Raw genomic sequence first — 60948 nt, 5'->3', positions numbered from 1 at the left:
AAGTCCTTTTAATGGCAGTAAGAAATACTTACGAGGAACCATGCGTGCTGTACTGAATTTTTAAGCTTTTTCCTAACATAAATGTTTTCATAATATTTACTTGCGAGCATAGGAAAATAAAAATTTCAAATTTCAAATTCGTCTATACATAGTTGAAGAAAAGCCAAAATATTAAAAAAATAATAATTTATTTATAAGATGCCAATATAAATAAGTTAAATATATTTTATTTTATTTTTCAGAGCGTTTTATTAACACCTCCCTATCCAAATATTGATAACTATTTTTAAATACAAACTCAATTTGATACAAACAAGTCTGTTGTTCAAAGACTTTTCCAATAGTGTCTGCCGTCTGGGAGTAGATTTCATAATTACATTTTCGTGTGTTTTATAAATGCGTTTTGATAATTTTAGGGATGAACAACTCCCCTAGCACTCCCCTCCACCAATGAGTGTACACAATTGCCGAGTGAACACAATAAAATTACTCTTTTTACAGCTTGTACTAAAATTCTAGCTGTCAATACTCAATGACGTTACAACCACGTGATCTGTGCGTGTCTATTCGCGTCATGTAATCTTAATATATATTACGTATTATTAATATGACATTAGGTTTATTATAACATGCAAATCATTATTGCAATACAGATTCTGGATAGTTTATATACAGTTATATATTTATGATAATTGTACGCAGCCGCCGGCCTGCTAGTTATACCTATTATTTTATGACCACGGTCCACGGCAGACATTATAATAAAATCTATCGCGGTTATCTCAATCGTGCTTCGACTGTGATGACGGTTAGTCAAGAACGCCGTTAAAACTGTAGCAGTCTCGTCTCTACAACTCTTGAGTGCAGCCGCAAAGGCACGAGATCTCTGCGTAATGCCGTCGAACAGGCAACGTAAGTATTTATTACAAATGGTAATATACAATAATATTGTATATCATTAAAGAATTAGATAGATCGCGAAGACATTGTAATATAATATATTAGATATATAATTAGTTTTTTATGCTGTTTTCTTTTGTGTGATATTTTAAAATATTTTACTTCTTGGTGGCGGAGACGGGGAGAGGATCAAAAAGAGTGATTCGATAACTCATTCTTATCTTGTTCCTAGTCAAAAATTGTATTGTACCAATATTGTGAGTTAAAAATAGTCAATTTATGATTTTTTTTACCATTTCATACTATGATATGAACGTAAGAAAAATCTATGAAAAATGCTTCGTTTTTAATTATTTAACGAATTTTGGTATGGTTTTGTATAATTTTAAAAGTATCAGTGTTTCATAATTGAAAATCTCTCAAATCATTTATCATAACATAATATGGATATAATAGAGGTTAGCGAGTCAATAAAATAAATATGGAAAAAAACTATCAAAATTCTTTTAAAATTGTTAAATTAATTAGTTGTTATATAAAAATAAAATCAAGTTTTGTACGGAGTATATTTTTGGAAATACCAAATACGTTTTGTAAAATATTTGGTAAACAAAAATCGAAACTTGTTTAACAAGAAAAATTCATCTTATACTTATTATTTGTATTCTAATGTATGCAGTTGTTTTAAATATTTTATTATTTATTAATAGTATCCTAACTTGTGTTTTTTTATTTTTTTTCATCATGAAGATTCAAAAATAATATTTTATGTTTTGTAACATTCAAATTGCCAACTAGTAACTAGTTAGAACTAGTTTAGAACTAGTTCTAAATACCTACTTAATATTGTGTTGATTTTAATTAGAAATGCACGAATGTATTTTTAAAAATTTGAATTGGTATGTAAAACAAATCTTATAATAAAATTTAATCTGATAAACCTGCTTTTAATAAATATAAAATAAACTCGTGTTATGTATTTATTGTATACAAGAATTATTCCATAACATTATCTATTTTTAATGTAGGTTAATTAATATTCAGTTCTGTTACATACCTACTTGTATATTTTATTTTTGGGAAGAACGCGTCATCGTATTCATTTTCATAATATTTTGCGAACAACTCGTAAATACCTTAAATTAAATAAAACATTAATTTGAATAACATATTTTATATTTTCAGGAAACTTTATAACATTAAAAAGTGATATATTTATCAACATGTATTTGTTATATTCTATAGTATTTAGTTAAATTCTTACAATCACTATATTCAAAATAAAAATAATTAATTAATTAATTTAAATATGTAGGAAGTTAGATACTCATAAATTATATAGTTACATAAACAGTTATTTGGTATTTATTTTACGCATATTAAGACTATCTAATATCTATGTTAAAATTATATTTCTTATCAATTTTATTTTTATAATTGTTAATAATTAAAATAATTAAATAGATTAATAACTATAGGAAGGTGACAATTTTAAATTTCCTATTTAAATTTTAAACTATAACCTGCTACTTATCAATCATTTTACATTATATTTGTACTTTGCAACTAAGGTTGGTACCTCAGGGATTATATTAGATTTCGGTAAAGGCGTGTTTTATCTTATGACCTTATGTTATATATTACCTACAGAATTAGTCAACATTGAAAATTTTCAATACTTTTTAAAGTAATCAGGAAAACTAAAATAAATACGAATATTTGTAAAATTTTAATATTACTTATATTATTAAAATAATTTTTTAGTTATTTCCCTAAGATTTTTAAAGTACTTAAAGGTTTTTAAAATTGTATTTAATTTTATTATCTCAATACGCATCCGATTTTCCAATTTTTCCTATCAGCTGCTTATTTTTTTTTCTGTCAGGTCCTGCATATAAACATTTATACCAGTGCAGTTAATAAATTTTTAATCCATACCAACTTATTACAGAAAAATGTGTAAATACCTACTAAATAATAGGTTATAAATATGTGGTATAAATAAGTAATAGTTTAAAATGAATCTAAATATTTTGAAAATTTCAATATGTGAATAAAATATAAAATATTATAATATACGTTAAAAGTTTAAGGCTCCACAAATAATATTTTTAAATTGTAACAAAATGACTAAAATCGTTAATTTTAGTTTAAATAAATAATTTTGTCACAGATAAATTTTTTGTTGCAATTAATAGGAGAAAAAAAAGGAAAAAATAGATACAAATATTGTAAAGTGATATTATATCAAATATGTTGTATATTCTAGATTTCAAAATAGATACGTATAATAATAGTGTTAACGATCGTTTATCATTCAGTTTTTTCCCTCTCAGATATTTAACAAAAAAATTGTATAATATGATCAATGTTATAAAAAAAAAAAAAAACTAAAATTAGAAGCTTATTGACAGTTAAAATTTATCTAGTTATTTACAAAAAAACAAAAATTAACTACGCTGTAACTACGCTGTAACTAGTATGCTAATTATGTTCATTGACATGCAAAAATATTAGTAATGTGAATACTTTATTTTTTTAATTCGTTTTAATATTTTAAATTAATTATAAAATATGTCTAACTCATAGCTTGTATAGTAAATTAAAAGGTTAAATTTTAATAACCTTAATTATTAATACAACAATTAATTCGACATTATATCATTATCAGGTTATGAGTTCAGTGGAATATTAAGGATTTTCAATGAAAGCCTCTCCGCATTTACCAGCTAAATAAAATGCTAAAAAAATACATGCTAAAACAAAAATTTGAAATTAAAATCACTTAAAGTAGAAAATACATTTGATAATATTAATAACTTTTATTTTTATTATAATTATTGATCTCTTACGATTTCGGCAGCAGAGTACTTTTAGAATGAAAGAACCAATAAAGAATATTATTATTATTAAGAAACATCCTACAGTTTATTTATTTTTGATAAGTCAATGTTTTAATTTTAATAATTGTATAGGTACAATATATTCTATTGTTTTATAATTTATTAAATATATTGTATGGATCAGTGATTTTCAATCTGGGTAATGCGGAATTGGTTCCCAGGTCAAATAATTAATAAAGACAATAAAGTGTATGAATTGGTTCCCTAAAAAATTACTTTCCTATAAGTATACAATTGTTACAAAATATGTTCAAATTTATAATCTTATAATATTTTATTAGTTTTTACGATGTCCGATAAAGTTTATAAACACAATTGTTTAGTATCATTTAATTATTATTATTATTATTGATATAAGGAAAAAATATTATTATTGACCAATATGTAAATAGCGTATTATATGAATATATTATACTGAGCAACATTTTTAAACTTATCTAGGTATTTTAGATAGTGTTTGAAGTATGAAATATTTTATATATCTATAATAATTCTATACAGTCCTAAGCCTGTATCACATGGGAAGGAATTTGTTGCTGATTGAATATATCAAAATTGAAAATAATTTGAAAAGTTAATTTAATAAGATTGTATTATTTTGAAAGCTTATGGTAATCAATTCGTATGTTACCTGTAGACAACCCGGGAACCAATTCGACAATTTGGAATCAACTCGTAGTCGTTCTTCAATCTTTTTAGGACCACGTCTCAAATTTTCCCCTGAAAATCCATCGCGATCCAAATGGTTTCACTTTTACAGGATCAATAAGTAGTTTTAAAAAATTAAAGTTTGTTTATTACTTATTACTCTATATACTATAACATCTATAGGTTTATAATGAGTATAATTTTAGTATTTTACAAATGTATTTTTAAATTTTTTCTTAATAAAGTGTATGCGAAGTGTGTGCTTGTTTCCTGCTAAGGTTGATAACAGTATCTTATAATTTATATAGTAAATAAAATAACATAAATATTTTAAAATCTACCTTTATATAATTTAAAAAGAGTCTCACGACCCACCAAAAATTAATTTTCACCCCACAGTTTAAAAAACGATGGTATAGACTAAGTTTATATAATATATGTATGTATTATGTACCTATGCAGTTACGTATTATTAGAATAAACAATACCATAAAGCTTACAGTGTTTATTTTATCAATTACTACATTATAACAATAATTTTGTATTGGCAATGAATTGTTCGTCTGTTCAATTATATTTTATTAGTTAATGGTTTATATTTAATTTAAGAATATGTATGTATACTATTTTATATAGTTTAAAGATTATCAATATTAAACATAAAATAGTTTACGAACAAGCCGTAAATTTACGTATGATTTCTGAAATAATAAGTTCATGATTAACTTTTTTTCGAGCAGGAATGACAGATCAAATTTAAAGTAAAAAAAAATATGAAACATTATTTAAAGTCGACAAATATAAAATTAGTATAAACTCAATAATAATATAAATAATACGATGACAAAATATATGACATGTATAATAGTGTATTTATAATGCATGCCTCCAATACTCTGCTACCTCCATGGTCTAGTTGTTAGCTGATTCCACGTCTTCTAATCACGAATTTAGCTGGGCAGTTGTTACAGACTAAAATGTGTACCATTGTTTGAACCTCAACATAGTTACAGTTAGTGTTTTTTTCACACCGATTATTCTCCATTTAAGGTTCACTTCCGTACTTTCAAATTCTATGTGTGTAGTTTGTTTAGAGTCCTCCGGACCATATATTTGTAATTATGCCCCGCGAGTATTTTCTTCTCGACTTTTTTTAAATTTCTTCTTTTGATAGTTTTAATTTTGAGTTGTTTTTCAGTTTTTTTGTACATTTTAGGAAACTCTTTTTTGATTATAATCGAAAGGTTTCTGCATGAATAATGAATTATGATACGCGAATAAATTATTAAAAATTTCATTAAAAAAAATATATATAAATTAGACTGTCAATATTTTTTTAAAGATATTTGGGTCATCATAGTTCCAGGCCCTAATAATAATCGACCGATTTCTTTAAAATTCGGAATTCGTGATAATTGGTAATTTATATTTTATATAATATTATGTACATTTATACATGTATGTAATTGATATACCCAAATATAATCATAAAAAATTAAAATCGATTTTATTGAAAAAATTAATTTTATAATATCTATTAACTAAAACTACGTCTTTTACATGCGGTTATATCAAATGATTTTGGTTAGGTTAAATTTTTAAATTTTTATGTTTTTAAATGTTTATATTATTTATATTTTGAAAATAATAATATTAAATATTTTAATGATATTATTCTAAAAATAAACAATAAAATTATTTTTGTCGTTTTAATAATATCTATTTTACCTATAGGTCTTGTATCGATGTCATGTACTATGTACATCTATTGGTTTAATCAATTTGGTTATTTAAAAATTGGAAGTCTTGGAAACCAAAATATTGAATTTTGTATAATATATAATATGTTATAAATTATATATTTAAATATGTATAATAAACAATAACTAAATACACCGAGAAATTTGTATAATATCCATAAATGTATACAATGTAACTATATATGTAGGTATAATATATAGGTACATTGTATACCTTATGTTATATATTATATTGTATATAATATGTAATTTACTTATTTTAATCTTTATTCAAAATTTTGATATGATGTCGACGATGACTTGCTTCATATTTTAATTATTTAGTTATTATATGACATCAAAACATGAATTACAATGCGTAGAACAAAATTGGAAAATATTAATTAAAAGTTATAATCAATAATTAAATGGCCGTGAAATGTTTAAAATAATAGACTTTTTATTTCACGTAGGTACATATTAAGTATGTATGCGATTAAATATATGATTAAGATACCACGAAATGTGTACTGAAAAAATTAATTAATTATATAAATTATAAAGATTAATTATATAGATATTATATTTTATTGGTCGCTTAAAAAACTATTATATTATAATTTAGGCGTATATATTTTTTATAAAAGTATATTCTTTTCAATAGATGATCATTGATAATACGATAATGATTATTTTAAATGTATTAATACTATATATTAATTGTATCATAACAAGTACGCGCATTCATCATATTTGAATGAGTAATAATAAAAAATATATTTTAGTTTCGGATGATTAGGTACTCTAAAATTTTGCCCAACCCAAATGATATTCGCGACCAGTAGAAATGATTTGACAATCGCCTACTACAGCGTTCCGCATTGGCCGTAAAAACACTAAGCAACTATAAGCATTACAAACTGTTATCCGTTGCGATTAGTTATTATGTTTTCGTTAGTCAAGAGTGTTAGACGTGTCATGTTTGTGGATATCATAAGTTTTTTTTTATAATTTTCTTATCAATGTAAATCATAATATTATTCTTTACATATTTTTTTACTCATTTCTTCGAAAACTATATACACAACAATGGCATTGAATAAAGATTCAGGCATGTATACTATTAAATAATATCATACATATTTTATTTGTGTCTTATTGTATGACTAATGATTATAGTTTATTAAAAATAAAATACTAATTCAAATTTTCAATTGAAAAAAAAAGTAAACTTACATAGCCTGAATTATTAGGAATTGAAATATTTAACTAGATAGTAATAGATATATGTGAGTCACGTGGATTTAAATGTTTTTTGCAAATACTTTAAAAACAAAAACACTCTTAATTTTATTATTAAAAAACATTACAAAACTATTAAGTACATTAGTTTCAATTAGATTAATATATCTGTGAAAAATATAATGAAATTTAAAAGTAACTATAGATGTACTTGTTTTTATGTGTATCTATGAAAAAAACAATAAGTTATAAGATAGAGGCAAGTATGAAACTCTAATAGAACGTAAATTATTGTTACACGCTTAATACATTTTCATATTATATTCTTAGTTTTAGATAGTTTAAAAATGAATGCACTTAAATAGTTAAATTAAATCAGAAAGTTATTTTTTATTTGATAAATCATTTAATCATATAACGACGAATAAAAATATAAAATATATTATTTATAAGATAATACAATTATAATGTTAATTGTACAGTGTGCCTATTATCTAATTTAGAGAATTCAAAACAATTTTGGAGATGTTAAGTATTTCAAGGGTATCAGTAATATCTAAATATACAAAGTGTAACAGATAGAACTGACTTTTGGAATAACTTTTGTTCTAGGTTATTAATATTTTTAATTTTTTTTTTTATTTATCATTAAGAGATCCTAGCATTATATATATATAATTTTATTTTATTTATGTTTATTTTTTAGAACTGAAAATAAAAAAATAAAATTTGATTTACATTTTTTTGGTTAAATTTAAAATAGCTACTTTGTGAATCTGATTATAAGAACAATTTTGATGGTAAACAAATTTATCCAAGTCAAGTAGTTTTTTTTTAGAATTTTTTTAAAATATCAATATTTTTTTATTAAATTAATTTAGAACGTAAAAACTTTTTCAAAAATATGATTTTTGAGAATTTGCTGACATGATTAGTTTTCTTAAATTATTTACTTATCATATAATATTAACAATTTTTGTCATACATTTAAGTAGCATAAATTTTTTTTTTTTTGTCATGGCTATCTGTTACACTGTACACTAACTACCTAGTAACAAAAATTCTTCGATATTTAATTACTGAAATATATAATAATTGTATAATAGTTAAATGTGGAAGTTTATTCTTTCCTTACCTATTTTCTTTTAACAGTTTATTTAATAAATACTGAAGTACCTACCTGTTACAATTATTGACATCATAATAAATATATTATACCCATTAATAAACTATACATATTATATAAAATATTTTTTTAAAGGAAATTTCTTTTAATAATATGATAAATTCAATTATATTATGTGATAATAAATATTTTACATTTCAAGGAAAAATAAATAAAGAATGCCAAAAATTATGAAATAATCATTAAACTGCTTGTCAGTTGTCTACTACATTTTGAATTTTAAATTATTACTGAGTGGCTTACTAAACGTACAAGATACTTATCTATACTACTATATTACACCATGTATAATTTATGCATTCATAAATATCAAAATATTTATGAATTAGATAATCCAAATCACATAAACAGCGAAAAAAAAATTAAGATCATGAAACGAAAATAAATAAATATAAATTATATTTTTTAATTTTTTTTCCCATCTTAAAGGACATTTAAAATTTTAGTGATGGCATAATTAAATATTTATTACCTTATATGCTAAATTAATTTAAAAAAAAAGTTAATGCAAATGTGTATAGAAAATGGATATGTGTATATGGAAAATAATATCATAGAATAGTATTGTAATTTATAAATTATATACCTACTTTATTGTGTTGTCATGGCACCCTTAGTCATTTTCTAAAAATCCGGAGGTACCCTATATGCCCTATGGCTTATAGACTAAAATTATATTTCAAATGATTTCGTGGTACCCTAGTTAGGAATCTCTAGTATAGGTATACTCAGTGTAGGAACACCCGAACACTTATTACGTAATTAATGGGTTTTAATAATATTAATATTGTTTCACAATAGTTAATATTATAGTTGAGGAAAAACTCATATTTATGTTTAATTTACGAGTATTATGACTATTAAAATTTATAATATTCAAGGAAAATAAAATTTCCTTACTCCATAATATATTATATGTTGAAACATTTGCTCAATCATTTAAATTTAAAAAATAAAATAAAATAATTATAATATAACATTGTACATTTGTAAATTTATTTTTTAGTAATATTTAAGACTAGATTGGAAAATTTCCTTAACCCAGTATCCACTTATACACTTATATACGATAATTTACGTACCCCTTCACGGCTCGGAAATCGTCATGCAGTCTTAAACAAATTGTGATCGACGAGATATTCGTATATGAACTTATTCTATATTACTCTAATTCGTCCCAATCTAATAATGCCATCACTATAACAGGTGACTGTTTAAAACGCGTAATTTCAATTTTTGTCTTTTCTTTATTCACTCATATTATGCTTATTATTAAGGGGTATATATTTTGTATGAATTGTATTATTGTACACAATAATTATTATTTATTATTTCCAATTATATAACGCATAATGTATAAATTATTTTGGAATATAATTATTGTTTAACAATAATAATGTTTTTTATCATTATTCAAACAATACTAGATAATTATATATATTTTAAAATATTGCATATTTATATAAAAAAATAAGCTAGATCCGTGATAATGTATTAAAATATATAGGTAACTATATAAAATTTAGAAAATTTAAGCCATCTAAATGTTGCAAGTACACCACCATATACGGATATACTCGTAACCTTTATAAAAAAAAAACTTCACTATAATATAACAATAATTCGTTACGCTAAATCTTCGACAAAGCCAAACTCACGTTTTATTGTTATTTTTGTCACGCACACGTTTTAAAAATATTAGTATAGTCATATAGATGTATAGTCGTAGGTACTAGGTATCATCATATAATTTTAATTTATTATAAATTTACCTATTTACGCAGCTTAGTGGTTACTGCGGTCTGCGATTTTAGTTTTTCATTTTTATTCTCATATAGTCATAGAGCTTAAACATTTATTCTTAATTTGTTTTACATCAATTACACATTATACTTTAATATATATATTTTTCAATCGAATTTCTCGGTTTATAACATTTTTTTCTAACCGATCATGATGAATAAATATTACTGTTGCAGACAACCGCAATTTTATCCAACAGAGATATGTGTTGAGCTCAATGGGCTTTATGGCATTGGCCATAGGCTATGTTCAACGATTTTGCTTGAGTTTGGCGATCACCGAAATGGCAGAACAAAAGCACCATACGGTTTATCAGGATGCTAATTTGGGCACAGTGTGTCCAGACGGAAAGTCATTCGGAAATGCGACTCTCTTCAAAAAGGTATAACATTAGTATTTATTTTATAATTATTTATTTTGTTGGTACTTTAAATATAAATCCAACCACAATGATTAAAAATTCTTAACGGCTAACATAACTTATCGAGTATAACACCATAACCCAATAAGCGATTAATTAATTGTCACATTATTTTCTGTTAACGAAAATGTCATGATCTATTATATAGCCATTTTTGAATGAAATACAATTCAGAATTAACTTACTCACTGCGCTTTATTTGCTGACAACATTTTGAATACAATCAGTTCGTATGTATACATATTTATAACCACAATTAAACAGAATTCAGAGGTACCTAAAACCTATGTATGAATGTATCATATTATAATTAATTTAGACTGTACAAAATATTCGGTTAAGCAATAATAAATAAAACTTATCATATGAATTTAATGAATTTTTACAATTGTTAGCAATTACTAGCATTAAACCGGCTATCTATATACAGTTATACATAGTTATTAGTTGTCTTAAAGCATTATTTAAGAATTTAGTATTTAATATTTATTAGAAGCTAGTAAAACGATTTCTATAGTTTATATTGATGTATATTCATGAATAAACTAACGTACAGTTATTATTTTAATTTTCAATGCTGTATCAAGGATAGAAAATGTCAGGTTTCATATAATAAATCATTAAATTTAAATTACAATGATAACATTAATTAACATACTATAAATAACCTATGATATATAAGTTGTGATAGTATTTTTAATAAGACTAGGCTAGATTAAATCCATGAAGTCCGTTAAAGCCGTTATAGATCAGTGATTCCAAATATTTGAGAATTGAAACACATTTTTATGACTGTCTTAAGGGTAATAGTCCTTATTTCTTTAATAATAGCTAAATAAAATATAAGACTTAGTATATATAATATTATACATTTATATTACAATACTCAGTGTAGAACTTATTATCCTCGGACATTTTACAAATAAATAAATTGTTAGATAAATATTAATTATGGTAATTTCATATTATCATAGCTTTCCCTCATATCTTATAAACCTATTATATCCTTATTAGTTATTTCTCATTACATAAATTGTTATCACTCGAAAACTAATCGTAAAATAAAATCAACATATTCAAAAAAAATATGTACCTAATTGAAAATTTAAAATAAAAACTATAAGAGTTCTCATTTGAAAGAAATATTTATCACAGCAAGACATCTCTCATATAAATAGAATATAAAATGTAAATATATCGGTACATAAAATTTACGGTAAAGCACCTACAGATTTTAATAATGTGTTTCAATTTATTTTTGTTTTGCTTATTTTTTAAGTAAACCACTGGGAATTCTTACATTTTATTCTTGTATTAATTTGTTGAACCTAAAAAATATGCATTTTTAACTATAAAATAATTTGTAATAGATGCTTCACGCGAATATAAATTATTGATTGGATATCAATTTTGTCTTTTAAGCCATTAATGCTGGTCGTTCTTTATTTTACTGGGGGCACTTTACAATTGTTTGATATCAGGGGTCACAGTATAATATGTGTAACACGAATGATGCCTATAATGTCTATAATAAAATAATACATGAACTATTAAAGAATAAAAATATATTTGGGGAATATTTCCGTGTATTTTCATTTTATTATCATAGGTATATTTGTATGGAAATAGATATTATAATATTGTTGTCAGCCGGATTAAATGTATTTTCAGAAATTTAAAAAGTTACAGCGTCGTGTCTCGTGCACGCCAGGCGAACACTGGTCGGTATTTTACACTATTAAAATGTACACGTATTCAAACGACATTGTCGTCGGATAATTTTGCGGGTAACAGCCTTTACACGCAGACAGCAACGAGGCGGTGCGAAAACCGTGTATACCTGTAGAGAAATGACGTATTGACATTGCGCGCCTGCGGCCCTCATCAGTCACGCGAAGATCGATCGATTGATCGATATGTGTAACACGTTTGAAGGTTTTGCGATCATCGACAGTGTATATATCTATGCGTGTAAACACAGTACAGTATCCGCAGTACATGCCTACTAGCCGTATAATAGTGTACCTATATATACTTATTTATTATATATATATATATATATATATATATATATAAATGTAAATTATATAGTAGTAGTCGTCGTCATAGTGTTATAGTATTAGTATAGTTATAGTAGACGGTATAGTATAAAGTAGTAGCCTTAGATTATATACATAGTGTATGACCATTGGCCGTGGTCAGCATAGAAATGAGAACAGTTACCTTATGGCGATATAAGAATTAGCCATTTACAAAAATGGTAGTGTCAGATGATTCTATATAAACCTTAGTGCTCTGCGGCGGCGGTCGGTGCGACGTGCCTGCGTAATGTCTCATTGTCATATATATAAATAATATAATATACCTCTACATATGTTTACGAGTTTACAGGTATACTTGTGTGTGTGTGTGTGTGTGTGTATACATGTATATTACAGTTGTGAGAAATTAGTACAAGGGAAACGCGCCAAAAATGATAAAATATCATCGCGAAGAATTAGAAAAATAAGCCATTACCACTGAACCGGTCCGAATGCCAGTGTTATCATTCGATTTATATAACAGAACAATTACAATATGTTAATACGTGTTATGTAATATTTTTTATGACATTTTGTAAAAAAATTTTCCTGTTAATAAATTTAATAGATGTTTAAATTTCAACAGACGCATTTGTTTATTTACAATTATTTCAACAACACGTCATGTACTCATGTGAACACCATTGCCCATAGGTATTACAAATAAATAATGTCAATATATCTACTATCATTGATTTTAAACTATACTTATAATATAATATATTTAAGTATATTTTAAAATCAATGCTACTATATTAGTTATCTATTATGAATTCTATATTGTATAAATTGAAATTTAAGTTATTCAGACCATATGGCGTGAGTAGAATATAGATGATAGTTTTCTAATTTTGACTCTCGGGGAAGGCTTTTTGATGCACAGTTTTGTTTCTTTACTCTGTATAAAAACGAACTACCTCTTTTTATCGAAGGTGAGATATATTTAAAATTGTTTTTTGATGTTCAGACTGATATGCAATGATAAATAATTGATATTGTTTGTTTGTGCTTAAAGAATATAGTTTATATTTTGTAAGATTTCAAAATTTCTCAAAAAGCTAAAAGTAAAATAAAAAAATATGTATTTCTAGATATATTTTTTATATTTCTAAATTCTAAGTCATATTTATTTAATTTTTGATGTATGCTAATATTGTAGTGATATTTTATAATATCCAGATAATCAAGTCTCAAAAAGTGTTTTTTTAAACAATATGCTTTACATTAAAATGTTATTCAAGTTTATGCGAGATTATTCATCTTATTTTAAATATTTATATTATTTTAATTTTTAGTTTTAGAGTAATAAAATATGATACCTACCTACGGCAAATAATAAGTAAATAATATTTTGGCTGCATAATACGAACTGAGTCCCAGTATAACCTTTTATGACGAATTGAAACCCGGTTTGTTTAAGGGTAGATACTTTTTTAAAGTTATTTATAGACAATTGAAATTTTCGATTTTACTGTTGTTTTTTTTTTTTTCGAAATAATATAATATGAATAATTTGTGAATAATTAAATAAATATAAATAATGATAAAATAAGTAATAATATTGTTTATATTGGTAAAAATTTATGGGATAAGTATTGTATATATTCAAATTTAGTTATTGTGTTTGATTGCAACAGCTGCATTTGATGTCCGATTTATTTTTATTTTATATAATTTCTTGTATTAATTATATGAACACTTCTAATTTTTATATACGTACGTTTCGCATCGTACATTCAACAAAATGTTTATAAATTGGTAAATGTTTGGACGGGCTGAATAAAACTACACAAAATAATCTTCGGACTCAATTCGTGTACTATCAGTTTCCTAACCACAGACTCAATTAGTATATGTCCCGTTTGTACCCGGGACTCGATTAGTATATTATTTTTTCCCGCCCAGGTATATACTTAGGTATACTCAATTAGTATACAGAGAATATTTTTAATTTATTTAAAGGTAAGTAGTAGGTTTCATCTTTCTTGATTTCTGATTTATGTTATATAACTCTGGTATAATATAACCTGTATTCTATAGGTACAATGTACATTAACACATAATATTGTGTTCATTTGTTGTAGGATAAGTATTGTAAATCACAACACAATATCTATTATAATATTGTCTAATTTAAAATTTTATTTACCTATGATTTAAAAAATATATAATAATATAATGATTTAGAATATTTAGATAAGTAGATAGTTATAGTACACAAATATATTTTGCTATGACGTGTGAATGGTATTTGTTATTTATTTCAAACAGTTACAATACTATTTACGTTTTAATTGTTTATAATATAGAATTATACATAAATGTTGTATTATTTCCTTGTGTATAATAATGCATAATATACGTCATAATATACTTATATTTATATATAAAATATTAGTGATCACGTCTAATGTTCATGTAATATAATTTATTAAGATACCTATATCATAATGATATTATGATACAACTTTTACCTAATAAAATTATTATATATAGCCCGAGATAATAATAATTAAACAAAAATATCTTTGCACCGGATGTTATTGTTTATAATATTATTTATTAGTGTACACGATCAATTTTCACGAGTGTGATGAAATGTAAGTTTAATATAGGTACCTATGAAAGTACAAGGTTATTGTAGTAATTCATCAAATAAGTATGCAAAGTAATTTTCCGGTTGAATTCTCTTATATTTTCAATTTTGTAAATTTGGTAGGTTGGTTGTAGAAAATAGGTATAGTAGGTATACATCCTTCATTTAGTTATTATTTTTGTATATAGTAAAGTTTATTGAGAAATGGTACGTTTTTTTATCTAGTAGTTATTACATATTATTTAATATTAGTTTTTTTTATTAATTACGATTCTTAGTGGATACCTACACGATGAGTGTATTGATTTTATAATAATGTTTGTTTTTTGTGTCTTATGACGCTTTTTGAGCAAAATGTAAATTTTAAAGATATTTTGGATAAACAAATTTTTTTTATAGGCATTTCAAAAAAATACTTCAAAAAATCGAAAATTTAAATTGTCTTTAAATAACTTAAAAAAAGTCGAAATATTTTGAAAATTAAATCATAAATAGTTAACGCTAATATAAACATTTGGTGAAAATTTCAAGTATTTACCATGATTCGTTTTTGAGTTACAGCAAAATAAAAAAATCGATTTTGTCGAAAACTGATTGTGCGTAAAATTTCCATTTTCCATTACTTTTCTAGGGGTTTTCCCGATGCTTTTGAAAACTACTAGACATTTTTTACTTTTGACCCCCCAAAGTACCAACAAGATTCATTTTCCTTTTCAAAGATGAGCTGAAGCAAAACACCAAAGCACTATTAACTACTATACTCCAAAACGTGATGACAGACAAAAAAAATAAAAATATAATAATATAATATAATAATTTACATCATTGTAAAATCAATATATTCATCACTCTGTTAGTCCGTTCAGAATCTAAAATATAATGGTAAACGATGAGAATATTTACGTAAATAAAAAAATATCTATAAGGAGACGAGATTTTCAACAAATAGGTATTTGTATTTTCTAAACTTGACATATTTTTTAAAAATTTTATAGACATTTGAAATGTTTAGTTTCTTTTTGATAAATATCTTTGATTTTTATTTCTTGTTTATTGTTTTTACATAAATTTATAAAAGTTTAATAACAAAATTTATTTATTTTATAGTTTTCCTTTATTTGAAATTTAAATTTAAGATATAGTTAATAGCTGTATTATTATTTTTGATATTATAATTATAATAACTATCTTAAGTAATTATATTATTTAAAATGTGTTGTCACTAATTATTATAATATTTTAATTACACGATTAATGTTCCTTATTCATATTCAATGTCATCAGTTTAATTTAATTAAATTTAATCTTATTTTTATTTAATATGTTATTATCTTGTTATATAATACATTTAATTTAAATTAATTTAGTTGGCGTATTGCTGATTTTTCCTTTAATTCTTAGACCATAGGTTAGATTAGGTCAAGTATGACGTTTTGATTATTTTTAATTTTGGTTAAAACGGTAGCTTGTTTTTAAAAATGTTTTGGTGTGTGAAAAAATGATTTATCTTTTTTTTTTTTGCAGGAAATGGAATTCGATTGGGATGAAAAGACCCAAGGATTAGTGTTAAGTTCATTCTTTTGGGGGTACGTAATCACACAAATGCCGGGTGGCATGTTGGCTGATATGTACGGAGGCAAAGCCACATTGGGTTTGGGAATGCTATTTAGCAGTATCGGTACAATCATTACGCCTTTTGTAGCCAGGAGCTATGGGCCAGAAGAACTTATTATACTGCGATTGATCATCGGACTCGCTCAAGTATGGATTTTATATTTTTACAGATTATAATATTAATAGTGACTCAGCCACTCAGGTCGTGCATAATAGTTGATAATATAATAAAATTATCAATTAATATATTTAAACAATATATCCGCATAGTATTGACCAATTTTATGTGAAATATGTAGCCACGAATAAATAACTAACTACCTACGTTAGTTAATATAGTGTACCTATTACTCACCACATACCTACTGTTAAAACTATATGGGATTTGGGACAAGCATTCCTACACCAAATTATTTGACAATTTTAATAAAAATAAAATACGGTCTAAGAATCAATTATTATTTAATCATAGTATTTCCCTGAGAAAATTAAAAAGTATACTCCTAGATTCGTCAGATACGAACTTGGTTTTAACGTTTTGACTAGGTAAAAACCATTACGTTACGTACTGTAGTGTAATTATATTCGATAAATATTGCGAACGTGATATTATTTTTCATTATCACATGAAAATATAATTGTTGAAGTATAATTTATATTAATTAAAACTATACAGCTGAGAGATGATTAGTTGAGTACTGTATAATATTATGGATTATGATTTAAAAATATTTATATGTATAACGTACATATGTACATACAATTTCATAGGCCATATTACGATAGTAGGAATCCAATTTTAAGCTAGATAAAAAGTTTTTATTTGTGAAACTAACTGGCCGTAATTTATTATAAAAATATATTTAAAGCAACTTATGAATCACAATCTCTAATTAATTTTTTTTATTCATACATTTATAAAATAATTTCATAATAAAACTAAATAATTATGAGTTATTAGTTTATGACCTATGTCCTATTACTTATTAGTTATTATTTATCATTACTTAGGTAATTAAAATAATATAAGTAGGTATGCAGTAATCATACAGTACTCAATAAGTACTTTAGTAAAGATTAATGAACAAATAATTATAAAAGTTTGTATAGGTATTCTAGTCTTTAGACTATATTTTATTATTTAAAAATAAGTATAGGAATTCGTAAACATAATTATTAACTTTAACACCCTAATGAGATGTTTCTGTTTACAATAATTTGTAGGTACCTAAGTATCTTAACATAATATAATAAATTAACATTCTGACGAATCAAATATCCAAAGTTGTATTTATTATTGTTAGTAATTATATGTTGAGTAAATTGACCAATTGTTAAACTTAAAATTAATATACTAATATACCTAGGGGCCTAGGGCTGTGAATTTGTAGGAAAGTGGATTTTATTTTGGTAATTATGAAACGTTATTGGGATTTTATTATTTTAATAATTCTGGAGCTCTGAACTATGTATTAAGCCGTATTAATTACATTTTAAAAGGATAGTTATACGTTTTTAATAATTTTAAATGTTCGTGATTTTGATAAAATTTGAACTTAAAACTAAAAAAAAAGTTTAGTTATATATTTTTCATATTTTTAAAGTGCTGTAAGAAACGAATAGTGTGTAGGATCATTGGAGTCTTATATTACACCTTTAAACTTTTTTACTTAACTTAAAATATTAATCTTCATTTTATAGAAAAAAAAACTAAGTAGAACATTAAAATATCTATAAATAGAAAAAAATTAGTCAGTTGATTATTTTTAAAATTTCACTGAGTTTAGAAAATGTTAATTTAAGGAAAAGTGTAATTTTACAAGTTTCTATGGGAAACAGTTTTAAAATTATAAAATTATGACTAGTCAAAAATCATTATTTTATGTGTCATTTATCCAATGTTGTTAAGATTTTTGAATTTCAATCACTTAAAAAAATGTATATGGTTTTATGTTCTTTTTTTTTTATTAATTTTTAAAAACTATGAAAAATATTGTTACACATTATTGTAAACCTTAGATTGATTCTTAAAATTAAAATTATTTCACTACAAAATAGTTAATACGTTTTTGTGATTTTAATGAATATCATTCTTTACACTATACAGTAAATGAGCCTATTAATTGTTATATAAATTTTAATTTAATTTTAAGGTACAAATGTTTTTATTTTAAAATATAAATTTATTAGTGAATAAAGTAAAAATTATTTTTGTTTTTTAATAATAGTTTAGACTTTAAAGGAAAATTATTTATTTTCATGAGAATAATTAAAACTTTAATAATTCAAAGTTTTTATGTCGTATACAAATATAATAATAAATGTTTTTTTTTATTGTTTATAAATGTTTATCATTAACAGTGTTTATTTATTTAATAACTAAAATATAATTTTTTAGGGACCATTGTATCCTGCAATGAGCAGGCTACTCGCCTCATGGGTACCAATTGAAGAACGGGGTCGATTGGGATCTCTGGTATTTGCTGGTAGGTAGGCAACACACCTTTAGTAGTTTTTGTTTGACATGAATTATTTTTATTTTATACATACATATATTTTATTCATTTTTAGGAGCACAAGTTGGTAACGTTCTTTCTATGCAGTTAGGTGGTTTTCTTATGCGGTATACTAATAGTTGGACTAGCGTATTCTATGCATTTGGAATTTTTGGTATACTTTGGCTCATGTTTTGGTTTGTATTGATATACAACCACCCAAATCGTCATCCATTTATCAGTTCGAGTGAAAAACAGTATTTGAACAGGGCGATTAACACTATTGACCCAGAAGATGTTTGTTTTATAACAATATTAATAAAACTGAATTACATGTAATAATAATATACTTGGTATTTGTTACCTAGGGCAAGTTATCAATTCCATGGAAAAGTATTGCAACATCAGCACCAGTATGGGGATTGATTATTGTTCAAATAGGTCATGATTGGGGTTTGTTCACCATAATTACAGATTTGCCAAAGTATATGAAGTCAGTGTTGAAGTTCTCAGTAGTCGAAGTATAAATAATAGCATAATGCAGTATTTTAATATATATTATTTGAAAAACCTCATAGATTTACAAGACGTTTTTTATTTCAGAATGGTTTATTGTCTGGCTTGCCATACATAGTAATGTGGTTAGTAGCTATGGGTTCGGGTTTCATAGTAGACTCAATGTTATCATCAAAGTATTTTACAGTAACTTGCATCCGTAAAACATTTGTAACTATAGGTAAAACAGTTTAATAATCCGAGCTGTATAATCGAGAATAAAATAAATGAAATATTGTTATTATTTTTCAGCTAGTGTAGGTCCAGCACTCGGAATTGTTGCAGCATCATATTCTGGATGCGATAAAGTATTAGCAGTAGCTAGCTTCACAATAGGTATGGGACTTATGGGTACTTTTGTACCCAGTTTGAAAGTTAACGCCTTAGATCTCAGTCCCAACTTTGCTGGAACATTGATGGCTATTGTGGGTACAATTGGATGTTTGTCTGGAGTTATTGCACCTTATATTGTTGGCATTATGGTTCCAAATGTATGATAACTATTATATTAATATTTAATCTGATATTATTGGGTTGGGTTAAAAATTATTGTTATTATTATTTTTGACTAATTTAGAGTTCTATGGAAGAATGGCGTGATGTGTTTTGGCTGTCTGCTGCAATACTAATAGCTACCAACTTGTTATTTTTACAATATGGATCAGGAAATGTACAACCATGGAATGAAAAGCCGAACCGCCAGTATAAGAGTAGCGATATTAATAATGAAAATAATACGGCATCAATACTAAAACCATTGTAAAATAATAATCTGATAAGCTTTGTACAGTTAAAACTTTATGTCTTAAAATTTTTATACTAATTATACTTAAGATATAACATAATATTTGTAATAGTTCATTCAATTCATATAAAAAAAAAAAACAAATATATATATATTTTAAAATTCTTAAAACAAATCTTAAAACTCTTAGAGGTTCTGGATACCAATAAAATGTGAATAAAAAGACTAGTTTATAATGTAAAGTATATTGTTTACAATTTGATAATTTCAGCTTAAATATACATATTTGTTTTTTCTTTGATAAAAGAAAACAAAAATAAACATTACATTTTTTTAATGTATTTATTGTATTTATTAAAATAAATTCTCAGTTAACCATAATTTTTAAAATATCTTTAAAGGTTATTGGTATCCAGATCTTAATATAAATAATGAGAATAAAATTGACAACATTTATGAATTAGCAAAATTTGCTATGAAATGAATGTATGAAGTATGTTAATAATAAATTTAACATTACTAAGTACATAAAGTAGACACTTAAATTTCCATTCATAATTATATTAGTGTCATGCACGAATAAAGAACAATAAATATAATATTATGTAAATGGAAATGAGAAAATACGTGAAATTAATGAACACCAGCAATTCCCTTCACAGCAATGTTATTGGCATTTTCTCGTTTCACTTTCCTTCTCCTTGTTGGATTTTCTCTGTTGTATTGCACATTGCGGTTGAGATCAATTGTATACATGATGCCACAAATTAGTACATCAAATTTTGTAACATTGAGTTTGTAGCGATGTTCAATTTCTTCAGAAGTTCTCTTATCATATTGCCACCAGCCTAAAATATTTAAAATGGAAAATTAAAGTCAAAATAAGTATACAATATTACACTGATCAATGGAAAACAATTTAATATATACCATTTTTGCCTTCATAAAACCATTGGTAACCATCATCAAATGTTTCTACTTCTTGGCGTTCAAGAATAATAGGATTTTTGTCAAAATCTATAGGTATATGCTGACGACACATTGGACACCTGTTAGCTTGTCGTGCTGCTCCTTTCACACATAGAAAACAAAAGACATGACCACATGGAGTACGGACTGGGAATACGACCGGTCCCAAACATACAGGACACTCGTTAAAGTCGCTCTTTGACTTGGCCGGTGTGTCATCTATAATAAATTAGTATCACATAACTAAGTTCCAAAAATAATTCTAAATGCAAACTTACCATTTTTCTTGGATTTTATCGAAATAGATTTCTTTTTCGTTTCTGATGTTGAATCCTCTTCAATAAAATCAGCATTGGAGCTTGTTGCCAAGGCAGAAGCAACAGACGAAGATGCGTCTTCTGGTAAATTACAGCCACATAAAACCAATGATAAAATAGTTAGTACAAAATGGTTTCTTGATAATAATAAATATTATTATAATTATAATAGTAGTCAATATTATAATAAGTGATACATACAACCTATAGATATTGTAAATATAGACTAACCATTTTTCTTGGATTTCTTTGAAGTAAATTTCTTTTTAGGTCTAGGTGTTGGCTTTACATCATCGTCAGAATTTGTTGTTAAGGCAGAATCGGCAGACGATGGTCGAGGATCTTCTGACGATTCAGCTGTATAGAATGATTCATAAGTATACAACAGGAGATCATCAGTACAGAATTGTTTGACGACAATTAAAACATTATAATAACTAGGAAGTTTAAAATATTATATTTTACACCTGCATAATATAATATGGGTATCTAGTAAAAATAATAATATAATTTATAATCATAGACACACTAATAAATTATAAAAAATCTTACAATCGTGTCCATTCTCCTCAGATGAATTCTCGTCGTCCGCGATCACGTCCTCAAGACGTTTCAGAGATTCGGCCATATTTCAGAAACGGCAGAAACTGCTACGTTCGACGTACTCGACGAACGTTGGATGTATTGACTTTAATAGTTAACAAGGTGTACTGACATCTGGATTATGGGCCGTCTAAGGTCGGCTGGTAACTGCTCCCAAATCGATAAAGTAAAACATGAAATTGTCAACAAAACTACACAGTACACAGACAATATTATTAATATTGTTGTAGAAAGTGGAAACCGTTTGTGTGTGATAATCGACGATCGTTAACACAGATCTTAGAACCGTAACCGAATGTGAGTGGGTGATGGGTGTGTCGTTGGTGTTACATATTTTTCACCGTTAGAGGACGCTGGTATCAATTGCCCATCGTTTTGTCGATTCCTGCGCGCGAAATTTGAAATCGTGTTACGGCGACCATTTAACTTGCCCCCTCAACCACTATACAACACGGTCTTAGAAGATATCTTACACAGTATTATACTATCAGTATTATAATTTTATTATTAATAATGTATTACAAACAATTAATTTAAAAGTCACAACACTCACTTACAATATAAACTATATACATAAACAAAAATATTTTAAATGTCGTAGGTGTTAAAATATAATAACTGCGGTATTAATTGGCGTTGTGTGTAGCGCCTATTGTTGTATTTATTTTTACACGATATGATAATGAATGTGGCGTTTTTGGAGTTTTTAATGGCAATTGTTCTGGATAGAATGGTTGACGTTTAATTTGAGGTAAATGGCTTGATTTTAATTTTTGTATATAGGTACTCATATTCTGACACTCGTTTCCATTTCGGGTTTCTACCAGCAGCTAGATTTTTTTCTCCCTCCAATTTAGGTTGTTTTTCTAGAACTGGCAGTGGGTTGTGCTCCAACTTGCTTGTGACCCATCAATTTTGGTTTCTTGGAGTTTGGATTTAAGCCGGAATACTTCCCAATTTTTTGCATTGTAGAAGAAAGGCTTGCATGTGTTCTTACATTGTTTTGAAATGAATTCAAAAATGATTTAATTGTTGGTAAGAAATATTCTCTATCCGAATCAAATACGCTTTTCATTTTTTCAATTGCATCATTGAAATCGTTCATTGCTTTATCATAACTTTTTAAATGTGTTAAATTTTTTAAACAAAATTGGCGATGACATCACGTCTTTTGATGCTGTACTTACATTTTCTGCTTTGCCTGAACCTATAATATAACAAGCAATTAAAATTCAAATATCAAATATTAAAGTACATTTTACAGATATATTTATGGCAAATACAACTTATTTTATTAGCCTCGGAAATCAGAATATTTAATATAATATTAGAGTATAAGACAACTTACTAGATAAGACAACATCGAATTACAATAAAAATATAATACTGTAAATTGGTTGGCGTTGTATAGTGAGTGGTAGAAGGGGCAACTATGACACGATTTCAAATTTCGCATTCCGTCATTCTAAATTATATTTCATATAATATATTGATATAATGTATCGTGATTCCGCAGTGCCGGAACGCGGAGAATTAATTTTCGATGTGCGCGTTTCGTTTTTTATATCAATTTAGTATTACAACCTTCGACCATATTACTTAGTTAAGTGTTTTGTGGAGATAAATCTATAGGTATGTTTTTCAAATGAGAACCCTCCTTTTTTTACTGTAAATTATTAAGTGGATTTATATATTTTTTTTAATTTTAATTTACCTAATACGATTTATATAATATTTGTATTGTATACTAATAAATATAGCACAGAATAGATGAAATAGAAAAAAATAGATTTTATCTATTCTGTGACTATAGTAAGTACTGATTTCGTCTAGTTTTAACTTGGAACTTTTTATGTTTCGCTAGGCCTATATTTGTTAGTATAGTTATCATTAGTTCGCAACTACAGGGGTGCTAGGGAGTGCTGAAGCACCCCCAGCTTTACTTTAAGTACCACCAAGTTCCACGTCTTTGTAATCTCAAATATTTATAGTTTTAACAATGTAGTTTTAATTTTAAAATTTTATTATCATTTTTTTTTCTGATCTTGCATATTGATTAATAAAATACATTGACTTATTAACTTGTTAATAAGCCAATGATAAAATATAAATTATATTATCACCATTATGTGTCCAATTCGTTAATTGTTTAGCCATATTATTAATTATTTAGAGTTTAGGTTTTCAAATAAAAATCTTCAGATGACCAAAGCCATTGATCATTTTGTGAATATGGATTATGAAAATAGTTAACATTTTATTCAGTACTGTAAGGTGCATATTAGATAAGTTATTAAGTATCTAACGTAATAAAATTATTACTTTTTAAAAAGTTAAAAAATATTGATTTATATGATTTGAGGACATAATAAATTCAAACACAGAGAACTCGTCGACGGTTAACATATCTTGTAAAATCGTTTATTTTTACAAATGTATTTACTATTTATAAAGTCACTGTTAAAGTATAATATTTTAAGAAAAAAAACACTTCACATTTTCACAGAATAAATTAAATTTCATTTATCCTGTGATATTATTGTCGTATTATTATTATGATACAATATGATTCTTATATAGTTATACGTGAATACTGCAGCTGTTAGTCTCTTAAGATTCGATGATGCGCCTAAATGTGTGTGATGTAGGTTATATATATAAATGTATGAGATTTTCAATATTTTCATATTAATTTAAAAAAATTAATAGGTGTAGTTTAAAAAAGAGCGCATAGTATAGTCTTCCTTGTTGTTCAGTAAGGAGTCAAGTATACATAATTAGTCAATGGGTAGAGCTCGCTGCAATAATCAATGTGTATAACTTGAATCCAATAATAAATCATAGCATACAAAAATACCATTTAATACCTACAGTATATCGGCTTAGGCAATAATTTAAAATTAATTTTAATATTTTAAAAATGTTAATGGGTATAGTAAAATATAATTATAAACGTAAAAGGTAAAAGTTTTAAGTTCTGATAAATATTTTTAAATTAAGTATAACAAAATAACTGAAATTGCTATTATCATTTGAATGTTTAATTTCGTTAAAATTTCAGTTGAAATGTATTCCTAAAATACAAATCTGAGATAATATATTTTTGAATTTTGGTGTTTTGGCGATTATTTAGAAAAAAACCAAAAAAGATATTGAAGTTACAGATTGAAACGATTTTATTATTCTAAAAAACGGTTACAGTCATAAAAAAAAAAATACATCATTTCAAAATCAATAAACTTAACGCTTTACTATGAATCTAAAATTTAATGTAAATATAGTTTAAAATACGTAAATAAATAGATTACTTGGTGTTCATTTCTTCTAAATATGAGGTTATGAGTTTATGACAGTAAATATATTAATCTTTGTGTTTTCGATTGACAAACCAATACAGTCTTAGTGTGAGATAGTATCCGATCTCGATGAAAGACAGGACGCTACAACCAAGGAAAAATGACGCCGTACCTCCAAGGGAAACTGAAATATTTAATGCAAGTATACATTATTGTAGTATAAACATATTTTTGAACCTCGAACATAAATAAAGCTTTTGTTGTATTGTATAATAATTAAGATGCCATACTTGCATGTGTTGTCTGTTTTACTAACGTTCATAATAACAAATTTGCGTTCAGCAGAACACATTTTTAATATTTAAACACAGCTTTAATATTAGAGTAAATTTATCTATCATTAAATTTTAAGGTAAAAATATTATCTAGAAAATAACATATGCTTTTATTGATATTATAATTTTAAAGTGAGTTATATATAGTTATAGCTATGTAAAACATTACAGCTTTTAAATGTTCATAACTCACTTTAAAATGATAATGTCAATAAAACATGTAATTTTGTAGATAATTTTCTTAATTTTAAAATTAATAATAGGTAAATTTACTCTTATATTAAAGCTAACATCACAAAATGTGTTCTGCTAAACTTAAATTTGTTATGATGTATGTTATTAAGACAGAGTCAACACATGCGGGTATGGGGTCCTCTTAATATTTAATAGTATACATTGATGTGCAATTTATTGTGTAATGTGCAAGTATTAATTTGTGAATCATATAAATATTGTATATCTATTACTCAATCATTGTATTAACTAGCTGTGTATTATTAAGGCCTGTAGTACATAATTATGAGTATAAGTACATCACATTTTATTTTATTAGATGAAATGGAACGTTAAAACGACTGCGACGTATACCTATTGTAGATCGCAGATGTTTACACGTCTTCATCATTTGCTATACATAGATGTTATATTTATTTTATGTTAAAAGCTATATTTTATGAAACTATAATTACGTTTGACAAATAGTGACTTAACTCTTTGAAGCATGGTGGTAAGTTGCATTGACCACCTAATTTTTTTAATTTTTGCATGGTGGTTATGACTACTAACCACCTCAAGGAAATAATTTTATCTTGTTTACGCATGGTGGTTAATGAATACTACCACCTCAATTGATTAGTAAATATACCCACGTTTTGATTTATAAATAGTTTTATTTATCCAACTGTTTATATTTTGTGTCATACCATACGATATACGGTGTTGCAGCTGCTTATCTTTATCGTTCCCGTAATATAAATTAAAATTGGAATTTTTGTTTATAACATCTTTGACATATGTATTGATAAGTATATTTTTCATTCATATCAGTCTCTATCACTCAGCAACAATTACTGATATAAAAATTAATACTTTGTAGTGGTTAACAGCCGTAACCACCATTCAAAATATGCACATTATTGATGACCGATAAGCATTTATAAATATTTAAAAATTATTTTTTTCACTTTGAAATTTGAATCATATTTATAATCACATCAAAGATGTCACGTCGTACAAGATTGACGCAAAAAGATGTAGTTCAATACCTCGAAGAAGATTTTCCTTCTGGTTCTGAACTGGAATCAGATGTCGATGACACTGATGAGGATCCGGATTATGAAAAAGAATTTGTTTTGGATTGTTCGGACAGCGAATCGGACGATTCAAATAATTTGAATGATATTGTTTTACCAGCAAACTCATTAGAAACTTGTGCATTTTCAACTTCAACATAAGTTTGCGAAATATAATATTATAAATGGTACTGAAACTTATTTCCTTAGGACACCATCTAGGAATAGACCAAATACTCGTAATTTAGTAACACCTGTCCATTCAAGGTTTATTCAAGAACCTATCCAACATAATTCATAATTTGTCATTATTTATTTTTATTATATTATAATGTCAGTAATAAAGAAATTTGATTTATAAAAAAATTATGTTGTTAATCTATGCATGGTGGTTAGTGTAAGTAACCACCACTAAAACTTAAATAACTTTGTAAGTAATTTAAATTTTACTAAAATAGTGGTACATAGATCATTTATTGACCCACTACTATAAGTATTTTACAAAATTTCAAACTTTTTTTTTTAAAAAAGTTTCTGTGCATTTAGGTAGTGAATTTTTATATATGAACCGTGCTTCAAAGAGTTAATTATATTTTATATTCGTTAAAATTGTTTACGGCGTGTTTGAAATAATATAATAGTATAATATAGATATTATTTTACAACCAAACGATTTTATGCGTAGGCTATAACCTATATAATATTGTTTTATATGACTATTCTTATGGTATGTGTACAATTTACAATTATACAATATTATAATATACCCTTGTATCGCCCCCATATTACTACGGTGTTGTGCACTCGAGTTTTACCAAGAAATACACTGCTACGTATTAACTACGTATTATACTTTGCATGTGCATGACTAATTATCGACAGATTTATGTCCATCGGCGTATAAATAAACGATTTAGTGAATGTGGATTTATATTATAATAAATGTTCCCGTGTCGGAAAATTGTTATCAGCATAGTCTCTCGGTATTGTGTAACAGAATTAAATAGGCGAGTAAAGAAAATTGTTTACGTCTTTTATTAATTATTACTGCATACACCGTAGTAGGTACAAATTAAAATTAGTATTTATATTGTTATTATTATTTTATAATATTTTTTGTCATAACTACAGTAATACACTACATATCGATATCACAATGATTGTACTTATAAGGGTATTAATAATAGCTGCGCAGTATAATAATCTGTTAAAAAGTCGGTGGACAATAAGTTTGGTTTGAAAAAAGCCTGAAAATCAAAATTATTGTTTTAAAAATAAAATGGAAATTTACTATACGTATATCAGTATGATAAGTGATATTTATTAGAATTAGGTATAAGAAATCTAAATCTACATTATCACGACGAGAAGCAAGTATAAGAATAATTAGAGCCAGTATTATATTAGAATAATCATGAGGTTTGTGATAAATATTCATTCTAAAGGAAATTAAGTTTAAACATTTATTTTGGACGCGTTCGAGTTATAATTGGTCTTAAGATAAATACTGTTGCCACAATAGTAATTCACATTCAAGAAGAGAGTGGACAAGGGCATAATATAAAAGTATCTAACAGATTTAAATAATTTAGTGTTATGTATGATAAATCCAATAACTTTGAGTGCTCTATTTGCTATCGTATTATACGTGACACTAAAACAAAGATTAGTTGAGTACCTATTGCTAGTTAAACTGAGATCTGTTATGTAGGAATGCGTCCTAATTCTGTGTCATTATGTAAGATGTTAAGATGGGGGAAAGAAATAAAATTACACTTAGAAAGGCTGAAGGATAGGCTAAAATATCCAGTTTGTAAAAATGTCTAATTCACTCTGAAGTAAAACATAGCCAGTTGGTGATCTAATTGTATGAAATATCTTTAAATCATACGCATATAATAAAGATTATACACGAGTAAACCTCGAGGAAATGGAGTTCACGAAGACAGAAAAAAGTAATAGGCTAAGGTGGCCACTCTGAGGATCGCAAGAGTTTACTTCAAACATTCCAGAAGAGTAGCCCTATATAGATACAAATTGTTTTCTTACAGTTACACAAGATTTAAGCCAATATAACAGGGGATTACAAACACCCAAACGGGCCAAACATTCCAGTTTGCGTAAGTTATAAATATTTTACCAGTTTTTTTTTTTAAGTTATACTGGTTTCCAATGATAGTAATCATGGAAGTTTTGAAAAGTGGCTTTTTAATTTCAATACTATTGATTATAATTATTATAGGTGTAGTGAGTATAATTTGATAAAATATAGTTGTTTAATGCATTGCATATTGCATATTGCATTATACTCGTACTCGAACCATGTAAAGTTTCCTTTGACGCTAACGTAATACCTGAGAATAGTCGTGATAGTTATTATTATCTAAATTCAAGTGATCATAATTCATGATCACTATAATGGGAATAAATCGATCGACCTATGTAAATGGCAAATTTATAGCTGCGCGTGTGTAGTATCTATATAATACGTATAAGCATTGAGTGCATTGTATTTAAATGTTTTGTTTCTCAACAGTTTAATGCTCCCGGAGTAAAGGATACCTAAGACACGATACACACACGAAATGTCTACATAATATACCTACTATTATGTATTTTATGTATAAAAACGTATTACAATTGATATTCCAATAATACAGTTATAAAATGTTAACTACCCGTGTAATCGATGCAATAGTGCGACTATCGGAATAATTTGTCCTGTTACGTTTCTCGAGTATAACTTACAAAAACCATATACGGTACAAGACATACACTTTAAACACACATGCATTCATATACTATACAGGTATATGTAATATATATTACAGAATATAGGTAATACATGTTCTATAAATATATAATATATTTTAAAATGTAGGTACCTTTAGGTCTATGTATATTAATATATTATTGTATACGATTCTTCGTAAAATTAAATTAATTAATCTTTTTAATATTTGCTATATTGTAAATAGATTAATAAATTATTAACTTGGACAGTTATATCATTGCTATAGAGATGATATATTAAAAGCAGTTTTTTTTAATGTAAAATAATTTATGCAACAGAATATAGTGTGAAGACTATAATATAGTAAAACGACGGGTGGCTATTTTGAATTGCTGCAGGGTTCTTTTTATTTAATTATTTATTTTTTTAAATAATTTTATGTTCAAAACATTTTTAGTGGTTGACATCATCTTCATTCTTGAAGAATAGTGAAATGTTAGTTCGCAAAAGTAATTTTCATTATTATAGATAGTAACATTGATATTAAAACGTTAACTTTTATAAAAAAAAAAAAATAATAATAATTTATTGTGTAGAAAGAAGCAAAACAATTTAAGAATTACCAAGTAAATTAAAATTACCAATTGATTTTATAATTTAATCGTTCTGTCATGTTTAGTTCTATAAACTACATAAATAATAACAACATTATTTTCCATGAATATGTAATTAGAAACATGTTTATATCTATAGGTCTGTACCACTATAGTAAATCTCAAGACAACTTTGACAGTAACATATTTTGTACTTATCACGACTAAGTAATTATAAATTAATATTAATAACAAATATATACCTACGTACAAATATCAAATATGTATTTATACATTTTGTTTGATTGTAATAATTGGATAATGCAATGAATGAATATTTTAAAATAAATATCAGTATTATTATTTTTAAAAATTGCTTTTTTATTTTATGTTAGCATATTTATTATCATCAATGTTAATTGTAAATTTAGGATTTTATAAAAAAAACGAATAGAACTGAAATAAGCTACCCAGATAACAGAATAACACATATAATATGATGTTTAATATGGCATGTGCCTTTGTATTATCATTATTGTGTTTATTGTAGGTATAAGAAGAATACCATTCGTGATTGAATTGCGATGTAGTGATGGTCCAAGGCGACAATGATAGAGATCATGCGTTTTGAAAAACAATAAACTCAAACACAAACACACTTACCCAATAAATCTTCAAAGCTGTAGATGACGTCGCGGCGCAATCGTGTCTTACTATATTTGTCAACTGCCCAACGGTAACGGATGTCCCATGGCACTGGATACGCCCTGTCATTTATAATATAACAATAACGGGAATAGTAATATTATGTGAGAAAATAGGTACGTGGCTTTAATTAATTTTAATTTTATTTAACCACGTCCAACGCATGTTTAAGTGTGTTACCATGTCCTTTTTGAATTTCTGTCTAAAAACAGTTTAACTTCTTCGCACTGCATCTGGCAATTGCATTCAATTGGTGTCCCATCATTTTTTTCTAATGTTATTAACATTTTGCTATGAGTTGATAAACAATTAAGCCCTTTGATATTGCAAACTTTCATTTCACCTAAATCATAATACTTTCTATGATAATTTTTTTTATTAATGTTATTTAAAAGACAATATTCTTCTAATAAACTATTAAATTGAATAATATTATCTAAAAAAAAATGGTTGAGTTTTAAATACTAAATTTTTTACATTACGATTAATTTTTAACAATATTTTGCTTATGTTTTGGTATTCAAGTACAGTATTGGTATATTTAAGAAGATATTTATAAAAACATATGTATGGAGTTTTGCATGTAAAACTCGGGTAATAAATTATACCGAAAAGAAAAAACTAGAAGCCTTCGAGATGTAGTGTTGGATGCGTATGGAAAGGATAAGCTGGATAGAGCGGAAAACGAATGAAGAAGTACTTAGAACAGTAGGAGAAAAACGTACACTCATAGATGCGATTAGAGGAAGACGCTGAAAAATGGTTCGACATGCCCCGAGACACCCAGAAGAATTGCATAATATAATATTAGAGACTATGATAGAAGGAAAAAACTGCAGGACGTTCCCGGAACTCTTATATAGGACAAATTAAATGTGATGCAAAAGTCAAAACCTGTAAGGAACTTAAAGAAAATGTGAGTAATCGGTTAGAACGGAGAATTGGAATTGTAAACCAACCTTCGGGTGGAAAAAAAAATTGGTATATATGTTGCCTGTAATTGTATTTGATTATTTGTCTGTGAATTTAATCATTTTTATTTTATATATCAATTATAAAATATAATGTACCTGGGTATGGATAAAAATGTGGGGTACATTTGCACATCTTCAGAGCCAGATTTCTTCTGCATATCATCCTACACACGTTATAACTGTAAACGGGTATTGTATTATCCATTGGTTCGTCCATGAAACGACATCGACGTTGTGACGGGCTTAGCCGTCTCAATTCAGGAGCTGATGTCATTTCCCAAAACGTGAATGTCGTATCTCGTTCCATATTCTCTTGTACCGAGTAATATTTGTCTACTATGTTTGGTACTTCCTTTGGATAATGCACGTAATACTGTAATGAAGATGATATAGCAATAATTTATTTTTGGTTTTTATTGGTGTGAACTATATTATTTATTTTACAATTTATTAACTACAGAGTGATTTAAAGCGAGCCAATTTAAATATATAACCCCATTGATTATAAATAGTATTTATGATATTATACCTAATCAATAACTTATTCACTTTTTAGATAAAAATATCGTATTTTTAATCATGGCATTATATTTTATTCTGTATCTATGTGTTTACTTCACCTATAGTATAATAGATATTAGTAAAAATAATATTATACAGTGTATACTACGATTAATTTTATTTTGCCTCATATAATAAAATTATATTAATTATAATATTTTAAAAATAAATTATAAAAAAAAAGAATAACCTATGATAAGTTTTTTAAATAAATAATCAATAGGTATGCAATTATAATGATTATAAAGTATAAACTATAAAATCCATTAATGTTGTATAAAGTTTTTTTATAATTACCAAAACACTTCGAGGTAGATTTTCTGCTCTTGCGTAACATAATGAGTTGAGAAAGTTACACGAGGGTGTCGGAAAGTTGGAATTTATGCTTTGTGGTTCACTACTATAATTATAAAGATGAATAATAATAATACAATATTTAGCAAATAATAGATGTGTGACGTATAGGTATATAATTTGAGACATGTAGTATTAATTTATTTTTATAATTTTAGTAAAAAGATTTTACTAAGGTAAATCATAACATTGGTTTTTATATCATGATAGATAATTTATTTTGTTCTAAAACATTATAATAATTTATAATACACCGTCACTAGAATAATTAAAAAATAAATTGCTGAAATGTATACATAAATATATTATTTAGGCGATTTCTTACTTAGGTGTTAAATAATCAGTAATTGTCCCACTGAAAGTGTAACAAATACCCATTTCAGTTAATACTGGTTGAAAAGTAATATTTTTATAATCAGTACTAAATATTGTGGTTTTATAACGAGGCTCAGCATGTACCTGTAAGATAATTACAGAAAAATACAAATATATTTTGATTAGGTAATAACAATAATACACTTAAATCTCTTTTTTGTAATACAAATTAATTTATAAAAATAATCTTGATATTATTTTACATATTAAATACCTAAGGCTTTAAAATTTAACACAATGTTTCACATGAGTTTTCTTATTGAAATTATAAAATATTAAAAATACAAAGTGAATATTTTTTTTTATAATCGTTTGAAGTTCAAATGGAAATACACACAATTTTGTTATAGCTAACCATCTATAAACTAAAGGGTTTTAGACTTTTAATAATATCACATATTAATAGATTATTATTTTCGATAAGTAAAATATTTAAAAAAATTTTAAACTATTTTATTTACTCTAATTCATACTTCTCTATGGTACGTTAGTACTAATTTTTAGAATTTATGCGATGTTTTAAGTAAAAATTAATTCAATCTCCATATTTATGAAAAACAATAATAATATAAACTATTCTTGCCATTCGTATCCTTCGCTCAAAATCATTTTTTGTATCAATAGTTTATTATTGAATTAAAATTAACAACACTCATTAAATGATGGTTATATCTACAACAAATCGAGTATCACTAGTTTTATTTTTAATTTTATGAGTGATGATTATGTTATTTTTTTTGTTTTGAGATTTATATTAATTAAATTAGTAGTTCTAGGTCAAGGTATTATTGGAATTTTGTATACAAGGAAAATATTAATTAATATACTTATAAATCGTAAGATAAATATACCTAATAACAATAATAACTAATTAGTAATTACTAAATACAAATATAATATGTTCAAAATGATTAATAGCTACTTTAAATTTTTAATAGTTTGAATAGCTATCATAAATTGATTTTATCTCAAAATCATTTTTTTTTATTACTACGATAAATAATTGAATTTTAAAACTATTATACATAATTATTCTTGATTGAGGTATACCTAATCGAATTGAGATCTGCAATGTGTCTAACACTCAATCTTCGTGTTTCTATATTTTTGACTTTCATTTAATATGTCTTTATTGTTTTCTTTAATAATCATTAATAATGGTGATACAAATAATGAAGTATAATATACATCTATTTTAAAAACCTTAAAAAACATAATAAATTCAACAATACCTTTGAAACTAAGTCGATAATGTCAACATTAATTAATTCAGAATTATTGACAAAAGGTGCTATATTGTCTAAGTTTTCATATGTTATGTTCGCAACTTTTTTGACAAAATCCATGTAGTAATCAAATTTTTTTCCAGAACTTATTTTCCATTTACTAAATAAAACAATATTACAAATTGGATAAATATTAGATTTTAAAACATATCTCTACCCACCGTTGAATATAATCATTAGCAAATTCAATGTCCACGGGGTCTACGTAACAGAACGTAGTACTTGGAAACTGGAGGTACCAAAATCGATAATCCTTTTGTACTGTTATAACAGTAGGATTTGTATTATATCGTATCCAACTGTCACGCATCACATTATAAGATCCATAAATTGCTAATATTTCACATAGAATCCAAAGAAGTCTGTGTAAAATAGTTTAGTATATTTTCGGTACATGTTTATAATATGTCAAATAATAATTTATAAATTGGATTAGTACTTATACCAATAACCTATGTATTTTTTCATGTTAATACATATTTATACATAAATAAAAATTATAAAGATGACGGCGTGCTTGTTAATAATATATATTTTTTATTGTATTGATTTTTAAGTGTATTTTGTCAAGTATTATTATTTCTACTACTTACATTTCTATAAAATGTCTGTTGGATAGGCCAATATGGCGTATACCATGCAGGGTAGTCGTCTCGGAGAACTCCTTAAGGTATAATAAACCGGACCTGAGAGGTCCCCACCAAACATTTATTTGTTTATTGTTTCTATTTTTTCTTTGTGTAGTATAATGCATGTTTGTCGTGTGACAGTATCAACGGACTGATGACATAGAAATTCGCATTTTTCCCACATCGCCATTGTCACGAAAGCGACCACTAATGCATGATACGCCGCCAGTTTTTTTTAGATCTATGGTGATATCGTAATGTACGGTACTGTTATGCTGTTATTATCCTAATGGAAAAATTATTTTTAACTTTTATTTTTATTTTTTATACACGTTGAAAGTAAATTAAAGTAAAACTACAAATTATCTATATAATTTATAAAATGTAATTTATTTGAAATTGAAGTTGATATTTTGAGCTATAAAATAAATAGATAAGTTTAGATATATTAATATTTATTTTATACCTGAAATAGGTCAACAAAAAAGTATAATAAATAGACCATGCATTTTATGTAGTATAAAATAACTCTATTATATTATGTATACAAATATATATATAAATAAAAGCCTGAAATATGCGCCAAAAATTAAATTAAAAAAAAAAATTACTGTAATGCACATAATTCTAAAATAGTAAAATGTATATAAAAGTAGTACCAAAAAAAATAATATATATATATATTAACTATGTAAAAATAATTCTCTTTATAAATAATAAGTATATATATTAAGTAGGTAACATTCATTTATGAACTTTGCTATAGTTCTCATAGCAATAAAGCATTACCAAAGGTGTTACTATTCTTTGACTATCTCAAGATGACCCATGGCGTTTGTTGTTTAAAATAAGATTGAATATATAAAATGAACCTTCACAGAGCATAATTTAAACTTGGAAGATATGTAATTGGTTATTATCTGCGTGCAAAAGAAATCTTATAAAAAGATTAAATAAAAATGATTCACCTAATATAATGAAGGCTAGAAACAAGTCTGGTCTAACAGTGATAAATAGTTATCAAATTTATTTCTTGTAAAAAAGGGATTATACGCCATTAAAATCACCAATCTGTGAAATACAAATTTCTTATGGAAAAATGGATTATATGAATTTCCATATCTATATTATGCTTTATGCAAATGGATATATCCACGGTCTAATAGTAATACAAGTATAACGTTAAAACGATTAAAGTGTATTTTTTATTATTTATTTTTGATTCAAAATGTAATCAGCGATAAACTACTGATTACATTATAGTGGTAATTTGGATTCTATTAACCAGTAATGATTCAGCAATATATATTTTTGCTGTTATCCTTTATTATTAATTATAGCCTTATAGGTAGATGTAATAAAAGTAAAACGGATTGAAAATACCTGCTATTATTATTGAAAAAAAAAACCGTAAATTAATATGGAAATAAATTATTTATATTTAAATATAATTCAATGTTATGTAATTTATTTTCCATGATAGTTTGAAATAAGATAACTATGATGAAATGAAATATTTATAATAACAAAAAATTGTTATTGTTAAATTGCAAAATCGATTTCATAAACCAGTAATGAAATGTGATTAAAGTAGGTCTAATACTACTATAGAATATTTATTATAATATAAATGTCGCTTATTTAAATAGTTCTAAAGTTAAATGTTAATTTATGCACATATTGACGTATGTTATATATACATACAATATACATGCATATTGTTTATTAAATATGAATTGATTTTTATTTAATTTTTAAGCTTAAAAATATTTTACAAAGTATACAGTTATAGTGTTTATTATATAATCAAATGTAAATATTAGATAATCTGACTGTATCACTTTAAAAAAAAATATGTTTCATAGAATACCTATATTAAAATTGTAGAATTCATGTCACATAAAATATTACTTGTTTTGTTTTAATAGTGAAGAACAATCATTCTTAGAGCAAGGATTACCAAAAATGGTCAGTGAAAATTATTTGTATGGATCTTGTAAGCTGTAACATTTTAATACATTTTATTAAAAATTAATACTTTTATGTATTATAATTTTTATACCTGTTTATAAGACATTCTAAATAGAAAGTGTCATCAATGAGTGACTTTTTCATTAAGCTGTTCATGGACAGCTTATCTTAGACCATACCTACTTTCATCGTTATACTTGCAGATATAGATTATACAAAGAAAATATAGAAAAATAAAATAATAAAGTACGATAAAAATATAAAATCAAAAAAATGTTTTTTTAAAAGTTCACTTGAAATTTGAATTATTTCATATTAATTATATTAATTTGAATTATAAATTCCAAAAATCCCAAGCAGAATCAGCTAATAAATTAAAAGTTTATATACATATTATTTTAGCTAAAAATGTCCAAGCCAAATGAGTAAAACTAACCAAAAAGACTTTTTCCGTTCCTTCAAAAAATTTTCCAAACCAAATACTAACCCTTGTAGCTACCAAGAACAGTTTTTGCAACTCAAGCAAAGTTATTCTAATATATGCCAACTTTATACTTTTATTTATGATTTAAAATCATTAATAAATCCTTTGATCTCACTGTTCACCATGGTTATAGACTAATCCTAGAAATGTACTTTAAAAAAAATAACATCTTAGTTCATCATACCTGTATTATAGAACACCAACGGTATCGAAAATAATGTAAAATAACTGTAATAGTGATAAAATTAGTCAATATTGCAACCCAAGACGACGCCTAAACAGTGCATGGCTAAAGACTTACTCAACATTTAATAAAAAAAAATTATGTATTATAATAATTCATGTCCTAGTGGCCCAACTATATTATATTATGGTTCCTTTTTTGTTTTTTTACGCTTTTCGTGTCAAATTAAGTACTTATAAGATCAATTTTACTTATTTTATACAAGCAGGATGTATAGATTATAAATAAATTATTAAAAGTATCTTCCTCTTCTAAAAATAGGACAAAAAAAAATACATGGTTTTGTGAATAACTTTGTAAACCTATATAACTTCATACGCTTATTCATATCCAAACATTTCTCGTGAACTGGTCATTTTATCGATAATTACCTTTTTTTTCATAAATTATTATTTTATAAAATATAAAAATTATATAATAGACAATAGTCTTTAAAATTGTATTTGTTTAGAGTGAACTAGTTACTAGTAAACGTTAAGAAATTGTTTGCGGTATGCTATCTACTAACATTAGTTGCTGTAGAAAAATCAGTATTGTCGTTAATACAACTACCTTTAACCAAAACTTCATTGATAATCTTTGCAAGGAAAAATAACGCTCAATTTTCGTCGACCTGTGTTATTAATGTTATGTAACTCGTTGAACTCATATTCGCAAGGCTATATTTATATAAGTACGAAGTAAGAGTAGGACTATGCATATTATAATATGTTTACAAACGAGTAGACTATATAGTGAATGAGAGAAACTGTCTTCGCCGTCGTTTTAGTTTTGCCCTTAACTAAGAAGCGGCGTCAGCGGGTCGTGAGGATTCCCGTAATTTAATCAGACTCGTTTAAAGTGCACCGAAATACCATGCGATGGCGGTGCATATGAAAGAAGTCGGATCAGATGGTACGTGACGCTCGTTAGGGACTGCTGCCGCCGCCACGGATTGTGTATAACATCGGGCCGCCACCGGCTCCCAGTGATACGCGCGAGGGGGGCCCATTTCATATTATAATATTATATAGGTGTACCTGTATAAATAATTTGTCGCTACCACCATGCGCCGTTGATGGTTCGAGTCCGTGGGATAGATGTATGACGTATTATAATATATTATAAAGTGGACAAATCGGTTGTAACGAATTTTGTCTACTATTATAATATTATTGCGCTTTGAATCGTTTAAGATTAAGCATATTTTTCATTGATACGTCCGATTATATTTTAGTTGGAAATTTTAAATTTCATCTCATTACTCATTAGTCATCAGAGACAGATAGCGCAGACTTATTCCTTACATATTACTATTCAACTATTGTTGTGTACCCATAATATTAAACAGGTATACGTGTGTTTTTGTGTACATCTAACAGTTGTATTTTGTGCACATGGAAATTGGTTATTACATATAATTTTACTACAAACACATTTCAATATAATATTACGCATGTCAATATGTCATTCGATATTACTGAAATTCATGGCAAACTTTTTCAAAATGTAAGTTTAGTTAATGAAAAAATGTATAATATTCATTATAATACTAATATAATAATAATAATAATAATAACTAATAAGTGATGTGACTTTACTGTAAGAATATATACCGTCTGCTATAGGTAAAATGCAATGTTGTCAATATTGATATTATTTAATTTCCAGAGATATGATTCAAATATTGCAGTGTTGACAAACAAGGTAAGGATTTCGGCAAATGTCAACGGGACTTTAGTCGTGTCTGTAGAAATTAAAAAAAAATGTATTTACTTACGGACCCATAGTTACCGGGTGGAGAAAGCTCTTGAGATAATAAGGTAAAAAGGTCGGTGATTGTTATCGTTTCAGCAGTCTTCCCAAGCTGCTATAGGATCGACCTGCTCGGATCGAGAGCTGATCTCTTTGCCAAGTTGCCGCCGCTGAACGCCGTGTTTGTGTGAGTGCGAGAGAGCAGCTAATTTACGTGCCACGAACTGATGAATAGCTGCTTTTTGTAAAACCAGAACGACCGCGAATTTTACTCTTTTTTCACGTGTCGGCAAAACGCGTTTACTATATACACAAACACACATACATACACATGCACGCAAAAACCGTTCGCTTTTCCTCGTTTATTATTATCTCTAGGTCCAAGCTAACTTACAATTTGTTTCCATGTATTTCGCGTAGTCTGAAACGCAAATTACTTGTTTTATTTATTTATTGGATGTCGGTCTAAGACTCAAAGTAGCCTTATGAGGGCAGTATACATAGAATTACTTAAAAACTTAAATTAAATTTAACGCCTACAATGAAGACGAATGCCAATAAATCATGAAATGCAATTTAAATGTACTTACGTCTTACAAACATAATTTCTATTATTATGAAAAACTATAGGAAGTTAAAATAATTTTGCTAAAGTATTCTAAATATATTATATAATTATATTAAATATTATGTTGGTCTTTTTATATTTTTATTTATTTCACTGTATTATAAAGTTAAGGTATCTATATTATTTTTGTGAGTATAGTTAAACCTTGAATCTTATATGTTTCAGAATGATGATTATACTCATATCACCTTAAAATCATTATGTTCTATTTATTTTATTATTATACTCGACTCACTTATATAGGTTTTTAATATAATATCATGCATGTATAATGTGTATATATTTAAAATTTTAATTATGGTGACGTTAGGTTATGTTTACATTTTTGGCATTGTAAACTTTTTATGTTATATATATATAATATATATAGGTATATTCAATTACTCTGTTTTGTCTCTCAATAATCTCAATATTTGAGTACAAAACCGTATATAAAGAAGATACCATATTTAAAAAAAAAAAACGGAGACTAATATTATATTATTATATTTATAACACCATTTTACAGTAATACGAAAATCAAATGAGAAAATTGATTATCTTCATTCTATTGATCAGTTTAAATCTATCATTTAAATACTTTATTACAAAAATAATTGTGTGTTTACATTTAACATAATATATTTTGTTAATATTATATGACGTGCAGTATCAAAATCATCCACATTCTAAGAAATGCAAATTTTAACTATAATTTATTACATTATTTCTCAAATATGTAAAATAAATTTATGTGTTATTCCCATACTGTAAAATTATTATTTGAAAGTGTAATAAATATTTATAATTATGCACAGATTTATATCAACAATTTCCATTTACTAGAAAATTAACAAATATAGATTTATGAAGTAATTTAAACTACCTGTCAAGTATTAAGAGTTATTCATAAATTCCTCTTGGTTTAAAATTAAGATTTACATAAAGATGTATAAATATCAGCTGATATAGCAATCAATTTTAAATATTAAATATATTTATTATTTTACACTTAAAAACTGTAATATCATTTGTGTAGTATAATTCGATTTCAAAAAATACGATACCAATATTTTATATGTCAGAAAACTATAAATTGTCTTTAAACTGATGTATTTATACATATAAATATAAACAAGTAAGGAAAATCACACTTATTATCGGATTATAGAGGTTTCTGATTTCTATGTTTGATTTATGAGTGAAAATAATTGATAATATTAAATATTATTATAAGTTTCGTCACTAAATCAAATATATTGAATTTAGCATTATAAGAACAGTAAGTGTAAAATTCCAACAGTACCTATATTATAATGTGCTTTAAATATCAACTTCATTGTAATGGGCACTGTTCTAGATACTATACGGTAAAATAAAATGTAATAAAACAATAATTATATAAATATTTACATACCTACACATATTTTATACATTTATTAATTTATTATAACACGAGTCCGCATAAAAAAATATTATTATATATTTTCTTTAGAAAATCAACATTACGTAGCATCGTGTCCACATAAATACAGAACGTTCTTATCCAATCCGTTTGAATAAAATGGAGAATGTATGTCACTTACCTATAACTCGTGTTGTCGACGGGTGACAACGCGATGGTCGGTATTTAAACGTATGTTAGGTAAATTACGTTATATCGTAGTTTAATATTATTCGCCGGTTGTTAATGTTTTCTAGCTACAAATATGGTTATCATTATAATTTTCAGGGAATCGCACTTATAAACGTATGAATTGGGAAATTTTGATAATAATCAGATACGTTAAATATGAATTATACGGTTAGTATGACTGAACGAGTGAGATTCAGGTAAAATCACTAATTAAAATAAAATATAGATTAAAAATGGACAACCAAAAAGTTGTGCTGTTGTAGTATATAGTAAGTTGGCAATGCATCTAAAAATAAAACTGAATAGAGCTCCGATTTATTCGAAATTGTTAGAGTACTGCTCAAAATTATTTTTTTTATATTTATTTTCGTTTATAGAACTATTTTCTTTAAAAAACTTAACTCCGATATTACAAAATTTTGATTGTTAATTTGTTTTCGAGTACTGATAAATACACAAATATTGATCTTGATTTATTGGACATTATTGGAGGTAAATAATTCGTTAATTTTTTTGGAATTAATTTTTGTAAGTAGATTTTTTTAAATATTTGTGATGCACTTCAATAGTACCATATATCTTTCAAATAAATTGGTCTTAGAAGTGGTCAACTTCAAACATAGCGTGAATATTTAGTTCATATTGTTTATAACAATATAATGTATTTCGTCGTATACAGTATAGCGTATTACTGACCGTTGAATATGTTATTTTCCGTTTAACGTTATTTATCGTAACAGATACATGATGAACAAAGTTGAAAAACATGAACGCCAAGTCGGTACATATTTTATTAAGTCATTTACAAAATATAGGTATAGGCTATATAAGTGTATAAAGAGTTTAAAGATCGAAAAGCATAGTGAAGCTCATAATGGGACTGTATAATAATATGTACACTTTTTTCATATGAGGTAAAACGGGAGTTTTCCAAAACGTTACAAACTGCAGTATTCTTGTATACAGGACGATCCAACGAAAGCATTCAACATAATGTACTATTGTACTAGTATCATATTATACTGAATCCTAGTTCTCCTTCCTGCAAACGAACGGCTTACCTTCTTGGAAACCTTAAAGTCCAATTAAATATTGTGACACAGTATGTTAAAATTAACATTAAAACAGTAACAGTAAATTAGAATGTGATAAAAATACTAATTACAATTCTAAGTATATATTTGAGCTAATGTGTTGTTTTATATGCTACAATATTATAGTTATTTTCTAGTCAATTTTTCAATTTATATTTAACCATCTATAACTAATTGTATTTATAAGTATATAAATAAGTTATATATATAAATCTCATAAAGTCGTAATATATTTTAAAAAAAATGTTAATTTACAGATATAAATTTTAAATTATCTGAGTTATACCTAGAAAAAAATTGGTAATTTTTTATCTAATATCTAGATAAATATTTTAAACGTTATCTTTTAACTAAAAAAAAATTAATTAATGATTTATCTGTTATCTTATCTAGGCAATTTTTGGGTTATCTTTATCCCTTGGGTTTTATTATACTGCAATCATATACATATCACAGCTGGAACGCCTGGAGCACATCTACGTCAAGTATAGGTAGACACATTAAGTCATATATTATGATATAGATATATATATAGTGTGTATAGGTATATAGTCTATACAAGTGTATTGAATTTAATCACTGGAAAACATTGTGAAGCTTTTCACGCGCAGTTAGTCGACAACTTTTTTTTCGTCGGAGATTCATACGAGTTTTCAAAAACATTAGAACCAGTTGCGTGCATACAAAACGATTCAGTGAACGCATACACTGGATATACCGAACTCCGGCCCTCCTCCTGTAGACGAACACCGCGTCCGCTCGGGAGGCCGAAAGTCCAATGAAATACCGGGACATACGGGGTTTTGTAGGCATTATTGCTGTTATATTATATTATACGCCACCACGCGTGGTATACTGCGCGCGTGCGTAATATATTATTTTAATGTATGTTGGCACCGGTGTCGGGAACGCGCGGAGAATGAATAAAAAAATAAATATAAAAACGTGAAAAATACCTCTTCTCGCCGTAAGCTTGACCACGTGTGAATATCGTTAATTATAACCGCGCCGCCCTTGCCCGGCGAGTGTTCGCGGGTGCTCGTCGGCGCTCTCGCGCGTATTCGTCGCCGCGTCACCGTATTATAGCCACCGCGCTGCTGCTCTTTCCACACACTCGTATCACTATTACAGCGCTGCGGGTCGTTCGCATTATTTAAAAAGAGAAAAAAAAAGGAATCCTATCCGACTGATGGTTATCTGCCGTACGAATATATATTATATCGCAATACACACACACACACACACACACTTGTGTATTATAATAATATACGTAAATCGGCTCGCGAGTTTAATTATTGATTCTCCCCCCCCCCTTTGTCGCCGCCGTACCACGGAGACCGGTCGACGACGCCAAAGAAGCGCATTTGTTCGGAGGGGTGCGGTTAATTGCGATTTATAAACACACACACATATATACAGCAGCGGACTTCGTCGTGGTCGTATGACATATATACTTACATATTTGGATATATACGTACTTACATACACGTGCATACGTGTGGTGTACATGTATATCGCGTGTCGGCCGCCGCGGGGATGGAGTAGCAGCAGCAGCAGCAGCAGCAATGCGGCTAAAACAACAGATCCGAATCTCACCTGCTGCACACCTGACGACGCGCGTCCTAATGAGACGGACACGCCATTATAATAGTAATAATAATAACGATAATAATGATAGTACGGTCGTCGTCTCCGCGTATACACGTATTACAGTATGCGAGTGACCGCGTGGGCGACGACGACGACGATGACGATTGTTGCACCACGAGACCGAGCGCGGGCTACCGGACGTGCGCTTGTGATTGCAGTCTGTCTTTGCAGTTTGCCGCCGCCGGGTTCAAAATCATAACATTCATAACGCATGCATTACACAGTGCATTACTATAATGTTAAAATGCGAAATTCTATCGGTATTCTATGAATTTCATATTATAATTTAATTTGAATTTTCCGCTCATTCGTTGATTGAACACGTATATATATAGCTATACCTATGTAGTATGTTGTATGTACTTTATATCGTCGTGACGTTGTCGTATACAATTTAATATCACACTTTATTATACCATTTAATATAATGGATTTTATTACGTTTTTTTTTTTACGGAAGAGATGTACGTCGTTTGATTTTATTAAAGACGATTTTTTGATTTGTATCACGTCCATTGTGTTGGTGTGTAAGTCACTCAAAAATCTAAATGATATACAGCGGTCGAGCGCCATACATACAGCATAATATACTGTATTACTAATGCTCTTAGTTATAGGTACATACGACGTAATTTGTTTGGTTAATTAATGAAACTACACACCGTATTGCATCGTATTTTCTTCAGTCAGTCATTTATATAATATATAAATGTAAATATTATGTATTACAATGATGAAAACTTTAAAACTACCAAATAGGCGCGATGATGCAGAAGTAAAATGCACATGCAACATCCATAATCATAATTTACGTGATTTTAAAATTTAGCATATTCCCAACACACTTTATTTCTTAATAACATCGTACAAGACGGTTATAATGAATGTTGTAATTCTAATGCATATACATTTTTTTAAATACACCTATATTTTTATAGACAGAGGTCAAGAATTCTTTCAAGATGAACCTGTATTTTTTTCATTCGTTTAATTGACTCGCCCAGTTCAAAAACCCCCACGCACGGATGTTGAAACACATCCAAGACATCGGGCAATTTGATGGCGAAAAGTATATTATGTATGTATCTAATCTCTAATTATTTCCTCGTATTCTTATCAATCCACAGTTCTTGGGTACAGTCGTTAAAATGGCAATGTTGGCACGAACAACTGTTCTAAATCCTCTTCGTGTATTACTTTTACTTACAGCTAGAATTTACGTACACTCACGCACAATATAATATGCATATATTATATTCTATACGGGGTGATTCACCAAACGATTTCTTCCCTATTAGTTCTAGCTCTGATCTCTAGACATTTTTAAGTATACTTAAGATTCAAAATTTTCATTACTTAGAATTTTTATACAATATTATCGTATGTCTATATTCCATACAAATTATGACAATTGATAACCATTTTTTACAGTAAATATTTTTTTTTAATTTTGAAATAATAAACTAAGATTGGAATGAGAAAGTTTTGAATTATTCAATTTCAATTATTATGTATCACTAATAGCGGTCTATAATAAGAGAGTCTTGATAATTTGAAAATTTAGTAATTAATATCACATAATATATTGTAAAGGTTATCTCAGTAGATGCAGTAATAGTATTAGACTAAATATTATATATTATATTAAATGAAAAACATTTCTATTCTTAGAACTTACATCAAGTTTAATAATTTAAAAACTATTGTGAATTACAATTGAACACATTACCGTTTGTATAAATCATAAGCTTAAAAAAAAATTGGTTCTTATTTTTAAAAAGAATTACGTATTCACTATAGGTACAAGATAAACAGGACATACCTAGAATAGATGGCTTAACAAAATATAAGTATTTGAATAAATATTATTTAATATGTAGGTAATCTAGATACTTAAAAAATCTAAAAATCAATTAAAGAAAAAATAGGTTTAGGTAGATGAATATGCTTGGTGAATCACCCTGTGTATATTATATTATTGTATAGGTGCATTATACGCATAAGACGAGTGCACACTTTATTTTAAATAGTTTTATTAATACCCGTTTCATACGATATGTATATATTTTAATTTAGTGCTATTTGGTACCTACGACAGCGAGTAATAAAATTATATTTTAACGGAGAAGTATGTACAGCGTGTATACACTATATTATGCATTCAACACGACCTCCGCAACATTCTTTTGGGTGGCGCGAAAAATCATTCATAACGTTTACGCGAGGTCCTCCGACAGGCCAATCGTGCGAATTCTTATTGAATGTTCCGCTTATAAGATATACCGTACACACTATACACTGGGTCGTGAGATACACGCACTTACATACATTATATTATCCGCTCAATGTTTCCATTATAGGTTCGTAATCGTTTTAAGGATTATATTATATATGAGAGGTTGTAAAATAAAAAGACATATAATCTTTATATAAGATATAATATAATATATTGGTACGTATTATATTAAACATATTGCAGGAATAAACATAAAATTCAAACTTTTAATCATTTACTCGTTCGACGGTAAAATATAATACACAGTAAATATCCTATAATATAATATGTCGTATTAAAATGTATTTTTGCTACCCACTGTCCTAATATAAATGCTATAGTATTATACTCTGAGATTAATTTTAATAATATTTTAAAAATATTACATTCATATATTATGCAGCTTTTATTTAAACATAATATTACGTATATTAAATAGTATTTCTATTTTTTAATATGAAATTAAAGAGTATTTTAAACGTCTTTCGCTTAAAAATTAGAATACGGTTAATTATACGTGATAGTGACACCCTATTAATAATATACTATAATATAGATCTGGTTTTTATGTTTGTGTATTGAATATGTATTATTTTGTTATAATGATATTTATCAGTCATATTGAATTAGTGATTATTTTTGTTAAATTTAGTTTAAATTATTATCAACTTTACAATCGTCCTATATTAAATATTTATAGTATAAGTAGCTGAACATTTTTTTATTATTTTTATTACTAGCCACTTAGTAAGTTAAGTTTTTTATAAGGTAAAACACATATTACATTTAAGTAGAGAATTCGAAATTCAAATTTCCAATGACCGTCGTGCGGTCGATGTCGTGTAGTATATAATATAATATTACCAATACATATATTTTTGTGGTCGTTGTATATGTTATTTTCAGAGGTTGTAATTGATACCAGAGCCGTGCCGTCGGGGGGGGGGGCCTAGGGGGCATGCGCCCCGGGCGCATGGTTTAAAGGGGCGTCAAAAAAATTGAAATGTATGAAATGCATAATGATAAATAAAATAGGGGGCGAATATTTTTAATTTTATCCTGGGCGCCAAATCTTAACGGCACGGCTCTGATTGATACACAAAATCTTCACACCATTCTTATTTGTCATATATACTATAATTATTTCCGTACGACCTTCTTATATAAAAATATATTTCTATAATTCTGTTCATTGCTAGAGTAGCCACTAAAATATATAATGATGTTAACATGTTATATAAATACAATAATATAAATAATTGTATAAGTGTATTACTATAGTCAATTGTAGAAAAGAAAATTCGAGTTTTAAATATAATTAAAACAACAATAATAACTAGTATTTTTGATATTTCAATAAAATAACATTTTATAGAAGAATTCATTGAGTAAAATTCGAATTCTGTTCGTTCGTCTCGTACTTGGTAATATTAACCAAATCCAACATCAGTACATTTAGGTCATGTATAACAATTATTAAGTTAGGTACCCATTGTTAATTCTTACGGTCTGTCTGTAGTGGCGGTAACATACGCTGCAAGAAATGAATAAGGAGGAGGAGAAGGAGGTTAAGAAGGAACGAATATGGTATGTCGGTGTTTATAGTAAGTAGTTGCGGTAGAAGGAGGAAGATCTGGGTGGGCAGCGTCCAGGGAGGTGGCACATGCGGAAGGAGTGATGAGTCGGAAGAACAACGACCACGGGGCGAAGACGTCGCTACAGATAAGGAGGATTGCGGGGAAGAAGAAGAAGACAGATACGGCGGCCGCGAGAAGATGATCAGCGCGCGCAAGGTAGGAGTCGAAACCGGTCTGGTTCGGTTCTGGTTCCGTCTCAGGCAATCACACGTGTCCGGCGCGCTCAGTCCCATTATCACCGGCGATCCCGTCGCGGCCACAACGTACACGCGATATACTACCATCGCCGTCATCAGGCCAACGACGACGACGACGACGACGTCGGACGCATCGAAATTTATTTTTTTTCAAATTTCATTTTTTGTTACACGCACTTGGTCGTTCGATGTGATTACAGTTGATAATAGCATACGCCATATTGTATATATATAGGTGTTTTATTTTGGAGGCGCCGCCACCGAGATCGTTATAACAATATTATACGAGCACACTTTATTTTAAAATAATCGACCACTGTTTTTGTATTTCGTTTTCCCAATAAATATACTATTTTCCCGCGTTGTTCATTTGAGTTGTACAATTTTTTTTATTGTTTTACTACCTATCTGTTTCGCGACGTGCGATGGTCCGGTCGTGCGATCCGCCGGCAATCGGTTACAGGTGACGACGGCCAACCGTCAGCACACAGCACTCGAACATCGCGCGTCTAACGATGACGACCGATGAAGAACGTCGGATATGAACACTGGACCCAGTCAGGGTGCCCATGGGCCATTGTCTCTACCAAACTGGTGGCCCACCGACCCTCGTCACACCACTTCATCGACCTCGGATGTCGTAAGTACCTATATTTATATAATATTATAGCTTTACTATTATTATACTTTAGTCCGTTTAAGGTATTCTTATGTCATAGTTATCATATTATTGTCGACTGCAAGTATTTGAATGTTTATTTTTCTAAAACCTGAATACCCAATCGAAACAATTCTGAACGATCACGCATAACAGTAATGACATTGGTGTTACCAAAATTATTTTTCGGCCTATACCATAGCATACTGTAGACTGTGTCGTAAAAAGAATATTTTAATCTTGATATAACTTTTTTTGTTTCCCAGAAGATATATTATATTGAAATTTAATCAATTTCAAAGATGATCGATCATAACTGAATATTAATAAAGCTATGATGATTCAGTGACTATATTATTGGAAATTTTCCACATTGGTTGCATTTTAATATTATTGTTTAATGTCTTAGGTTTAATTTTTGTAAATAAAGATGGACTGTACAGATTAATTGAATTTTTAAATGTAACTATCTTTAGGCAAAAAAAAAAATAGATAGATATATTATTTTAACTAAGTTTACTGTGCAGCGACCCATGTAGCTAGAAATGTAAATTAATATTGTAAATATACGAATAGAAGCTATTTATTGTTATGGGATAATCATAGTCACAATATATTATGAAATACATTAATTCGTAAGTTTTACAAAATATGAAATGTGATAAATATAAAGAAGAATGGCAAATAAAAAAAAAAAAACTCCAGAATACTAGAATAGGCGAATTTACACACAGTATTGGTAATCGGTAGACTTAAACGTCTTCGGCTTAAGGCCAATCGGGTTTGCACGAAGTAAGACGATAAACAGCGTTTCTTTTATAATATAATTCAATAGAGACTGACAGAATGAATGAAATAACAACTGTATATAAAGAGAAAATGACGGGTTTCAACGAACCTGAGAAACAGTGAAAAGTGGAAGAAGAAAAAAAATGTAGCGAAGATGTAATACTTAAAAGTTGGACAAGTGGAATACACAGTAGACAAAAACACTTGTATTACAAATGTGTAATCGATCGTGGTTTGATAAACGTTTCTCGTTTATTTATTTATTTATTTATTTATTAAGGCATTCTTTTTTTTCTCGGCATGCACATGTGCGCACAAATAATTTATTCATACGAGTAGCATATCTTCAGAACTAAACGGCGCCGAGAATCGCGAGTTTTCATTTTTTACAGTGAAAATAGTTTATTCATAAGTTATCATAAGTTAATAAATTACCGGTTAACTAATTTCAATTATCTATAAGATGCATAAATTATTTTAATTTTAAATGGTATTTCTTATTGTTCACATGTTCATAACATTCAATTAAAAAACAGACATTTATTATATTATATTTATAATGACATTATTATTTATTCATTATAATTATTTGAGAAACGTATATAATATAATTTAAAATTCTCTCTTATAGCAATTAATGATTTTAAGTTTTTAATAAAACAAATTACAAAATGTATGCATGAAGTGCAGTCAACACCATTTACACAAATGTTTGATATTTTACATGAAATTTTATTGAATGTTTACGGATAAATATCAAAAAATATAACGAACTGTTTGCAAAAATGATATCAGTCACAATGCAAGAGAATTATACGTAAATATAATTATAACGAAATCGAATTATTTATTTAACACGATTTTATTTCATCAAAAACATCGTTTATAAGATAAGTACGAAATAAACAATATTTCTTAATAATAGTATTTAACAAATAAAAATTATTGGTTTAAAAGTACAAACAATTTTATTATATTAAATAAAATATAAATAACATATTAATTATTAAAGTGGGTATCCAAAAATTATTTATTATCAGTTTTTATATTTTAATTTATAAATTATTGTATTTAATATTTCAATAAAAAAAAATTAAGGTCCTTAGTATAAAATAGTTGAAATGGTTGATAATGCCATAATAATTAATGTTTATTATACTTATATATTACTATTAATTAAAAAATATAGCAAAAAAAAGTATGAGAGATATATAAATACTGCAGTACTATTAATTATTTTTGAGTTTTTAGTAAGATAATCTTATTATATATAAAAATATTAATAATATTTAATAATCTAATTCGAGTTTTAGTGTTTAATTAATTTTAAGTTTTAATATAAAGAAAATATATTTTTTTTAATTTATTAAAGGATCTTATCATTGGATAACTTCTCTACTCATAATTTTGTTAACCCATTTACTTATTGTATTTTTTTTTTTTAATGTACAAATGTATTAATGTATTATTTTTTCCTAGTAAAAAAAAAGTTAATGTATGTGTAGTGTAATACATATATTAATATTAGCTTAAAGTGTTTAAAATGTTTAAATTAGCATAATTATTAATTTATTTTCTTCAAATAATTCGAACTATATAACTATTATATTGTTTATTTGAGTATATATTATCCTTTAGTATTAATTAACCTATAATATGTTACATTTCTAGAGAACTTATACCTTATTTAAAAATATTTTCCATTATTATCCTTTAATTTCCCAGAAACTTTAATAAGAATTTAAAAATAAATTACTTTATTAAATGCAAAATATTCAGATTTACATCTTTGCTCATTATAATACATACAATGAAAAAATAGCAACCCATTGACTCATGTGAATTGAATACAATGTTTTTGTAAAAAAAATTTTGTTATGATTGCATATAGAGTCTAAAACATGTATATTATGATGTATTATATTTATATAAACGCTATATTTTATAGTTAATAAAATGTATGTATGTAAAATGTAGGTACCTTTAAGTACAATATTACTTATTAGTAAAATAGTTATAATTTATCATAATTTTAAGGTAAATATATATATATTTTAACATTTATTAGAATATATACAATCTGTAATAGTACTTACAATAAGCATATGAGCGGGAAATACGAATTGACTGTGAAAGCACGAGGGGAGTAGCTATCCTGCAGTAACACACGACATTGTAAATATAAAAAAATAATATATAGATATTATAATGATATAGAATAATATACCTACATTCGAATTCTAGATGATAATATGTTGATTAATAAATAAAACAATTCAGTCAGCGAAACAAATTAAAAAAAACGTGCGTATCTACTAGTTTACAGACAAACAAACTTATTATTTAATCATTGAAATCTTCGAGAAACTATTTTTGCAATATCCATAGAAAGGATATGACGTATAATATATTACATTGTAATATAGAACTATAAAACAATTAAAATGTAAATATATTTATTTATTATACAAAAACGTATTCATTTGAAAGTTGCAAGGAGACCTTATGATTATACCTGTACACATAATAACAAATGTTTTTATACGATTATGATGTATAATATACAGGAAAAAAAACGTTAAGCCAGCTATTTCGGATGCTGTCAAAATTTCGTGTCGTAGACGTCGACGTGTTATGCGAAATGAGTTTCACGGATTCACATCCGCTATAAACGTCACCATCATCGTCAACGTCGTTGCCGGCCCGCAAAGTCAGTTTGTTATTAAGACGAATTATGGAAATAATTACCCAATGTCAGAAATCCATTAGTACGACTTTAGGTGAAAGTCTGACGTGAATTACAAACGTAAAAACACTGTGTATATTTATTTATATTTAAAAACTACGCGTTTAAATCTGCACGCGCGCGTGCTGGTCTACGTTTATGTATATTATATATGTATTGTGTATTTGTATATACATTTTGTGCAGCAATATAATAACCGACCGCATTCGTATTTGTCTTAAAATAACAATTTAGTTTTATCTCTATTTATATATTTATTTATTTATTTTTTTTTTTGAAACTAATTATTATAATCGTATGCGCGGGTACAAAGAGAACCGCTGCCGCTGCCGCCGAAGAAAATGTCCGTCTGTAGTCATCGCACGTCAAATTATATTTGAATGAAATCGTTACGATTTGTTTGAAATGCGTAACTGTTTCGTATAAACGAACGAAACGATGGCACGACAACCACGACAACCGACCCGACTGTGTTTCGCTATGAAATATGGAATAATAATATAAAACATATCAAGTGTGTGATTTTTCGTCGGACGAGATTTCTTCTCCTGCATTAACCCGTCAGCAGGATTTTAATGTCTAAATATCTATTAAAAAAACAACAACAACATATAATATATATATATATATGTAGTCTATTTCATAAAATATGATATAGACAAGAACGTGGACGCGATAGATGGCGTACAGGAAAAAATATAATAATAATTTAAATGATAAATGAAAAAAAATGTACAATAATAAGAAACGAGGCCAAAGTTCAACTCGGCATAAATAATAAGGACGTACGACGAGCTGTGCTGTATACCTATAATAGTAACTACATGGCTACATGTCTACCTAATGTAATACCTATATATACATTTATATTATACGTGTATGTATATTGGTGCTCGAAGATCCAACCGGAACACGACTGCAGTCGCTCGCGTATTATAATAAACATATATATATATATAAAATCCCCAACCTCCACCGCCTCCGACCATATTATGGTATCATACAAATAGAGTCATAACAAGAGGGCATTTACATAATCCAATAATGGATTTACAAATGGTTCGCGTACACTTACACACGCACGCGTATTTATATATAATAATATTATAATATACAAGAGAGCAGACACCGGCCGGCAACGATATCAAAGACGGGTAGCTGATTATCATAATACAAGTACCTACGCCGCTGCTGCTATAGTTGCTATATATATAGAGGTACACGACGCTGTCCGGTCAGAACACGAACGAGACGATATAATAATAATAATATCATAAAAAATAAAATGGTGACAACACGATAGTTAATTTATTTTTTTTGTACGAATGCGATCGTGTCGCCATCATAACGCGTATTGTAGCAACAGGTATCCTCTACATCCAGTCCAGACGACCACCGCCGCGATAAATTGGCATACAATTGTATCATGGGTAGTTGTAGTTTGAGTTTTATTTGGAATTGCTACGGTTCTTGGTGAGCTTATACGACCAGCAAGGATTGCATGATATAACACCCGTATATAAAACGTGACTGTATAGTAAAATACGACCCAATAAATATAAATAAATAAAGTATCGTACCCCAAAAGCTAAGATGAAATACAATTCATTATTAACAGACTAGCATAGATGATTTATTTTTGTACACAAATCGTCCGAGAGAAGTGAAATGCATGTCAACGTAATCAATAAATTAATCGAATCACTTATAGCATTTATTGACTTATACGTCACATAAAAACGTAAAAAAAAAAATACAAAGAAATTGTATAAAACGGTGGTTCTTATATCTTATATTTTGTTGAATACTTAAAACTATTGGAAATACACACTAAAAACTGAGTCAAACTTATTTTATAAATCGTGTATACTATAATATCATATTTGTATACGTTGATATGTAAAACAATTATTAGAAACTGTAAAGCGTATATTATTGTTAACTAGATCGACAACAAATAACAATTTGGTACTTATTATTAACATACTTACACACTTACATCGTACTTCACGATATTATTTCAGGTTTATATTGTTTTACAGAATTTGTTAACTATTGACGTCGATTCTGTTAACAATATAGGGGTTAAGTATTAAGCACCGGGGTGGCAGGATCCCAATCAGGCTATACAAAATACATACTTATAAGAAGTAACGAATACATGTATAAGTGGCTTATAAGATTAATGACGTCAATAAAAAATAAAAAGGATACGCACACCAAGCCATCAGCATTATTAGGCCCGTGAGTCGGTGCTTTTTTATTTTTATATACGTACAAAGTTAAACACATATATACACATATATATGACAATTTAATATTTAGTGTTATTATGGGATGTTTACATCATACACGAGACTATACAATGGACCAGTAGACTTGACCGCATGGGTTGGCATAGGTTAACTCTCTAATAAAATAAAATAAAAAATAAAGTAATATGTCAAAGGTCAATACGATCAAAATCTCCATACGGTACTTGCCTATATGTTCCTTACCTATCTGTATATAATATTTATATATGTATATATAACTATACTTGTGCAATAGAATTTCAACGATATTGTTATACTGCTATTTTATTTTTAATGAACCGTATGTATAGGAATATAATAATATAAAAATAAAGATAGGTTTTATGTGTCTCCATTGGTAATACGAATATATACGATGGCATTCGGTGAAGATCGGTGAATCTCGAAAGTCGCTGTACGGGCGAAGGAGTGGTCCGCTGCAGCAGATCATGTTCATATCCAATAAATTACACACACATATATATATATATAATACGTTAGTGTATGTATATGCTTAATGATATTAATAATAATAATCTGCGGCAGATTCACCTCGCCTTATCAATACTGCCCATCAAAACCGGCATCGGCACTATTTTATAGGTGTGTGTAACTTGAACCATAACCGTTGAAAATAAATACGGTAGTTATTATCCGGAGATTTTCATCTGAACAAATGACCCATGGAGGGGGCCCAGCCGGTGGGATCGCGGGAAGATCGGGTTGGCATCAAACTTTCAGATAGAACGGACGTGTCGTCTGTGTGTCATTTTTATTTTATTTTTATTCATTATTATGCAAATTAATGGGATTTCAGACATTGCGCAGGTAGGTAGGTATATAATAAACGCAGAGAGTTCAAAAAAAAAAGGAAGAAAAAGATCAATAACATAATAACATACATAAATACTTGGCTTAAACAAACGTTATAATACGCTGAGCGTTGGCAGGACCATTAAAGTTTGCGACGGGCTAGTTCTTGTTATTTTTTAATCGAGTTTTTGAACCGAGGTTGCATTATTTTCGTAATAATAAAATATAAAATCTCGCGAATGAGTTTTTGTAACAGTTTAGCGTCATAAATAATGGTATATAATTATATACGAAAATTGACTTGGATATTTTTAAGGATGCGGCGATTCTATAATTTCGTAATTGAAAAACACATTAATAACATATGCAAATCATCGTTCGAGACGTTTATTTTTTATTTCATTTAATGAAATACGAATTAAACGCGTGATAATATAAATACGTATCGCTTTTTTGATCTCTCATTCTCCTCGGTTTGTTCGAACGAGTAAAAATAATGTACAATGAAAACAAACGATCGAATAGAATAATATTGTATATTATACATATATATATATATAAATGTATGTACGAGAACTCTGTTATACATGTGTATGCGTTGACATCGCCGCTGAACGCGGAAATTATTATAAGCGTTGCACGTACATAATAACATATAATATGTAATTAAGTTATATTTAATAAATATATCATATACATAATATTATAGACTAATAACAATGTGCATTTTAATTTGATCGTCGGCGGTTGTACACATTTTTCAATCGAATTTATCATGTTTGCAGATGAGTCAGCTATGTCGTGTGTGCGGAGAACCAGCCGCCGGTTTTCATTTCGGAGCGTTCACGTGTGAAGGATGCAAGGTAATATTTTTGTATTTTGTTCAATTATGATTTATACATATTTTATAATAATACTAATTTAATAATTAATAATAAAGTAATAAAAGACCGCTGTGGGTAGATATGGGCACCTACAATTAACTCGGCTCAAAATTGACCGTGCGCTATTATAAAATGTATATTATACACATTACATCAATAACCCTGCACGACCAATATTACCATTCGATATCCGTCTCGGACAGCATCGTGTATCGATCGTTTTGTATACTCCAACGTTATAATACCTGTACACTATATATACTCGCTAAAGTTTAATTAATATACGTTTATATAGGCTGCTATATAGCGACGATAGCTGACCTTACCCGTTTGGTGCAATATAATACAATATCGTGCGTGAATCAATCGGGCTGGGAAAAAATCCATTATCCCGATGACCAAAACTGTGTAATTATACATGATATTAGGTAGGTTACCCATTATTATTACGCGTTGTATTATATCCGAATTTCCGATGGAAATACACAGTTTCACGTGAGTCAACCGGATCGCGGACGACGACGAATGATTTTTATATAACATTTCGCCTCGAAGTTGAAGTTTTAACCTATAAAATATATACAATTATAGTATGCAACACATACATACCTTCTTATTGATATTTTTCACCTAACGTCACTATAGTTTTTAATTGTACATAATAATACCCTATATATACTGTATTATTGTCTGTACCTGTAAGTTAGGTTAGGTCATCACCAATAAGTTCGAATTATATACATACAAATAAAAATAAATTTTAAAATCGCTTGAAAACGGTGTTTGTAATTTTAATAGTTATTTCGGTTCCGGTTTCGTTTTTGGTACCTATCCATTCTTTAATTTGATAAGTTCTAAAAATTATTACAGGCAAAACTATATACTGTAGTTCTATTTTAAGTAAGATATTTATTATTAGGATCCCAAATCCTGGTTCAAAATATTAAAAAAATAAAATAAAACATAGGTAGCTATTATCACGAAGGCCCAACATCACCGTTCTACTCAGTGCTGCAACGGCGATGTAAAAATATAATAATAACCGCTCGCGCGTATATAATAACGTCACCACAGTTGCATGTGGCACGTATATGTCAACATATTTTTTTACACGCGTAGAGTCATAAAACAATTGCGTACCAACCGTTTAATTAAAAAAAAAAAAATGCGGTATCGAACGAATGTATCGTATTTAGCGACTGCAAAATATAACACGTGACACATTACGCGGGCACGATAGAACTAATCGAAACCCCATCATCGTCATATTGCGCGCATAATATTATTATTATTATTATTATTATTATTATTGTATTCGTGGACGAATGCGTTTGTCGTGTGTGTATTATACTTTAGCTATATACCTATAACGTTACGTTAGATATAAATTATAATGATATCCGTCACGGTAAACTATTAAAACGGCACTGCGACACGTCGTCGTTCACGGTTGTTTTCTTTTTTTAATTCGAAATCGAAGAAGACGAGGAAAAAGCGCATTCATCACACACATACAAACACATATAGACGACGCATTGATCACGAGCCTATTCCATCGTTCGACGTTAATAATAATATTAATATTATTATTATATTACGGAGGGAATATTTCACAATCTGCGAACAATTAATAACGCGCGTATGCGAACGAGACACGCCGCGAAGAAAATATGTTTAACGATCGTAGATAATAATAATAATAATATGAGACTCACCCGTTCGACAACGCGGCTAATTTATGGTTTTGTATCTCTCTCTTACTCTCTCTGTCTCTACCTAAGTCCGAGGCAATATAATATCGCTGATGCGTCGAATGAATCTTCAAAAGACACTTTTACACGATCTCTTCGATCGTTGTGCAACTACAATATTATATTAGTTATAGCTAGAGGTATATTATATTTCCTCATATATCGCGCGCATTGCACCACAATTACATTTTATAATAATATTATATACATTATTTATTGTATACTTTTACCGTTTATCAGCGCCCCACCGAATGAATCGCTGTAGTGCTTTATGGTCTACACATGAGAGGTAGTTCATCATTAAATATTTTTTTTTGGATATCGTCATTGCATCGTGCCATTGTTGGCTGTGGAAGGATTTAAATAAACGCATTTAGCTACTGTGTCACAGTATTTTGTACGTTGTGTTTATAACAATATCGATAAAATAGGTAGTCGACTAAACTCTTCTAATGTGGATTACATTACTTCATTTATAACAAGCCACTAATAACATAAGAAATTTATTGATCCTACGTGTTGGTTCGATTTCAGGTACTTATATATATAATATATATTCCGATAATATTTAGTTATTGCGTTATTAGTGTTATTACCAATGAAATCGATATTTATATGTAAATACTTCTTCAAAAATGACGATTATCGAACCATTCGAGCCACACCACAATCGTGGTTATATAATAATTCCTATTTTAAACGCCCTCTGTCTACCCACCGGATAATTCGAAAAAAAAAAACGTAGTAGTAACAGTTATGTATTAAATCTTCGAAATATTTCAGTCACATCGCAGTCCATAGTAATACAACACATAAATAAGCGGTTCCAGCCGTTCCAGGAGACCATTGTAATAATACGTCTCTAATTATTTTGTCTGAACAGATATCTAAATTTTATTTTTTCAATAAGCGATTAACTTTGAAAAGCGGGAATTGTTACAATATTAGACACGCAGTGACTCGCATTGGTATAAAAGTTGTAGTTTTCGACTCAGCGAATTTATAATGTTTGCATAAGTTAAACATAAACTGTCAATTTTTTTTTACTCGTCATGCCAAAGTTTCGATTTTTTTATGATAACCTGTACCGGTTACACCTAATAAATATAAATAGGTACGGACGGTATAGTAGATCTTTGTCGTGATCGCGAAACGTGGAAAATAGGTAGTATGATTAATGATTGTTCGGATCGGACATCGGTCATCGTTTCTGTATAAAAATGATGATTTCCCATGATAATGTGGTGGAAAAGGATTTATGATTTATATCATTTGAAGATAAGCTGCGTCGTTAAACGTGTAATAATTGCTTATACACAATGCGTACATGTATAAGAAGGTAACATAGCTGTCGGTGAGAACGGTCCAATCATTATCATAATTTTCGTCATCATTATGGAGACTGTACCAGATTATATTATATAGCAGGCACCGGCAACCCGCGGCCCTCGAAACTTTTTGCTGCGGCCTACCAAATATATTTCATGGTGTTTAAAATTTCAATTTTATATCTTAAATTAATATAAATACAAT

At 27.5% G+C, this 60948-nt stretch overlaps 4 protein-coding genes across 6 annotated transcripts in view; 2 read left to right on the top strand and 2 right to left on the bottom strand.

Annotated features, from left to right (window-relative positions):
- The first annotated feature begins 756 nt into the window (after nucleotides 1-756).
- LOC113556184 (putative inorganic phosphate cotransporter) lies at nucleotides 757-21028 on the top strand. 2 transcript variants are annotated; one of them, XM_026961000.1, is made up of 9 exons: nucleotides 757-912; nucleotides 10598-10803; nucleotides 17044-17280; nucleotides 19532-19619; nucleotides 19705-19925; nucleotides 19997-20149; nucleotides 20232-20364; nucleotides 20436-20674; nucleotides 20761-21028. In XM_026961000.1, the coding sequence occupies exons 1-9, from the start codon at nucleotides 894-896 to the stop codon at nucleotides 20944-20946; spliced, it is 1482 nt and encodes a 493-aa protein (XP_026816801.1). In that variant the 5' UTR covers nucleotides 757-893; the 3' UTR covers nucleotides 20947-21028. The 2 variants fall into 2 exon arrangements, with proteins under 2 accessions (XP_026816801.1, XP_026816792.1); XM_026960991.1 differs by lacking the exon at nucleotides 757-912 and adding an exon at nucleotides 7145-7301.
- A 22-nt stretch (nucleotides 21029-21050) lies between these two features.
- LOC113556198 (E3 ubiquitin-protein ligase rnf146-like) lies at nucleotides 21051-23240 on the bottom strand. 2 transcript variants are annotated; one of them, XM_026961010.1, is made up of 5 exons: nucleotides 22767-23124; nucleotides 22446-22571; nucleotides 22176-22295; nucleotides 21859-22116; nucleotides 21051-21776 (listed from the first exon to the last, which is right to left on the bottom strand). In XM_026961010.1, exons 1-5 carry the CDS (start codon nucleotides 22840-22842, stop codon nucleotides 21562-21564), a joined length of 795 nt encoding a protein of 264 aa, XP_026816811.1. In that variant the 5' UTR covers nucleotides 22843-23124; the 3' UTR covers nucleotides 21051-21561. The 2 variants fall into 2 exon arrangements, with proteins under 2 accessions (XP_026816811.1, XP_026816818.1); XM_026961017.1 differs by lacking the exon at nucleotides 22176-22295 and having other exon boundaries at nucleotides 22767-23240.
- A 2817-nt stretch (nucleotides 23241-26057) lies between these two features.
- Nucleotides 26058-36076, bottom strand: LOC113549352 (sodium channel protein Nach-like). The gene is made up of 9 exons (XM_026950609.1): nucleotides 35916-36076; nucleotides 35484-35684; nucleotides 35269-35422; nucleotides 33987-34120; nucleotides 33605-33707; nucleotides 32843-33119; nucleotides 31953-32115; nucleotides 31731-31834; nucleotides 26058-26297 (listed from the first exon to the last, which is right to left on the bottom strand). Exons 1-9 carry the CDS (start codon nucleotides 36074-36076, stop codon nucleotides 26179-26181), a joined length of 1416 nt encoding a protein of 471 aa, XP_026806410.1. The 3' UTR covers nucleotides 26058-26178.
- A 13408-nt stretch (nucleotides 36077-49484) lies between these two features.
- The window catches only part of LOC113547753 (protein embryonic gonad-like), a 14046-nt gene continuing 2582 nt past the window's right edge, over nucleotides 49485-60948 (top strand). The window contains exons 1-2 of the mRNA XM_026948231.1: nucleotides 49485-50120; nucleotides 57566-57643. Of these exons, the coding sequence (XP_026804032.1) occupies nucleotides 50022-50120; nucleotides 57566-57643 (177 nt within the window). The 5' untranslated portion in view covers nucleotides 49485-50021. The remainder of the gene's footprint in view (nucleotides 50121-57565; nucleotides 57644-60948) is intronic.

This window comes from Rhopalosiphum maidis, chromosome 1, assembly GCF_003676215.2.
Source record: "Rhopalosiphum maidis isolate BTI-1 chromosome 1, ASM367621v3, whole genome shotgun sequence".
In the NCBI taxonomy this organism is placed as follows: Eukaryota; Metazoa; Arthropoda; class Insecta; order Hemiptera; family Aphididae; genus Rhopalosiphum; species Rhopalosiphum maidis.
Note: the sequence above shows the minus strand (reverse complement) of the source record. Positions and strands in the feature narration are given on the sequence as shown.

What these genes read in the sequence shown, in the direction of transcription:
- LOC113556198 (XM_026961010.1), bottom strand. Translation starts at nt 22,842, where the DNA reads ATGGCCGAATCTCTGAAACGTCTTGAGGACGTGATCGCGGACGACGAG. An exon ending in AAAGAAATCCAAGAAAAATG is followed by an intron (nt 22,296 to 22,445) that starts GTTAGTCTATAT and finishes GTAATTTACCAG; the next exon opens with AAGACGCATCTTCGTCTGTT. An exon ending in GATAAAATCCAAGAAAAATG is followed by an intron (nt 22,117 to 22,175) that starts GTAAGTTTGCAT and finishes AATTTATTATAG; the next exon opens with ATGACACACCGGCCAAGTCA.
- LOC113556184 (XM_026960991.1), top strand. Translation starts at nt 7,280, where the DNA reads ATGGCATTGAATAAAGATTCAG. An exon ending in GGGATCTCTGGTATTTGCTG is followed by an intron (nt 19,620 to 19,704) that starts GTAGGTAGGCAA and finishes ATTCATTTTTAG; the next exon opens with GAGCACAAGTTGGTAACGTT. An exon ending in TTGGCATTATGGTTCCAAAT is followed by an intron (nt 20,675 to 20,760) that starts GTATGATAACTA and finishes TGACTAATTTAG; the next exon opens with AGTTCTATGGAAGAATGGCG.
- LOC113549352 (XM_026950609.1), bottom strand. Translation starts at nt 36,076, where the DNA reads ATGCATTATACTACACAAAGAAAAAATAGAAACAATAAACAAATAAAT. An exon ending in AACAGACATTTTATAGAAAT is followed by an intron (nt 35,685 to 35,915) that starts GTAAGTAGTAGA and finishes TATTTTACACAG; the next exon opens with ACTTCTTTGGATTCTATGTG. An exon ending in ACATTTTTATCCATACCCAG is followed by an intron (nt 32,116 to 32,842) that starts GTACATTATATT and finishes ATTATGATTTAG; the next exon opens with GTGAAATGAAAGTTTGCAAT.